The 72,089-nt window shown below is 37.0% G+C and overlaps 3 protein-coding genes across 5 annotated transcripts; 1 reads left to right on the top strand and 2 right to left on the bottom strand.

Annotated features, from left to right (window-relative positions):
* Nucleotides 1–18,662: 18,662 nt before the first annotated feature.
* On the top strand, nucleotides 18,663–25,438 carry LOC107832330 (protein TRAUCO-like). 2 transcript variants are annotated; one of them, XM_016660155.2, is made up of 4 exons: nucleotides 18,663–19,790; nucleotides 21,824–22,063; nucleotides 22,548–22,661; nucleotides 25,221–25,438. In XM_016660155.2, the coding sequence occupies exons 1-3, from the start codon at nucleotides 18,689–18,691 to the stop codon at nucleotides 22,640–22,642; spliced, it is 1,437 nt and encodes a 478-aa protein (XP_016515641.1). In that variant the 5' UTR covers nucleotides 18,663–18,688; the 3' UTR covers nucleotides 22,643–22,661; nucleotides 25,221–25,438. The 2 variants fall into 2 exon arrangements, with proteins under 2 accessions (XP_016515641.1, XP_016515640.1); XM_016660154.2 differs by lacking the exon at nucleotides 25,221–25,438 and having other exon boundaries at nucleotides 22,548–22,955.
* A 2,188-nt stretch (nucleotides 25,439–27,626) lies between these two features.
* Nucleotides 27,627–38,126, bottom strand: LOC107832332 (ABC transporter G family member 12-like). Its single transcript, XM_016660157.2, has 9 exons — nucleotides 37,749–38,126; nucleotides 34,926–35,005; nucleotides 33,815–34,279; nucleotides 32,937–33,059; nucleotides 32,138–32,269; nucleotides 31,155–31,439; nucleotides 29,761–30,033; nucleotides 28,792–28,899; nucleotides 27,627–28,088 (listed from the first exon to the last, which is right to left on the bottom strand). The coding sequence occupies exons 1-9, from the start codon at nucleotides 38,008–38,010 to the stop codon at nucleotides 27,723–27,725; spliced, it is 2,094 nt and encodes a 697-aa protein (XP_016515643.1). The 5' UTR covers nucleotides 38,011–38,126; the 3' UTR covers nucleotides 27,627–27,722.
* Nucleotides 38,127–40,424: 2,298 nt separating this feature from the next.
* On the bottom strand, nucleotides 40,425–49,376 carry LOC107832333 (ABC transporter G family member 15-like). 2 transcript variants are annotated; one of them, XM_075237391.1, is made up of 9 exons: nucleotides 48,842–49,376; nucleotides 45,868–45,947; nucleotides 44,870–45,331; nucleotides 44,646–44,768; nucleotides 43,751–43,879; nucleotides 42,261–42,545; nucleotides 41,629–41,898; nucleotides 41,421–41,528; nucleotides 40,425–41,131 (listed from the first exon to the last, which is right to left on the bottom strand). In XM_075237391.1, exons 1-9 carry the CDS (start codon nucleotides 49,080–49,082, stop codon nucleotides 40,772–40,774), a joined length of 2,058 nt encoding a protein of 685 aa, XP_075093492.1. In that variant the 5' UTR covers nucleotides 49,083–49,376; the 3' UTR covers nucleotides 40,425–40,771. The 2 variants fall into 2 exon arrangements, with proteins under 2 accessions (XP_075093492.1, XP_016515644.1); XM_016660158.2 differs by lacking the exon at nucleotides 48,842–49,376 and adding an exon at nucleotides 46,984–47,108.
* Between the last annotated feature and the right edge of the window lie 22,713 nt (nucleotides 49,377–72,089).

Below are 72,089 nucleotides of genomic sequence, written 5' to 3'. Positions count from 1 at the left end.
TCCTGTTTGAAGGCCAAAATCTCATCTCTCAAAGTCTTCATATGCCCCGACGAGAAAAAATTTGCTATAAACCTGTCCACCAACTCATCCCAAGTGGTGATGAAATGGTTAGGAAGTCTTTCAAGCCAGTCCAAAGCTTTCCCTCTAAGTGAAAGGGAACAATCTCAACCGAAGTGCATCCTCTGACATATTTATTTGCTTGCTTCCCCAACAGGTATACACAAAGCCTTTAAGATGTTTGTTAGCATTATTATGGGGAGCACCTATGAAATACCCTCGCTGCTCCAACAAAGTCAATATCACATTTGTAATTTGGAAATTGCCTGCCCGGATCCGGGGTGGGACAATTGCACTAGCATATCCTTCGTTTGGAAGCACCCGAGGAGTCGCTCTTGGAGGTGGGGGAAGGGTTTGGAACATTATCATTGGCCTGGCGGCCTCTCTTTTGAGCTTGAGGCACTATAGGTACCTCATCATCAATATTGTCATCTATCTCCTCCCCTGGAATGACATTTCTAAGAGGTCATTGTTATTATTTGCCATGTTGTACTTGAATTAGCGACACACACAAATTAGTATCACAGAAGGAAAGAAAAACAAGACACAAAACAATTTAGATAGATAGCCAAAACCATTAGCTCCCCGGCAATGGCGCCAAAAAGTGATCGGGTCCAACCCTACACCACTATAGAGTGGCAAGAGCGGTTGATGCAGTTTTTACCTGAGAAGGTCGGGATCGAATCCACAAGGGCTAATACAATTTTTGAAGTTGGATTCCTATCTAATCTAGCAGTGTGTAGTGCTTTTGATTACACTTCCAATCATGTTTGTTTGTTTGTTACTTCTAATTTTATACTAATGAAGTGCAAAATTAAGCTAAGTAGATATGTTTGTAGGGTTTTCTAAATGGGTAAAGAGGCATTAGGGAAGTGACCTACTCCTAGGTGAGTATCTAACGGGATCTAGAACTTAGGGCAATAATGTTAAATTTGGGATCATGATATAGCCAATGCACGAAGTTACTCACTCTACACCTCTCGGTAGTAAGAGTGACCTTGCCTTAGCTGGCTTTCTCAAGCCCAATTGGGTATTTAATTTGTGCAAGCAATGTTGGCTCAAGTTGGGTATTACTATCTCTAGGTTTAGCCCTTTAATTGGGGCTATCAATCTCTTGAATACACCCTAATTCCTTGTTGTCCTGAAATTCCTAGACTTAGTCTCTCTTTCTCAAGAAGAGCCTAAGTCAAAAAGGCACAAACTAGTTTTTGCAACCACTAATTCAACATAGAAAGCATAAATCAGGCCAAATAACAATCACTCATAAACATCAAAACCCTAAAATAAAAGACCCATTAAATACCCACACTGGTTGAGCCACAACCCTAGCTAATGGGTTTAGCTACTCATAATTGAAGAAAAAATCATAGATTGAGATGAAGAATAATCCATAAATTGTAATTACAAGCTAAGAGACTAAGATTAATTGCTAAGTAAGCTACAAAATTACTCAAAATAGTCAAATACGGAGTTTCACGTGCTCAGCTAACGTAAGATGACCTAAAAATCTGAAAAGAAAGTATTTATACATAGCTAAATTTTTCGGACAAAAATGCCCCTAACGGAGGTACCGCTGCAGCGATGAGGCAACCACGGACCTTAGTCTTTAGCTTTTGCTCAAACTCTAGGCTCTCTGAATCTCTTTTTCGCGGATCGCAGTAAAAGGACTGCTGTCGTGGTAGGGGTACCGTGGTCGCATAAAATCATCACGGACCATAGTAACTTGAAATGCCTCAACTGGTATCTCTCTGAACCTTGCCACCACGGATCGCGATAAAAGGACCGCGATCGCAGTGGATTTTCCGCTATAGCACTGCTTTGACTTGGCTTTAAACTTGTGTAGGTTTCACTCCTTTTTGAGCTGGTTATGACATCCTTGTCTCCTTTTGACCAAACACTACAAACAAGCACAACAAGTTAGCTTTTGGGAATACCTGTACACATTTTAGTCCAAAACTCAAGAAAAAAGGAGCATAAACTAGACTAGAATCCCTAGTTATCAGCAAGCTGAGTCAACAAACAAAGTTATTATTAATAACTTGAAGAAGAGATTAGAATAATCAAAAGGCAAGTGGCTGGAAGTGTTACCAATGGTATTGTGGGCTTATCGAACGACATGCAAAACAAGTACGGGTGAAACTCCATTTTCAATTGTATATGGTGTTGAAGCCTTAATTTCGGTAGATATAGGTGAACCAAGTACGTGATACACATATGCTACTGATAAGGCAAATAAGGAAGAGATACGAGTAAATTTGGATCTATTAGAATAAAGGAGAGAAGCAACGTTAATTCGGATAGCGGCTCAAAAACATATGATTGAGCGATATTACAAAAGGAAACCTAATTTGAGATACTTCAAGACTGGAGACTTCGTCCTCAAAAAGGCATTTCGATCGATAAAAACGGCCAATGCAAGAAAATTGAGTCTAAATTGGGAAGGTTGTTGTAGGATTCAAGGCATCGTTAGAAAGGGAGCATATGAGCTGGAAACCATGGATGACAAGGTACTACCATCAAACTGGAATGCAGTTCATTTGAAAAAGTTTAGACGAAGAAAGTACACATTGTCAGGTATCACTCAAATTCAATATTATTTGGTTCTTTTAAATTTTTTACTAACAATTTTAGATGATAGTAAAAAAATTTAGGCCGTAACAAATGATGATATTAAACCCGAAAGACATGCGAAATACTAAATTATTCCCGGTCTAGGTTGCAACTTTTCTAATGAAAAAAGGGTTATTCAGTCATCATCCAAATGAATATCTTCGAGTCTCGTCCGTATTGTCCTTTTCAGGGAATGGACCAAAAAGGCATAGTTCAGTTCAGCCTGAATCAAAAACCTTGAAGAAACCTTGAATTTTTCAAAGGAGTGTGAACTCGCGAAAAGAACAACAACAACAAACCAAGTTTGGTCCCATAAACGGGGTCTGATAAAGAATGCAAGATATTTCATATTCCTACGAGTTTTAGGTTAAGGCCAAAATTTAGTCACGAGATAATAGACACGATTTTGTATTTTAAAATCTTCTACAATGAAAGCAGTTATGAAAGTGTTGTACGAATAATTATGAAATAATGTACAAAATTTATTTGAAAGTTTAAAGCATAAAACTTCCTCAAATTATTTCTCTTTTCATGTCTACTTCATGCTTCATATATATACACCAATATGAAGATGAGACGTCATCTTCATCAGTGTCGTTAACATAAAAGAGCCTTCTTTTTATAAAAACTCGTGTTTATCAAAGTCACGGATTGTTAAGGAATTTTTAAATGCAAAGAAAAATCTCAAATATCAAAATAATCAAAGAGCGAAATATGGGACAAAAGAAACCGAAACATTTATATATATTAAGCCTTGAAAAAACAAAGGTGTTAATTTATCATTAAAACCCAAATGAGAACAGGGGTAGCAAAAAAAACTTTCCAAAAAGTTGTTAAGCTAAGAGAAAAACGACATAAGGAAGTTCCAAATAAAAGCTAACAAAAAACAGGAGAAAACTAAGGAGCATCATCAATGGAAGCATCATCCAGGGGAGCATCAATAACGGGAGAAGAAAAATTAACTTTACGTTGCTGAGTGTTATCAATTGCTTCTTTAGCCTCAGCATTAAGGTCAATACCCTCCTGGTTGGTTTCAGTTAGAGTCTCGAGGTGAGTGTTTAAGAAAGCCCATCTCACATCCAACGATAACTTATCCTCGAGAGTCTCATAATCCTTCTCCTACTCGTCAATCTCAACTCTCAACTCTTCTTTTTCTGCTTTTGAAGCATCATAAATTATCTTTAAAGGAGTGAGAGAACTTACCAAGAACATAATTTTATCTATAGAGGTGTGGAGATCTTCCTGAACTTGGGTAAGTGTCTGAACCAATTCTTCCGCATAAACCTCTTTATGATTAAGGAGTTCTTTCAAACTCCTTATCTCTTCAGTTGCCTTGGAAAGTTGTTCAGCAAAAGAGGACTCCAGTATATCCTTATCCTTTTCAACCTGGCTAGAAGAAGCTTTTTCAACCGCTAATTCAACAGAAACCACCCTCATTTGTTTTTCCAAAGCATTCTTCTCTTATGCAAGAACTTCTTTTTCCAGTTGAATGATTTCAACTTAAAATCAAAGATTTTCATGGGGGGAAATGGGTGTTTTAGGTAGAGCCTAGGTTTTTCAAAAATTGGGGATTTGGACCTCGATTTGAGGTCTGATTTCAAAACAAATTATATATTTGGGTTCGTGGGAGAATGGAAAATCGGGTTTTGGTTCAAACCTCGGGCTTAGACCATGTGGGCCCGGGGGGAATTTTTGACTTTTTGAGTAAAACTTTGGAAAACTCATCTTCATACACTGGGGTTGATTCATTTAGCGTACCCTCGAACTATTCCTTCTAGTTATTGGCCTTAGTGCACAATTCTATAGCTAGTTGTTTCGTATGAGAAACTTTTTTCATAAGCTCGGTGCCAATCAAATTAAGATGCAAAGGGGAAGACTTATAAATAAGGAAGAAAGAAGAAATGAAATGTAATTAAGTTTGTACCTTCAAAGAAGAATGAACAATGTCATTCATTAAAGTCAGTGAGCTATGACCTTCAAATTTCTCCTTCTCCATGGGGCCTAGCAGCAGTTTCAACCACACGTCGGTTTGACCAGATTTTCTTAATAAATTCCCTCCCTCAGGGATCTCAATTACAACTCTTTTCATCTCCCTCCTGTTGTTAGAAGGTCCAGCCTCTACATGGGAAGCAACCACGGGAATAACAATCGGAGTAAAAGTAACCACGGGAGTAACAACAAGAGTAACATCAGGTAAAGATATGGGGGAAATTTAATCTGAAAGGGAAGCAAGGGGAAATTCTTCGGAAACAAGCTTGGAAGCTTCTTCATCCTTGAAGCCTTGATCTAACAATCTATTAATAGAATTTGGGGGAGGATCAATAGCATCTTCATTAGAAATCACTAAATAAGTGTTCTTTGGCTCATCTATGAGTCTGAAAGGAATTAAACTTGATGGAAGGTCATCATCAGAAACCATACGTCTCCTGACGTGTCTTCTTCTGTTTTTTCTTCATCATCAGAACCACGAGTTCTGTCAGTTTTCCATTTGGAAGAAGATGCATTTAAAATCCGCTCATGGGCAAGACTCAAGAAAAGTTTGGTTGACGGAACAGATGCGGGACTAATGCCACGAATAGCAAATCCTAACAAAAGAAAAGGGAAGGGTGAGAAATTCTTGTATAAGTAAGAAAGAGAAAAAGAAGAACAATGAAGGTAAAAAGTACCCTGCGTCTTCACTTTCCAATCGAATTTTTTAGAAAGGTATTTCCAAGATCTTTTTTTTTTCATAGGAGCAGCAATTAACATCTTTTCTATCCAAGCGCGGAAGTTGGGAATCTCATCAAAAACTTTCATGGTTGCTGAAAATTGGTATATGATTACATGAAGTTTTCTAAGATGTATAAAAAAATAGAAGAATAGAACTTACGTGCAAAGTTCCATTTCTCCGGGAAAGGCATGTTTTCTTCACCCAATAATCCACTAGTGGGGGCAACAACAAAATGGGCATACCAGCTATGGTGCCGATCATCCTCAGGGCTAACCTACATCTCTTACTTCTAGCCACGAAGGAAAAAACTCCTTCACGAAATAATTTAGGGGAGTAGAGATGAAGCAAGTGTTGAAAGGTAAAAGGTACAGAAACCAGATTCAAACAATAGCGAAGGCATGCAACAACCCTCCATACTATGGGGCCAATGTGGCCAAGACACACATTGAAGTAATGACAGAACTCAATAATTACTGGATCGATAGGTGGCTTGAACCCTAAAGTAAAAGGGTAAGTATAAACAAAAGAGAAACAAGCATGATAAGATGTGATTCTAGTTCGCACCAAGGACTAAAACTGGGAAATCTGGTTTCCAGTAAAACTCTCGTCGAACCAAGGTAAGAAGAGCAGTAGTGATTAAACTCGGTAAAGATCATCAAGATTGAGGGAAGCTATGAAAGAAACGTGATTTCTCATGGTTTTGCGATCAGTTACGACAGAAAATTCTTTAAGGAACAATCTCTGCAACTGTGGGCTCACGCACAAGTTCATTTAAATCTCTATTCCTAGAAGAAGATCTAGGGGTTAGAGGAGCCCTAGGTCTAGAAGAAGATGGCCTAGCGGAACTACTTTGAGAAGAAGAATCACGATTAGAATGAACCAAGACTACAAAGTCTACCACCTATCCTACTTCTAGTAGGGGCAATAGAAGGCAAGTTCATCAACAATTACCACTTTGCGGGGGACTGGTGTTGTTGAAGACATGATTATCCAAAAAAATATAGAGGGGGGAGGGGTCAAAAATACAACGAAGGAGTAAGGTAATGGGTACTGAAGAAAGAAGACTCCAAGAAATCAAATAAGAATGAAGTATTTATAAGAAGACACGACCATTGTTAAAGTTGGTCATCATGAAGCATCATAATGGAACCGTCACTTCGTGACTGACACACCTGCAGAAAAAACACTAAAAAGCACTGAAACCTGCAGATCCAATCGTCAGAAGCCATGTGGCATGGGCATTAAGTAGATATGACTTACGTCGCATCGATTCTAAAGGAGACATGATGATACTCGAGAAACGGCAACAAGGAATTCTCGTCATAAAAACTTACCACTTCCCAAATATTTAGTTGATAATATTCAAAAAGTGGGGGACTATCTGTATTGATAGAAAAAAGACATGACACATGGAATATTAGTAAGTTAACAAGCATGACGCATGGAACAACAGTATAGCGACAAGTGGCACTCTCAATTAATTGAATTAAGAATGCAAGGAAGGTGCGGGAGAAACTTCCACGAGGCAGCACTGATAAGAGGACCGAGCCTAACTGTTGTCAAAGAGGGGGCATGAGCAAAATGAATAAAGGTTAAAAAGAAGGGAAGATACACGAACCAGAAGTAAATAAGGAAGGAGAATCAGAGCAGTTATAGGAAATCTATAGCTATGAATATGCCAGTTACGGTCAGCTATAATAATGGGCAATCAATACAGTTAATGTCCATAGTGAATCCAAATTAAGTGCAAAAACTGTTATGATTGTACGCTCCTATAAGAATAAAGAATTTCATTTGTAAGGACATGTTTTAATTACTACTGAAATACAATCTATAATTTTCTACTTTATCAAAGTTTTCGGTCTTGAATTTAGGGATTGATTATCGATTCATTCCTTATTTCTCTTTGCTAATCATCTCTATTACTTTTATTATTTTTCTAAAGGATTATTGTGGAAGCTTAGTAAATTTTGGTTATCAGTAACCAATTTTCTTCTAAATATAGACTTTGACCAAGAAATCTATTTTTGGTTAAATAACTTTCTTATCAAGTGTTAGTGAAATGCGTCAAGCTCTTTGTTATGACATATTCATATGTCAAGATCTATGAAATTCTTATATCTTTTCGAATTTGAAACAGTATTTTGATAATTTAAAATTAAATAAAACATATCATTATATAGGTTCATCTACTAAAAACCTATATACGAAATTTCTTCAGTTGCTTACTCAGCCTAAGCAAGCATGACCGAACACCTGAAAGAAGTTCTTTCTCCATCGAACGAGAATGGACGAAGAACGAGGGGGCATTTTTTATGTTTAATTAGTAAACGTCCTTTGGACCAGATTTTCTAGCATTCTTATTAGAAATGAGCCTCAAACATTCAAAGAAGCAATATCTTCCTCGGAAGCCCAATATATGAAAGAGGCAGTCAATAGTGAGATAGAATCCATATTAAATAATCATATTTGGGAATTGGTTGATCTTCCTCCAGGAAATAAACCTTTGGGTTCTTAGTAGATTTTCAAAAGGAAAATAAAAGCTGATGGTACTGTTGATAAATATAAGGCAAGATTAGTTATTAAAGGGTTTAGACAATGAGAAGGTCTTGGTTACTTTGATACATACTCGCCGGTAACAAGAATTACATCTATCCGGGTGTTAATAGTGTTAGCCGCCATGTATAGCTTTCAAAAACATCAAATGGATGTGAAGACAACCTTCTTAAATGGAGATTTAGAGCAAGAAATTTATATGAACAACTTGAAGGTTTGTAGTTCCCGAAAAATAAAAGAAGATGTGTTGACTTGTTAAATCACTTTAAGGACTAAAAGAAGCACCAAAATAATGGCATGCGAAACTTGACCAAACAATATTGTCAAATAGTTTCAAGATCAATGAGTGCGACAAATGTATTTACATTAAGAATACTCCAAATCAGATAGTCATTGTTTGTTTATATGTGGATGATATGTTGATAATGAGTAACGACATTGCTAACATAAATGCTACTAAGCGCATGTTTACTAGTAAGTTTGATATGAAAGACTTAGGAGTTATCGATTTAATTTTGGGAATTAAAATTCTTAAGACTCCTAAAGGTCTAGCTTTGTCTCAATCTTATTATATTAAAATGGTATTTGGAAAGTTCAAATATTTGAACTTTAAAGTTGCAAGAATACCAATTGATTTAAAGCATACGCTTGTGAAGAATAAAGGTCAAAGCAAATCTCAACTGAAATATGCTTGAGTATTGGGAAATTTGATGTACATTATGAATTGTACACAATCGGATATAACTTGTGCAATAAGTAATCTTAATCGATATACAAGTAATCCCGACCAAGCTTATTGGATAGCAGTGAAACGAGTATTGGGGTATTTGATATATACCTAAGACTATGCATTACATTATAATAATTATCCCGCAATTATTGAAGGATATAGTAATGCAAATTGGATCATCAGATCACCAGAATTAAAATCCACAAGTGGATACGTTTTTACCATTAGTGGATGAGCAGTGTCTTGGAAGTCGTCCAAACAGACATGTATCGCCCGCTGTACAATGGAGTTTGAGCTTATAGCTTTAGACAAGGCTGGTGAAGAAGCTGAATGGCTCCAGAATTTCTTGAAAGATATTTCATTTTGGCCCAAACCTTTGGCACCTTTATGCATATATTGTGATAGTCAAGCGACAATAGGAAGGGAAGGGAGCATTATGTATAACGGGAAATCTTGTCACATACGATGAAGATATAATACCGTTAGACAACTACTCTCTAGTGGAATTATCACAATTGACTATGTAAAATCAAAAGATAATGTATCGGATCCGCCTAAAAAAGGCTTAACTAGAGAGGCGGTTGAGAAGTCATAAAAAGGAATGGGACTATGGCCGAGGACAAGTCACTGTGGTGGTAACTCTACCTACAAGACTGGAGATCCCAAGATCTAGGTTCATGGAGATCAAACAAAGTCATTAGTAGCGGTTCAACATTGTCAAATATAATTTTTGGTTGGCGGTTCAACATTGTCAAATAAATTTTTGGTCCATTCTCATGATGAAGACATTGTTCAGTACCAAGGATAAAGCGTTAAGGCTTTTTAATGGTTTCTAAGTTTGATACAGGGTATATCAAATAGTGTATCTATGGATAACACATTTAGGAATCATATATGTAAGTGTGAAGTGTAAGCAGTTTCAAGGAGAATTTTGAAAGGCTGGTTCTCTATGCACTTATGAAACCAGGCGGTGTTCATCGCCTAAACGAACACAACAATGAGAATCAAAGACAGTTAAGGGTTGATTGTGTGACATATGGATGTCTAGGTGTACTCCAAAGTTTGACGGTTTAAAGATATCAAATCTACCAATTGATCGAGTATATCCGACCTATGTTCACTACGGAAAGTTCAAAGGGAAACTCCTAATCATGCGATTAATCCCTGCTTGCGAATCACACAGTTTTCTCATGCATATTTTTTCCAAATAGCCATTCCCCATTTGTATGGGGGATTGTTGGTTTTTGTTAATTAAAACAAAAGAGGTATGAATGGAAAATGGTCGGAAAAAAATGGAGGAAAATACAATTTTGAATTAGTCCCTTTTACAAAGGAACTTTGTCCCTCATTGGATAAGAAGAGGAAAATTCTTGTGCTTATATATAGAAGCCCTTCTTCTAGCTTTTAAAAAGTTGAGAAGAGAGCAAGCCTCGCGCCGTCGCTCACTCGGCTCGGCTTCGGATTCGGATTTGGTCAATTGATATGATTGATTGATAATTTTTTGGACCGATTTTTTTTCACTTCTGTTATTTAATATTTTCTTTCCTAATATTTTTTCGCAAAAAAAATATTAAATTCGCGACATTATTTCCAGCGGTCAAATCGCGACCAACCATTCAGTTTAACAGAAATTTTGTCGAATAGATACCTCTTCAAACGAACAAGCACCTTTGCACCTCTTGGGACTCAACTCTGTTGGCTATAAATAGAGAGGTTCAGCCTTATTTTTTACCACCGAAATCTGAAAATCTTTTTCCTTTATCTTCTGCATTCTGCATTGTCTTTTAAAGCAAAAATGTAAGCATTTTGTGTGATTTGCTTCGTCATTTGAGTTCGCCAAAGTTCTGTGATTTGAAGTGCCGCTATCATAGAATAGTTATTATGCTCTATCTTGGGAGGAATTAATCCGAAACCTTGGGCAACTGTGAGGGGATTAAATTCCTTAAGAACACACAAGAAACTTGTGGGCTTGAAATTTTTCTGTTTTGTTTTCTTAAACTAACGTTTTCTAGTTTTCTGATTTTGAATTTTGTGAGAGAACAAGTTGTTTAATAAGAGCCAGACAAATTTGATGAGTTACTCCTTTCTTTTTCTATATCCTAAATATTTTGCATATAAGAATTAGTTTCTGGGCGATCAACCAACCTAACTTCAACACTGATTTGGCTCAAATAAAGTTTACATATTAAGTAAATAGGAAAAAAGAGACTTATTTGTGGTCCAAATGTTGCTTATATGATATTAAAAAGAGACTAATAAAGTATAGTAAACAGCTTGTAAGATAGCAATAACTTAATACAATCTTACCAACCAATAACTATAGTATCACACTCTACTAATCTTATTGATTTAGTTAAAGCTTACCATTCGCGGCGAATTTCGTGTATGGAAACTAAAAACTGCAATTGCCAAACAAATATTTTCACTTGCAAGTTATCTATATTATATTAAAAAGAGAGTAGTATGGATTATGATTAAGTTAAGTGGCAAATTAAAATGAAGTCATTTGGCAATTGTAGGACAACATTAATTATTAGAAATTATAAATGGAAACATAATTAAAGGAAGTAGTTTAATGAATCTTATACATAATCCAAATATATCTTAGACAAATCTAATCTCTCTCTCTCTCTCTCTCTCTCTCTCTCTCTATATACCAAGAAAACTTATAGTTTCTCTAAAATTGTTTTCAAAAAAAATTAGCCTCAGATGAATGGGGAATAAGTACCTTAAAGGACAAAGAATATACTCATCCTGAACAAAAAGTCGCAGTTAAATTCAATTACTGGGACTATGTGGAAAGCTTTAATAAGACTTTTCTCTATGAAAATCCTAATAGGAAGCACTCATGGTTTATGAAGTTATGTTCTAATATGTTCAAACAACAGATTCCAAATTGGTTTTGCAAATGGTGGAAATTATATGGTCCATCATTAGAAATACTTCCTCCATCTTTCAAGAGTTTATATTCTTTGTGGATAGATGTATCACCCAAAATAATTTCTTTACAAAATTAGCTAGAAATATGGAGGTAAAAAATTAATTAAAAAACTATAATTGAAAAAAATAAAAAATATAGAAAAACGTAAATTGAGATAACCTATGACTATTTATACTTTGAAGTAAGTTAAAATATAAAATAAAACTAAAATTTACTTATGATATTAAAGATTTATTGACTTCAAAAATTAAAAAATTCAAGCAGTAAAATAAGATCTTACATAAAGTATACAGTTATTTATACGATAAGAAAAAATTTAAATATTTATATCTTCTATATATATTATATTAAAAGGAAGGTAGTGAGGCATGACATTAAGCCAAGGGGCATATTCAGAAAATGTCACTTAGCATTTTTAAGACATAATCTAAATAGATTTTTAGACAAATTTAATAAGGATTAAAACAACTTAGATTTGATCAAATTTAATTTATGGTAGAAATCAATTAAAATTGACTTATATTCTTATAGTAAATAAATTTTGATAGCTTTCCAAATATAATTATTCACTAACCACTTGATCTGTTTTCTTTCATTCATAATTTTATTATTTTTAGAAATAGTACATAGAGAAATAAAATGATAATAAAAATATTATCATTAGATATAATGTGTTCAAATAAATAAGAAATTAATTTTTATGATTAATACTAAAATGAGTGTGGTAGAAATAGATATTAAATTAAACAATCTAATGAAAGCCACATAACAATGTAATAACATTATGTATTGAATAATGGAATAGCAAAAATAAGGGAAAAATAGAGAAAAATTAATCAAAACTTTCATCATAAAGAAAATGATAAAACTTATTTAAATTTGAGATGAGAAAGTTGTTATTTATCTATTATGATAAGAAAGATCATATTGTGGATAATACCACACAACTTATGTGTAACAGATAAAATAAGAACTTAAAAATATTTAAAATAAATTAGAAATAGCGTGAGAATATTTATGCTAAGAATTAGTTTAGAAAATAAAATAAAGTGAAAAAAATACTTAAAAATACTATTAATAAATTTAAATAACTTAAGAATTCAAGAATTTTTTTTTAAATAAAATAGATATTTATTTTAAGATTACAAAATTTCTAGATTATCTATATTATATTAAAGGATAGTAGTGGATAATAATACTAAATAAAGTGGCACCAAAAATTAAATTCTTACTAGATATAGAATTGAAATTTAAAAAATATAAAATAAATATCTAATATACGTAATTTTACTAACTAAAATTAAAAGTCAAATTTTGTATCTTGAAACTAAAAGAGAATTTTTTTTATTGCATGTAATACAAAAATAAATATAAGAAAACTATACGGGTAAAATATTAATTAAAAATTTCTTAGGAGGGAAGAGATTGTATAAAGGAAAAAATAGATATAATGTGAGAATATTTATACTTTAAATTAATTTAAAATAAAATAAAGTAAATAATTGAATTATATTCAAAAATATTATTGATAGATTTAAATAGTAAAATAGTTTTGAGTAAGAAGATAAAAGCGTAAAATATATTAAATTTCAAGAATAAAAAATAATATTATAATTATTAAAAGGATAATAGGCAAAATATTAAGTCAATTAGTAAGCCGAAAAAAATCACATGAAAGTATAATAATAGTAAATAATAAATAATATAATAATTATAAGCAAAGAATAAAAAAAATTGTGTAAAATTTAAAAGAATAAGACTTATTTAAGCTTGAGATAAAAAATAAACTAATACTGAAAATTTTATTAAAATAATATAATTTAATATGTTCAAAGGGGACAAATCACCACATGACATAGTTAGTAATTTTCAATATTGATAACGAAACGAAATTCAAGTACTAAAATTGTCACGACCCAAACCTCGCTCCGGTCGTGATGGCGCCTCTCGTGAAGACAAGGCCAGCCAACAAACCCATATCGCCTTTTCAAAAATAGTTAAACATTAATAAATAGTTTATATATGATTTAATGATATAATTAACGGAAGCACAACCCGACACAGCCCTAACCGGGGTATCACAAGTCACGAGCATCTACTAGGGTATAAATACAACTAAAAGTCTGGAGTGTACAAATACAGACTAATGAAATGAGGAGAGAGAAAAGCAGTACTACGAACGCCGGCAGCTACCTTGCTAAACCCTGATGACTCTGCCTCCGATCAGCAAAAACATACCTGAATCTGCACACAAGGTGCAGGGAGTAATGTGAGTACTCCGACTCAATGAGTAATAATAATAAATAAAGACTGAAGGCAAGAAATCACATAAAAACACAAGGCATTTCATACTGAAGTAGTAAAATCACTTTAAACAGTAAAGCAGTGAGAAATCAAGTGAAAATCCATTTTTCCAACAAGTAGAACAAGTAGTTTACAAGTGAATAACAAAATGATAGAAATGTAAACAGCCCCTCGGGCAAAACATGTACAACAAACCGCCCCTCGGGCATAATATCAACAGAACCAGCCCCTCGGGCTCAATATCAGAACAGTGCCAACCCCTCGGGCTCAATATCAGAACAGTAACAGCCCCTCGGGCTCAATATCAGAACAGTAACAGCCCTTCGGGCTCACTCTTATAATAGTATCAGCCCCTCGGGCTACCTCACAATCACTCATATCAGCCCCTCGGACATAGTATCAATCACTCAGAACAATAGGTACCTGTGCTCACTATGGGTGTGCAGACTCCGGAGGGGCCTTTTACGGCCCAAGCACTATATCAAGCCACATCGTGGCATCATCACTCAGCATATCCTCACATCACTCAAGCCACCGCGTGGCATATAAAGTATCTCAGGCCCTCGGCCTCATATCACTCGTCCTCACATCACTCAAGCCACCTCGTGGCATAAATAGTATCTTAGGCCCTCAGCCTCATATCACTCAGCATATCCTCACATATGGCCCTCGGCCTCACTTAGTCCGGAAATCATCATAAGCCCCTCGGGCATTTGTAAAACAATAGTTATCAGCCCAAAATACCATTTAGAAATATCATTTGAGTTTTCAAATCTGCATAAAAGCGGCTCAGTTTGTAAAACAATAATTATCAACAGGACTGAGTTTAAATATAAGTCAAAACAGTGAGGAAATAGTGATAAAAATTCCCAAAGGATTCAAATAATTGGCACGAAGCCCAAGTATAGCAATCAGCTCAAATCATGATGATAACAAATAAGTTTCAATCAAATATGCGGTAAAATCATCAATCGGGATGGACCAAGTCACAATCCCCGGTAGTAAAAGACCCCGCGCTCATCATCCAGCGCGTGTCTCACCTCAATATAGCACTACGATGTGCAAATTCGGGGTTTCAAACCCTCAGGACATCATTTACAATCATTACTCACCTCGAACCGGCTAATCCTCTAGCTCGCGATGCCTTTGTCTCTCAAATCGACCTCCGAATGCCTCAAATCTAGACACAATAATTCGATTCAGTTAATAAAAATTATACGAATTAATTCCATATGAAATTCTACATTTTCCATTAAAAATCTGAAATTGCACTCAAATTTCGCACGTGGGGCCCACATCTCGGAACCCGACAAAATTTACGGAATATAAAACCTCATCCAACCACGAGTCCAACCATACCAATTTTACTAAAATTCGACATCAACTCGACCCTCAAATCTTCAAATTAAACCAAGAGGGTTTTCAAGATTTTTCCAACTAAAATCATCAATTAAATGCCAAAACTAGTAATAGATTTGGGTAATCTAACCAAAATTGAGTTAAGAACACTTACCCCATTGTTTTCTCTGAAAATATCCCGAAAATCGCCTCTCCCCGAGCTCCGATTTGCTAAAAATGGAAAATGGGACGAGTCCTATTTTCAGAGCTTGAATCTGTCCAGAAAATATCATGGGCACTGTTCACGCGTGCGGTACTGTTCACGGGGGTACTGTACATGATATTGTTCACAGGGTATTGTTCACGGTACTGTTCATGGGGTACTGTACACGGTACTGTTTCTGCAATTTTCCCTAAGTCCGAAATCACTCCGAGACACCTCTGAAACACTCCCGAGCCCTCGGGGCTCCTAACCAAACATATACACTAACTCAACAACATCCTACGAACTTAATCGTGCGATCAAATCGCCAAAATAACGTCATATACCATGAATTAAGCTTTAAAATCCAAGAATTCTTTCAAATTTCATAAAACATCAAATTTTCCATTTTGAGTCCGAAACACGTCAAACGACGTCCGTTTTCAACCAAACTTTACAGAAAGTGCTTAAACCCTATATAAGACTTGTACCGTGCGCCGGAACTAAAATACGGGCCCGATATCATCACTTTCTAATCAAATTTCATTTCCATTTTCCTTAAATATTTTTAGAAAATAATTTTACTCAAAAATTCATTTCTCGGGTTTGGGACCTCGTAATTTGATAATTCTTGTTCCTATGAGTCAAAAATAATGATATGAACATAGTCCTTCAATCGAAACTCAATTCGGAGCTCGTTTGCTTAGTGCGATACCCATTTCGCTCGTTAAATAATTAACATATGATTCGCGTGAAAAACCAAATCACGACTTGATGAAATTAGACCAATATTTCCAGATCACTTCTATAATTCATTATCAAAATTCTGGAAGTCTCGAAATCAAATTTCGATCTCTAGAACTAAAAATGGACCTTTGGATCATTGTGCTTATGCTCAAAACAGCAAAATCTTCCAAAAACTCTTCCAAAACTTATCCGAGCCTCATGGGACCCCGACCAAAAATGCCAACATAATTCATAACATCATTTTAACCTGTTTCAATCATAAAAATTCCTCAAACAACATCAAATTACCCAAAACTCATCGAATTCAAGCCTAAGTTTCCAAAAACTTCCGAAATACTCTTTCAATCAAAAACCCGACCAAACGATGTCCGAATAAACTGAAATTTCGCACACACATCACAAATGACATAATGAAGCTATATCAACTCTCGTAATTCCATTATGACCACTACATCAAAATCTCGCCTATCAACCGGAATTCGCAAAAATACTAACTTATCCAATTCAAGCCTAATTCTACACCGGACCTCCAAAACCAATTCCGATCACACTCTTAAGTCACAAATCACCTAACGGAGCTAACCAAATCATAAAAATTCCAATCCGAGATCAAATACACGTAAGCCAAATTTTAGTCAAACCTTTCAAATTTCAAGCTTCAACTGAGAACTGTTCTTCCAAATTCATTCTGATTAACCTGAAACCCAATACCAATGATTTACATAAGTCATAATACACCACACGGGGAAAGTAATGCCCAAGAACTGGAGAGCGAAGTGCAAAAGCTCAAAACGACCGGTCGGGTCGTTACAAAAATTAACCTATTAGATTATATAAATATAGGAAAAGAAAACAGGTTATCAATTATGAGATTTGCGAAATGGTTTCATGTCTTGCTTTTTAATTAATATCTAATGATTATCAATAAATTTTATCTGGAAGGTTTATATTTTAAAGTTATTTATACATAATTCAAATATTCCAAATCACAACCCGACATGATTTGTGTCTGCGCATCGCGCGAGTACTAATACTAGTTTGATCATTAAAGAATTTCATATCTTTCTTGTATATTTGTAACTGGTCCAATTTCATAAGTTTCTTTAGCTGTTTTACCTTCAAAAAAAATAGAAAAAGGGCCAGGCTGGACGAACCTCAAGAAGCTCATCTAGGCTGAAATTATTTGAAGAATTAATCTAAATAGTTGTTTATTCAATCGCTTAAATTAAAAATTAGCGGTGAATATATGTATGGATAACGATATGATCAATGTATAATCTATATATACCGAGTAAAAGGAGTAAACAGAATATCTGATCGGCTATTTATGTAAAGATACCAATTTATTTCTCTTCATGTTTTAGTTAAAGGAGTTGTTATATGAATAGTCGGCCAACTTCACTATTTTTTTCTAGCCGGTATACATATATATTATATATTGATTATACATAATTATACATAATTAAACATATATTGTACGTAAATTATATGTATTAATTATACATCCGCGGGCTATTTTAGTTTAATAGATTAGGTGGATGGTTATTTGGGTTAATTCTAGGAAATCTTATATAAATATCCCAAATAAGTCCCAGCTTATCAACCTTAAGCCATTAATCATAGACTTACCAAAACTAGCCAAACACATATAAAAATTGAAAACTCAAATAAATAAGGTTATTTCTCTCCAAGAATCACACGCAAAGATCTCCTTCCATATTTTTAAGCGTAATTATGAACATTAGGTGCAAGAATTAGATGCAAGATGGAAAGAAAATTTCATGGATTAGGTAGCAAATAAGGTGATGAAATACGAAAATATATATATACAATATTCCAAAAATATAAGCAAAAAGGACTTTTTTCATTGGATATGATTGAAATTCATTGAAAACATATAAATGAATCAATATACAAATTTTGAGAAAGATTGGAGTTGATTTGAACTGATTTTGTATCAAAATTCGTAGTTAAAATCACGTTCAAAAAATTCCTCTGTGACACATGTACACGCATGTATCTCACACACATGTATACACACATGTATACATAGATATACATTTGATACAAATATGATACATATACGATACACATATTATTTTTTTCATGTTCATCTTCTACTTCGAATTACACACTCATACCACCTCAAACTCCACTAAATCATTCTAAAATTGAGATTCAAGCTCCTAAGACGTACACAATCTATTCTAATAATATCCACTCAAAAGAAAGAAATTGGCTAATATTAATAATTTTTGACTAATATTAATAACATTTTATGAATTGATCAATTTTTGTAATAAGCTACTTATCAATGGAGGTAACTAGTAATTTTCCTTAATTTTCTATTTGGGTTAATTCTTAATTCTTCTAGTTAAATGTCTCGTCGCGTTTGGGCTATATAATAAGGCCCATAGGAAATTGGGCCTGCAAAATTATCCAATCTATTTAAACACCATCCAGATTCTGCCTTCTCCATCTCAAATCCTAACAATGGAGAATCTCATGGCCACTTACCAAGACGACGACGAAGAAGAAAACACCCCTGCCGTCGAAGCTGCATCATCCGCCGCTGAACCTCCACTAGTTCCCGCCGAAGCTTCACCATCTTCCGCCGAAGTTCCACAACCAGTTGCCGAAAATGGCAGTGCGAATACTCCAGAAGCCGAACCCGAATTGCCCACCACCGACCCGAAAATTCCCTTGAAAGAAGAAGAAGACGACGACGACGATGATGACGTGGATGAAGATGAAGAAGAAGAGCCACCACCAAAGAAGCAAAAGCCACTTTCCACTTTAACCCTAACACCACCAAAAGTAGAAGAAGAGGAACAACAAAATGGCGAACTGACCAAATTGCCCTTGTCAACACCCATAATTACAGCAGCAGCAAAGGAAACTCCGACCTCCACAAGCAGCAAGAAAGCAAAATACAAGAAGAAAAACAACAACAACAACCTCTGGACAAAACCCAGTTCACGTAAAGGCAAAAAAAAGAAGCAAAACAACAACAACAACAACAACAACAACAGCAACACAAAAACCAACAAAAACGGCGCCGTTTCAGCACAAGAAGCTGAAGACAAAGTTTACATTACACCAATCCCAAGATTCCCTGACAAAAATGACGACAGCCCAGATATGAAAATCTGCCTTTCAAAAGTTTACAAAGCAGAAAAAGTGGACATAAGTGAAGATAGATTAACAGCAGGGAGTATTAAAGGTTACAGAATGGTGAGAGCAACAAGAGGAGTATTAGAAGGAGCATGGTATTTTGAGATTAAGGTAATGAAATTAGGTGAAAGTGGGCATACAAGACTTGGTTGGTCAACTGATAAAGGAGATTTACAAGCACCTGTTGGATATGATGGGAATAGTTTTGGATATAGAGATATTGATGGTAGCAAGATTCATAAAGCTTTAAGGGAGAAATATGGGGAACAAGGGTATGGTGAAGGTGATATTATTGGTTTTTATATTAATTTGCCTGAAGGTAGTCAGTATGCTCCGAAACCACCGAGACTTGTTTGGTATAAGGGACAGAGATATATGTGTGCTTCTGATCCTAAGGAAGATCCTCCCAAAACAATTCCAGGTATTTCACTGACACCCAGCCCAAGTGCTAGATTTTATTTGAACATTTATTGGTGTTGTTTTTGATAAAGGCTCAATTTTTATGCCGAATGCTGTCAATGAGGATTCATATATCTGACCCCAACTTGTTTGGGGCTGAGGTGTAGTAGTTGTTGTTCGTTGCTGTTATTTTGATAAATGTTCAATTCTTATGCTTAATGCTGCTCAAAATGATGCTTAAAGATTCATATAGCAGACTTCAACTTGTTTGGAACTGAGGTGTAGTTGTTGTTCCTGCTGTTTGTTGCTGTTTTTTTAATAAAAGTTCAATTTTATGTTGAGTGCCTGCTTGAATGCTGTCCATGAGGATTCATATAACCAACCCTAACTTGTTTGGGACTCAGAATACTGGTAGACTAGTAGTTGTTATTTGTTGCTATTACTTTAATAGAAGTTCAATTTTTATGCGGAATCTGCTTGAATGCTGTCAGTGAGGATTATTATATAGACGATCCAACTTACTTGGGATTGAGGCGTAGCTGTTATTTTTTTGAGTAAAAAATAGGTTTTCTTTGTTGTTGTTGTTTGTTGCTGCTGTTTTGATATAGGTTCAATTTTATGCTGTCTGCTGCTTCAATTGTCGATTCAAACTTTTGAGGGAGGTTTAGCCTAGCCCTAAGCCTTTTCGGAATAGAATGCTTCTTTGACAGACCTTCCAGCAAGAAGGAGGAAGGCCCTCTTTTCGCCCATGGATCACTTAGTCGGAATAAGCGGGCTTAGGTTGATGCGGAATAAGCCATTTTCCCCCTGTTTCCATGGAAAGGTGTCGAAGGAATAGGCACATTTAGAGCTGTGGGACTTGAAGGAATAGAATGCCCCGTTAGAATGGGCAGGGACAGTCGATCATTGGCTTAAAAGTTAATTTGGACAATTTAGGTATATAAATGAGGAGCTGAAGCTGTGGTACTTTTAGATTGCTGTTGTTTCACCAGCTGTTCACAAATGATTAAGAAAAAATTGATGGGGTTTGGTAAAGTTTTGATTTTTATGCAGGTAGATGCCAGAACTTATGCATTAAACTCGAAAGAACTAATAAAGAATTACATTAAGGTAAGATATGTGTATAAGAGGCGTTGATGCTTTAAGGTAAATAAACTTGGGAAGAATGTGCGGAAACTATTCAAATATAAATTGTTGCAAACCTCTTCTGATAAGTTAGGATATCAAAAAGTCTTATTACCTTGTGTCTCAGTCAAATCACCCACAAGTTTTCTTTTAATTGATTGTCTTCTTCATGTATCTACTAGTTTCATAGGTTAATGGGGTTTCTGAAGGATTCTGGTCAAGGGATTAACTTTTTGAGAGTGAAGATGAATCACCCATGTTCGTCGTCCAAATTTGCTAGTGTTAAAGGTTAATAAAATTTTGCAAAGACTCTAGTAAAGCTATTAACTTATTCAGAATTCATGAAGAAGCGCACTTCTATCTCACAGTAGTGATGGAGTGGATCTCATTACTCTCATCTCCTTCCTGCCAGCATCAAAGAGCAAAGCTTTGGTGTTTTTTATGGTGATGGTGGTATTGGCATATCGCAATGACAAATGTGAATGTTCTAGTTCAACTGTTTAGGTCGGATGGGTTGCTTAGTTGCTGCATTAGTGAAGTATTATGAGCAAGAATGATGTTCTTTTCTCACACTTTTCAATCAAAATGTGAAGTTCTAGTCCTTATCGTGGATTTGATTTAGCAATTTACATTACATGTATTGGTGCGCTCGTCTATATATGCGTGTGCTGACCATCTCAATGAGTTGAGTAGGATCTCCTTTGGTGTAATATTCAAACTCTATTTCACTCTGTAGTCCCCATACCAAAATGCTGAAAAACATGATGTACTTACAATTATGTTTGTAAAGGTATCCCTGGGGAAATCAAGTTTGAGAAATTCCAGTAACCCCTGTTTCCTCCTTATGTGTTTGGCAAATTCATTTTCTTGTGTTGTCAAATTGTCGTGTTCATTAAGCTGTGTACAAAATATTGTATTTTGTCTGAACAGGGAGTGAGATATCTTTCTTCAAAAATGGAGTGTGTCAAGGTGTTGCTTTCAAGGATCTTTATGGTGGTCGTTACTACCCTGCTGCTTCAATGTATACGCTTCCCGACCAACCTAATTGCGTTGTGAAGTTCAATTTTGGTCCTGACTTTGAATGCTTTCCTGAAGATTTTGCTGGGCGCGCTGTTCCGAGACCGATGGTTGAAGTTCCTTATCATGGCTTTGATGGAAGAGTCGAGAATGGTGTGTCCAATGAACAAAAGAATTAGCTCTATGTCTTTTACCATGTTGACCAATACATAGAATACTGCTTGTTTGACTTCTGATTTTCACTGTAATTTTTCTGATCTTACTGATTTAGACTACTACGCGACAGTCAAACCTTGTAAAAGATTCTTTCTAAAAATTGGAATCGTTGAATTTATTTATTCAATTTTGACACGTCATGATTAGTTTTACAGCTATGAACTTCAACTATTCCTCATTGCAGCTGAATCTGTCACTTCTATTCTCAAGCAAGATAATGTTGTGCCAGATAGTACTAAAATCAGACTCATACTTCTTTTTTCCTTTTCGGCTCGCAAGTTTTAGTCCATCCTACTATTTTATACCAAAAATAGTTTGGGAAGAGAAAACAACCACCTTAAGTAGCAGTTGCATCTGCCTAACTCCATTTCATCTAAGCTATCTTGGCAGATTGAACATGATTTAAACTTTCTGATTACAGGTGATTCATGGCATTCAACTAGGATGTGCCCTATGCTCAAAGTGGTAAAAGAACACGTAAATAAAATTGGTGAAGCTGCTGAAATGGTCAGCTAAGCTTGAGCAGTGCACTCAGGTTGGTTATGTTTCAGCTTTTGTAAATAGAATGTAGAATGCTACTTGGCGTGGTCTCCTTGTTGTTCCAACTTATGTAAGTGGTAGACTGTTGAGTGCTGGAGAATGGGTGATCAATTTCATTTGGGTAGCCTGCTGTACAGTTTCTATTGTGTTGTTGTCTTCTTGTAGTTGGTTGAGACCCTGTTTCTAGTCTTTATTAGCTCTTTCTGTTAGAGAAATGTGCTGTCTGATGGAAGAAATTTCTGGTTGATGAACTTAGCGGTTAGTCCGTGAGATTGTTGCTTGACCCTCATCTCCGTTTTCTCGTATTTAATTGTGCTTTTTATGTTTTGAGTTAGGAAGCACGGACATAGATGGATATGATCACGAGTATATTTGTTGTTGTTATTGTCGTTATTGTATGGAAGATGCCACTCTTTGGATAGTTGTAGCATTTAAAGGAACACAGTATGGAATACTTTTGAGGCCACGTAAAGAAATTAAAAAGAAAAAGTACCAAAGAAAGGTATGGTGTACTTAAGAGTCCTAACAAAATAAGTCTTAGAAATTAAAGATCCAAGGGGTGTTCCATATAGTTATAATGTTGATTGACTTCAATATTCCAACTTATGCAATTTTTAAATGTAGTTGTCATTCAAATTTATATGCTACATTAAATTTGGTGTTGTTCATTGTTTGTGATGTTTATTCATAAATTGAAATAGAATGGGTTTTTGCATGTATTTTTAATTTGTGATTTATGGAGCTTGAATTCAAGGTTTTGACTTCTTGAGAAAATAAAGCAAGGTTTTGGAATGGCTGAAGGTCAGGGCGGGAGAGGTTCGAGAGGAAGGAGTTGTAGAAGGGGCATAGTGGAAAGGGCAAGTTATAGACGACACAACAGGGCAAGTGACACATGATAGGGTTACCGGAGGATGGGATAAGAAAAGAAGTTGGTTTTAGGTGGAAAGATGAGGCAATGCAGCAAAGTGGTTGTGATTGCATGATCACGAGGATAATGAAAGGAGGATTTTCAAGGGTGTGATTCAGTGGTTAATAAAGTGGGATGAAAATAATGGAAAATCAGGGTTCGAATCTCACTAAAGACAAAAATACTAACTGATTTTTCCAATCTACCTAAATATTGCTGGCAGATTTACTTGATACTTGTGTTTGTGTTGGTGGAGATTGTAAGTGTAACAACCAGTCCATTAGTGATATTGTCCGCTTTGGGCCTAGACCTGCACGGTTTTAAAACGCGTCAATATAGTCTTAAGGCTTGTCTACTTATATACCCAACATCTCTTCCGTATTTTGTTGATGTGAATTTGCCTAGGATGTTACCTGCATCCCCCTTAGGACTTAGCGTCCTCGCTGAGGTTTGTCCCACCACCGTTCAAGGCTGCACGTAGAGTAGCTCTGATACCATATGTAACCGCCCAACTCCTTAGTGATACTGTTCATTTTGGGCCTAGGCCAACACGATTTTAAAACGCGTCATTAGAGTCTAAGGCCTGTCTACTTGTATACCCAGCATCTCTCCGGTGCTTTGTCGATGTGAGATTCGCCTATGGTGTCACATACACCCCCTCATAGGGACTCAACGTCCTTAGTAAGGTTTGCCCCACCACCATTCAAGGTTGCACGCGGAGTGGCTTCGTTTTGGGTCTAGGTCAGCACGATTTTAAAACGCGTCACTAGAGTCTAAACCCTGTCTACTTATATACCCAACATCTTTTCCATGCTTTGTCGATGTGGGATTCGCCTTGGGTATCACATACACCCCCTCATAGGGACTCAGTGGTCTCAGTAAGGTTTGCCCCACCATCGTTCAAAGTTACACAGGGAGGGACTCGGATATCATATATAACAGCCCAGTCCACTAGTGATATTGTCCGGTTTGGGCTTACGCCTGCACGGTTTTAAAACGCGTCACTAGAGTCTAAGACATGTCTACTTATATACTTAATATCTCTCACGTGTTTTGTCGATGTGGGATTCACCTAGGATGTCATAGTATGGTAGATTAGTTGAGGTGTGTATAAGTCGGCCTAGCACCACCACTATATATAAGAGTGTTGGCGGAGATAGCAGGTACTTGGTAGATATGTTGAGGTGTGTACAAGTTGGCCTATCACCAACATTATATATAAGAAGAAAAAAGATGATGAGGGGTAAGGGCTAAGTAGAGTGGCAAACGGGTGGCTCGGGTCAGATATGGATGGGGCGAAAACAGGTAATGCAAAAACAGATAAATTATCCTACCCGATCCATATTTAATATGGATAGAAAATGTGTAAACTGGCGGATAATATGAGTATCTATATTATCCTTGGCTTCTTGAATATGATCACTTTTGGGAGAATTCCTAGTCTCCCAAACTTGAGATACTCCCAATTTGAGTCTTTACAAATATAAAAGTTAAACCCATTAGTTATCCATTGGTTATTCATTTTCTAAGTGGATAATATAGTTCTTACCATATTTGATCCGTTTTTAATAAGTTCATTATCCAACTCATTTTTAGTAGATAATATGGATGGATAATTGTTTTTTAAATCCATTTTGCCACCATTAGGGCTAAGCATTGACATTAAAAGCCATCACTTTGTCGGTTAAAGCAATGCAACGATGCAAAACGAGAGGTCATTGCTTTATGGACGAAGTCGTGCGCTTTTCCATAAGTGCGCTTCAAACAATGGTGCGGAAAGTGATCCAGCAATGAGGGTCGATTCTTTGAATCTCAACTTAAGGAGTACTATTAATATCGGCATTATTGTATATCAAAGACTAAATCAGTTATTTTAATTCAAATTTTATTATTATAGTACTACATCATGCATGTATTGTACTTTTAAATTGTGTAAAATTATGTGCTTTACTTCAAAGAAGTGTGTGCCTCGCTTTCGCTTCAAGCTTCATCAATCTTGTCGCTTCTTAGCTTTTCACTTGTAGAAGCACAAGGGCTGAGGGATGATTGGCATTTAGAGTTTGGTAGTGCTTGGATGGCACCAATGATTGGAGATGATGGTCAGTGTTGGGCAAGGGGTAATTTTAGTCTAATCTTTCTTCTATTTTTAATACATTTATTGTCTCTTTATATGTTCTTGGACTCGTGAACTGAATTTTGGAGTTGAGTTAGACGTCCGCTTCTTGTCATGGTATCAGAGCAAGACCAATTGTTATTCTTGGTTTATCCAATATTAGGTCACAATATTATGTTGTCCAGCTGCAAATGTCTAGTCTTGGACATCGGGGGAGTGGAATGTCAAGTTATCTCAATTAGAGAGTGTATAGTTTTTATTTAATCACTTATATCTTCAACATCCTTCAATATAATTTTATGTCGTTACTCCCTCACAACGCTTTCAATCTCCATGGTGTCACATGTATGTTGGATGTGATCATTTTTAATCTAGTCTACATATATGAATTGTCTGCTTTAGACATTGCAGTATTATTTAATCTTGTTACAACTTTATTTTTCTTAAGGGGTAAAACTTGTCCCCTAACTTGCAGTGTATATACTTTTACTTTCATTAATCCGAAAAGAGAGTATCAAATATAGAAAATTTTTGAATTTCCGTTCTGGTCCTTCATTGATAGTTGAAGCTCTTTGTGTGATTTTCCCGAATAGTTGACATCTGGATCTTTTCATATTGAGTTTTACCTGAAAACCATTATAGACGTCTTTGACTTTGTTTGGTATTAAGTAACTAGTAGTCATCCTTCATATTTGAATTATTTTGATTTCATCCTCGTCTTCTCTTATGTTCAGATGCTATCTTCCTTTGTATCAAAACTTAAATCTTTGCAATTTCATGTCAAGTACTTGTGCTATCTCAACTATTTGAAACAATAATAACGGTGGTGGACATTCTTAAAAAGTTATCTTATGCACAATTGTTTACGCATTTCGTCTACCTCGGATGATATATATGTATATGCGAGTGTGTCTGGAAAAAAGTTAAGCACATATTTAAAAGCAAAATCCACTGAATCTACATCGTGGATTCGGTTCTGTCGGGGGAGGATACTAAGTTCTGTTGCAATTTTAACTTCTAGCCCTCATAATGGTGCCTTATTAGATGGTTCTCTTGGTGGGGAAGAAGGAAAATCATGGTTTACTTGATTTAGAACAAATTATATTACATTCACTTTCTTAAAATTTTTGTTATATCCATAGTGCATAGAACATTAGAACTTATAAAATTGAATGCAAGATCTGGCATAAGGAGTATGCAATTTCTAGTGTGAAAACGGGGAAAAAGACTTCAATATATATTACATCAATGTGTATTATAGATGCCTTGTAAATTTATCCTAGAGTTGAAACAAAGGAAAAATATCAAAACTTCCCTATAAAACATAGTATGTTATATTGGAACAATTTTCTACATAGCCATACATAAAACTCCCAAAAAGGACAAAGGGAAACAAAAAAGAAAAAATGGTATTACATTAACCACTAAAGTTCTTTTAAGAATAGGGGTGAGGGAAAGGGAAGGATTTTACGGAGCAAATCTCCCATTTTTCCTTCTCAAAACACTAATAGTACAGTGATATCCCGAGCCCGAGTTTATCCCTTGCACTTCAGACAGTCTTCCGTAGCATCATAGCAAGAACTCCCTTTCGAGGTACAAAAAGAAATAAACGGTACTTATCTTGCAACTTGTTTGGATTGTTATTACATGTCGTTTCATAATGTATCGTATCGTATTGTATTGTTTGATGAATACAACATATGGATAGATTGTATTTTTGCTATTGTTTCATGGTGTCACGCACCAACAATATGAAGAATGAACTTGCAATATTACTAAGAAAAAATAGGATACAAAGTAGAATTATCATATAAAAAAATAGGGTAAAGGATAAGATATGATTATTTAATAATAAGAAAGGGCAAGATGAGAGAAAAAAGCAAGGTAAAAATGTCATTATGTAACAATGGATTTAACAATACGATACAATAAAATTTAAGTAACAATCAAAACAAACATTATATTTAAAACAACAATACGATACAATACAATAGATAACAACCATCCAAACAAGCTGTTAAACTCTAATAATATTCTCAGTGGAGAGGAGAATTAAGGCCTTCTTGAGAAGACAATGAGGGAACATTATAGTGTCTTTTTGATGGAAAAGATGGTGGAGTTTTCCTAAATGAAGGCCTTTTACTAAGATGTTGAAGAGTTTTCTTCGTGTAAAATGTGTGCAAAACTGGTAAAGCTCTCTCCTTTAGTTTGAGAACTGTGTAGAAAAGCAATCTGAATGATATGAGAATTGAAATTACAACACCTAAATCCCACCATTTTGAATGCTTAACTGAAAATCCAAGCACTGAACTTATGATTACTTCACCCTTCAGCTTCATAGTTTGATCACCTGGGATTATACCCTCAAACTCTAGTCCTATTAAATCATTCTTGTATGCTCCCTAGCATTAAAACAACAAGAGAAAAATTGTTATATATAGAAAGAATCTATAACTTATATCCACAGTCAAAAAGGGCAGTCCAGTGCATGAAACAGCTCGCATTCACACAGGGTTCGAGCAACGGCGGATGCAGGATTTCCGCTAAGAGGGTTCCAAAAAAGAAAAAAAGTTAAAATAGATTATAGCTAGTGGGAGTTGAACCAATGACCTTACAAAGGTTTTGAACCCCCTTGACCACTCAACTATGATTCTGGGCTATGTCAAGGGGATTTTCAAAACAGTATTTTTCGGCGACGGGAGTTCGGGTGAACCCCCTCCTGCCCCCCTAAATACACCCCTGGGTCCGAGAAGGGTTGCGCATCCCAAGGGTGTGATGTAGAAGCGCAACTTAATGCAAGCATTAGTGGCTACTTCCATGGCTCAAACACATGGCCTATAAGTCACACTGAGACAACTTTATCGTTGTTTCAATTAAGGTTCCCCTTCAACTTATATCCATAGTCAAAGTTTATGAATTTATAGTTTAACTGGTCATAGAAGATTACTTGATTTATTTTCAGGTTACGTATTTCATTTATTATTAGCAGTTACCTGCAATTGCCTTTTAAATCACGACTTAGATATTTAGGAGATTATATTGGACAACCAGCTAATGTGTAATCTTAACAAGTTGTTGTATAACTTTATGACTTAGAAATTTTACCTGTAAGGCCCATGACATGTAATTAACATATGAAACAGGATATTTCCAAAAGACTTTTGGAAGATCAGGGATTAGTCTGAAAAAGCCAGCTGATGCCATCATAGTTCCCTGCGTATAACAAATAATTATACCAAAATAAGAAAAATCAAACCATAACCTTTGGTATATATACAAAGGATTTAAGTTATACACACTAATAATTTAAAGAATTTTTTCCTATTAGTGCAATTTAAATGCTTATAACAGGTTTTCGTTCTAGTTTCTAGGATACCATATCCGACTTGATATGAAGAGTTAGCTACATTATTATATGTCAACTTTGCCAAAATGGTATAAAAAAACCTATGCGCTCTCAGTAATAGAACTTAAATCTTTCATGAAAGGAATGGAACAAAGAATTTGAAGAGTTAACTATTATTGTAGGTCAATTCTGTGTAATGGTGTAAAGAACTTATAAACTGTTAGTGAATAGAACTTAAACGCTTTATGCTTTTAAGAAAAGATGACAACAAAGAATTCTTACATTATTCATCAAATAATATAGTTTACTATTAGTAAAGGATGTAGTAAAGTGGTAAGTACTCATCCATCCAATGGCGAAGCTAAGTTTAATTAAGGGGTAACATTCCTTCACCGGAAAATTACACTATGTTGCTAGGTAAATTATTTTATTTTTGCATATATATATATATATATATATATATATATATATATATATATATATATATATATATCAAATAATTTTAATTAGTGTGTTTGATTTTTTATATTTGACATCCTTAGTGAAAATTCTGGCTCCGCCATTGCCTCCATCTATTGGTCTATGGTTCGAGCCTATGGAATCAGTGTTGGTAGGGAACGTTTTACCCCAAGGTGAGACTTCCTGATGCATATCCGGATTAATTAAGTCCCAAAATACCGAAGACCGAATGGAAAAAAAAAAAGCAAGATAGGATACTTGATACTTACAAGAAGTCCAGCACCAATAACAAGTCCCATAGTGAAATTTGGAACAAAGCAAGCCACAAGCATCATGCAACTTTCAACAACAGCAATGGAGCTCAAGAGATCAATGGTAGCATACAAAAAGTGGAAGAAGCCAGGGTGAAACTTCACCATGTTGTATGTGATGGCTGCTGAGCACAAAGACATAATAACTAAAAATGGGAATGAAGAAATGAAATTTGAAAGAATGAAAACTCCAACTCCATAGTGTCCACTCTTCCTTTCTTTGCAAAATATCTGCAAAAACAATAAATTGTTAATATTCAAATAATACATATACTTCAAAGCATGCCAAAAAATGAAAATTTTATTTTTCCATATTTAAGTATATAGAAAGTTCCTCATATATATAATCCAACAAGGCATTCTTAAGCACTAACAGTAAGAAATTTTATACTATGTGTATATCTTAATCTGTTATACTCCCTCCGTTCAATTTTAGTTGTTCATTTTTGACTTTGCACTCCCTTTAAGAAAAAATAATAAAATATGTATTTTATAATTTTATTCATAATAATGATGTCATTTCCAAAAGTCTTGGGAAATGAGTAATTAATGATAAGGGTAAAACAGGAAAAAAAAGTTATCTTTCTCTTGATTTAATGCAATGGACAAGTAAAAGTGAAAATATATGTTAGTATAGTGGAATAGTAAACGTGAGGGAGTAATTAGTAATTTGTCTTATTTTTCAGGTTACTAATTTTATTTTTTATTAACAGTTGCTTGTAGTTATCTTTTAGGACATGATAGTTCTTTTACAATGCCAGTATATAAAAGTTAAAATCCTACTAGTAATGGTTAGTGCTTAGTAGTATTTGTCCTTTTTAGCAGTGTATCTGATACAAAACTTTAGTTTCATGCATAAAAAGGAAGAAAAGAGCTAAATCACAACATAGTTGTACTTAAGTACAGAAGGAAAAAAGTCAAATATTGCAAGGCCAATGTCTAGCTTACTAATTACTGTTCTAAATCAGATTATAATCTACGGCTACGTTGCTCGAACTTTTCAAAAATGTTGTTAAGAACGTGTTGGATTCTTCAAATGTAGTACATTTTGGAGGATCTGACACAGGTGCTATAACATTTTTGGTAAGTTCGAGCAACAACATTAACAACAGACCCGATGTTGTCCTACAAGTGGTATTTGGGAAGGGTAAAGGATACGAAGACCTTACCCCTATCTTGCAGATAGGGAGACTGTTTCCGATAGACCCTCGACTCAAGGTAATCATAACCACAGTAGTTTATAAAGGAATATGGTAGCAAAGAAGCCATGAAACCAAAAGCTAAAACAACAAAATAATAAGAAAACCTCCGATCGAGCAACAATATCGTAACAAGGAAATGTATTTAATTACCTTCATTTCTTCAATGAAAGATGGGAAGCCTCCAATAGACATGAAAGTCATAAAGCCAGAAATGAAACCAGCACAAGCTCCCCTTGCCAATATTGCATTATGGCCAGTTCCAACATCATAAAACACAGTACCAACACAAAAAGATAGTATTATATACACTATAATCCTCAACCAATAATACCCAAAATCTCTACTCATGTTTTTCAATGATCTCTTTATCAATGTCCATAGTTGCTTTAACCATGTTGCTTGGCTTCCTCCACTTTCTTTAATCACAACATCCTTCTGCCCAAAATAGAAATTCACTAGTTAAGGATTAATGCTATATTCTACAACTTGAGGCTTAAAGATTAATATAATTTGTTGAGAAAATAACGAAAATGGTCCCTTAAGTTTGGGGGAAGGTTCAAGATGGTCCCTTAACTATATTCCCGAGCAGTTTTGGTCCGTCAAAAGTGAGAAAATAGCTGCATCAGACTCCAGAAACAGACTAAAAATAGTAGGGCAGTTCGGTGCACTAAGCTTCCGCTATGCGTGGGTACAGGAACACGCCGGACCGAACCGCAAGGGTCTATTTTACACAACCTCATCCTGCATTTCTGCAAGAGGTTGTTTCCACGGCTCGAACTCGTGACCTAAAATTGCACCTACCAAATACGACGTGTTAAATTCTACTTTTTTTTACGGTGCACATTAAATTTAACAATCAGAATTTGTTAAATATTTGATGAAGACCAAAAAGCTCACTTTTGACATATTTAAGGTGATTAAAACTGCTCAAGAATATATTTAAGGAGTCATCGTGAAGCTATCCAAGTATAAGGAGTCATCCTGATAGACCCTTGTGGTCCGCCCCTTCCCCGGACCCCGCGCATAGCGGCACCTTAGTGCACCGGCTTCCCTTTTAAATTTATTTTTTGAGTCTGAATACTATTTTGTATACTAATATTAAAGAAAAGAAAGAGAAGCTTGTGAAAACTTACAATATTTGTGAGTTCGAGAACTCTAGCTTTTGCCCTCAACCTATGCTTAGAACATTTGTATTTTTGAATAAGCCTTACTCTACACTCTGCTGTTGGAAGATAAACCAGTGAACCTGAGGACTCTTTGATATCCTGAATAGAAAGAATAACATATTTAATTTCCACAATTATCATTTTTTGCTTTAAGGTTTTGACCTATATTTTAAGATGACATATTCTTTGAAAAATAAATTACGTCGTAGAATATTAAAATCATGCTAAAAAGTTATTTCAGTGTAGGAAATTACTACATTGGAAGGCAAAAACCAAAACGTACTCAAGTTTCTACTGGATGTAATATACAGAAACTTACTGAAAGTGTGTGTGTATATATATATATGATCTAGCCAGTTAAAATATTGTTTACTCCCTCCGGTCCACAATAAGTGATCAATTTGTTTTTGACACGCCCATTAAGAAAATACTAAATTCTATACTAAAATACCTAGTATGACTAAACTACCCTTAATTAAATATTTAATGTGAGGAGTAAGAAAACTTTTTAGGGATATATACATAAGGGTAATTTTGTAAAAACAAATTGAATTTTTTTTTGATTATATAAATGGACACTTATTTTGGACCAAAATAAAAAAGCAAATTGATCACTTATTGTGAACCGGGGAGTACTTTTCTAGCCAATATGCATATATTATACAGTAATTATACACGATACCAAAATGATTGTCCTAGAAGCTTTTTCATTGTATTTAATTATATTGAAGGTTTTACGCATTTTAAGGTTTGACTCCATACGTACATTTATTCTCTGTGACCCAATTAAAGTGGCGGTAACATCGTCAAAGTCCGAATTAATGCATCGAAGAAAATGGTCAGCTGGATTTCTTCTTGTTGGACATGGAAATCCTGAATCAGCATAGAACTGCACATATAAAATCAAACAAACATTACAACTTTCACCTATATACAGTTTATTCTTGATCTTACTCTTCTTCTATGTTGCTCACCACATTTACTTTTCAGATTTAAGTTATATGCATCAAAGATTCTTTCAATCGTCAGTGCAATTTTAGAGAAATTTATTTGCATTTACGTTATAAAATATTGATCGTGTCTAATTTTAACGCGTTTTAAGTTCTATACATTGACCGCTTAAAATATACGTATTACAAATCATGTCACTTAAAGGACAACTATATATAAACCCTAGCTATAAAAAATTGTGTAGAAAAACGGTAAGCAACTTGCTACAATCAGTTAAAGTATAATGACGGTGTATAATTAACAACAATAACAAACTTAGTGTAATCATACAAGTGAGGTTTGGAAGGGTACGCTGCTAAAAAAAGAAATTAACAACGAACAAATTCTGTAGCTAAACAAAAAAATTCGCCGCTAAATCAATTTAGCGACAAATTAGCGATAGAATATCAAGAAATTGTGTTAGTTACGAGCAATTTAACGGCAGATTAGCAAAGAAATTCCTAGGTTTTTTTTTGGCAGTGGTAGTGTGTATGCAGACCTTATTTCTCCCTCGTGAAAGTAGAAAGATTGTTTCCAATAATTTTGATTTTTTCTCCGATAGATCCTCGGCTCAGTAAACGCATAGCCACAACATCATTGAAAAGAAGTACAGTAATGAAAAAAACATATAAGAGTAAAGCCAGCTTGTCGTACCTCAACTGCCATTTTAGCTTCTCCAAAATATATCATTTCCCCAGAAGATAGCAAGGAAAGATCATCAAATAGTGCAAAAACTTCACTACTTGGCTGATGAATTGAGCATATTATTGTCCTTCCACCACATAATGCAATATTTTTAAGAACTTGAACAACAAAATAAGCTGAAGCACTGTCAAGTCCACTTGTTGGCTCATCAAGAAACAATAATTGAGGTTTTGTGATAATTTCAAGTGCAATACTTAATCTCTTTTTTTCACCACCACTTATTCCTCTCAAATGCCAATTTCCAATTAAATTTTCTGCACAATCTTCTAACCCCATCTCTGATATTACGTTGTCCACAATCTTGTTTAGTTCTTGTTTGGTCATGTTGCTTGAGAGCCTCAATTGAGCTGAGTATTGGATTGTTTCTTTCACTGTTAGAGTTCCCATTAGTATATCTTCTTGTGTCACATAAGCCTGATAAAATTATCACATGATCTATGTTGCTCGAGCTTTCCGAAAATGTCACCGGATGCGTATCGGATTCTCCAAAAATTGTATATTTGGAGGACTGACACGGGTGCGGCGACATTTTGGAGAGTCCGTGCAACATAGCAGCCACAATAACATGAAGTAATCAGTGACAGATTCAAAACTTAGACGATGTTGGGTTTTGAAACTATTTTATTTATAAATTTTCATTTATTTTTCACAAACATACAAATATATATAAGGTTCGAGCAAATGTACTGGCTTAGATCAAATTGTATTGCGATTTAGGATGTGTTTGTTATGAAGGAAAATAATTTCTACTCTCTAACTAAATATTAGAAAATATTTCGTGGAATTTTTTTTTTCATACACCAAATAAGTGATTCCAAGATAATATTTTCCATGAAAAATATTTTCATTCATACCAAACACACCCTTATTAACATTAAAATATCACCATTTGATCTGCGCCACTTAAGAAAGTACCAAAATTTGCTTTAAAACGTATTTATGGATAGAAATATTTTATGGTGCAAATACATAATTGCTTAATTAAATAATTCAAAGTAGGTAGTAGAATAACTTTTACCAAATTTTCATAATATTAAGTTGATTTGGATATAGCACTTACGACAACACCATGGTCAAGCCTTTTCTTCTTTCCATTGAGAAGAATATTTCCATTCATTACAAGATTTGTTGAGAGTCTACCTGCTAAGTAAAACCAAGCTCAGTAAATATTTCTCCATCTTATTTTCAAAAATTCAATTCAATATTACACAATTAATTACTCGTCCTATTACTTAGCCATCCTAGAAAACCCTTGGCAAAATGGCTATTAGAATTTTGCATAACTCTATATATAATATGAATAACATACAAACACCAAAAAAAAAAAAAGAGCTTTCATAACATGATTCCAAATAGAAAAACTGTGTAATTTACTCTACGTACTATAGCTGTAGATAACTAGACAAGTGGAAATACTATCAATTTAATATTGTATTACTTTACCGACGAGGATTGTGGTGCAGTGGTAAGTGTATTACTTCATCCTTAATTAGAGGTCTCGGATTTGAGCAGTGGCGAAACCAAGAATTTCTCAAGGGTTTCAAACTTGAAAGAAGTAAAAAAAATCCTGTGTTCAATACGCTCTAAAAACATGATATTTTACTAATATACGGAGCGTAATTTTCCAACCAAGGGTATTCAATTGACCACCCTAACCAAAGTATAGCTTCGCCCCTGAATTCGAGTCCCGGATATAAAGTCGCCTTTGTTAGGAAGCTCTTTACCTCCAAAGTAAGATTTTCTAGCACGAATCTGGATTTAGTCGTATCTTAATGCGAGTACCGAACATCGACCGAGAAACAACAAAAATTACTATTATACCTAGAGGGATTATAAATACGCACAGGATTGAATATTAGCTAGACTATTAGGCATTTATAATATTAATTAGGTGACCAACTGCACCCACGCCTTATTTATCTCTTTCTATCTACCTCTTGTCCTATAATATTATTACTAGTCAGAGGAAACAATAAAACTCACTGCTACACATATTAATGCACTGCTTACACTTACTTTTCAATCTCCCATTTTTGACTTTCAAAGTGTACAATGAATTGTACTAAAAGAAAGTGACATATACACATTGTGCTAATTCATTAAATTTCCAACGACAAGAGTTACTATATGGATTTTGATTTCTACACTGACAGTGTGCAATTTGTTACACCATTAAGTTAAATTATCGTAAACTATTCATAAAGAGATGAGAATAACCTAAAAAGTATAATTGCCTACTTAATTCGGTATTTTCTTCTTTCCCAAACAAGGAGCTCCTGGTTACCTAAACCGTTGTTAGCATGTTAGCACGAGAGTGGATTGGAGGATTGAAAGTTACCTTAAGAAAGGAAGGGAAAGCGAAGGACAGAGACAATTTCACATGAAGAGCTTAGCCGCGTTTACTATTTGGAGATATGGCCCCAGGCAGGGTAAAAAGAAGGATTTTTTTTTCATTAGTCGAGAAAAAAGGTTCAATAAAGGGCTATGCGAAATAGGGATTGCTTTTGAGAAAAGATGGAATATATAGGAAGACGTGTTTCCAGAAGTCGGACTTGCTCTATTAGTAGGTCTAGTCTATATAGAACTCGTCTATTGCTTTTAGTAAACAATAAAAAAAAGATAAATCGCACTAATAATGTTAAAATTTTACATTAACGGTGTATATTACTTAAATCTCTGGATGTGTATCGGCTCGAAATATGTCGATATATATCGGCTCGAAGAAGTCCTTCAATTAGTAACTATTATTGAAAAATGAGGCTCCCCAAAATTGGGGGCCTAAAGCACTTGCCTTAGTGGCTTGTGCATTAGAGCCAACACTGACTAGGGGGCGATTCAGGCCGTTTCTAGGGGGCACGTGAACACATAGTTTTTTGCCAAATTAGATATTATATATATATATTTCGTAAAATTGACCAATATAATATGTTGGCGCACATGCTCCAAAAAGGTTGAATGGTACACCTGGTTGAATGCTAAGTTATTTATTCAAGATACTTTTTTCCTACTTTTTCAATGGTGCACCCGTCTTCTAGAAATCCTAGATCAACCTTCTGGACAGGTCTTCTCTAACAAAAGGAAGTGTTTGTGAAGAAGAAGAAAATAGTACACACAGATTCATAATCATTGACATTATGCATGCTGAAACAATTGAGGCAAACTTATGTTATGCTTCAAACACCATAACCTTGCTTTATTTCCTAGGTAATGATGATGTTATGCTTGAAACACCATACCTTGCTTTATTTCCTTATAAATCAGTACTTAGTAACTATAGATATTGCTGTTTATCTCTAGTGACCATCAAAACAATCATTTCTCCTTTCTCATGCAAATGAAATGTGCGATTTGAACTTTATGACTTCTAATTAAATTCTAAGATAATGTTATCAGGTCTCAGTAATTGGATTATGAATTTAACTTTTGTAAATATTTAGTAAACCTTTTAATATAAATATAAAATTTGGACTGAAGTTACGAAATTCGTCTAGCTCTACCCTAGAAATGGGTGTACTGTTAAGAATTTAACCTACATACATTAAAGCGCCTTTTTTTTATATATAATATCATTATATAGTGTAACCAGTTGTAATAGGTAATATACCTTATTTTTCAGCATACTAATCTTACTTTTTATAGATTATTACATATAATTATATTTTAGGTGATTTAATAGTGTAAAATTTTCTTTTAATTGATAATTTAGTTGTGTTGCTCGGACTTTCCGAAAATGTCGCTCGGTGTATGTCGAATCCTCCAAAATAGTGTATTTTTAGAGGACCCGATACAAATACGGCATCATTTTGGAGTTTTTGGAGAGTTCACACAACATAGCAATGTAGTAAACTCAACTAGTAAAAGAGAGAGATGAGAGAGAGATGACCTGCTAAAGAATCAAGAAGAGTGGATTTGCCAGAACCAGAAGGACCCATAATAGCCATGATTCTACTTGGTTCAGCATAACCAGTAATCCCGTTTAGTAATCTTTTTGTTGGTCCATTCCCAAATTTTGGCAACATTACTGTTACATCTTCCCAAACTAAATATGCTGCATTTTGAATTCCAGATAATACAGTATTTTCTGATAATGCCACCCCCTTTTCAAGATCAAGACAATTTCCACCACTTGCTACCTCTATCTCCATATTCTTTGTTAAAACTCTTTATAAGGAAAAGAGAATATTGTCCTAATAGAGTTTTGTGTGGCAGAAGTCAGATCAAGACAGTATTTCTGAAATATCTTATTCAAGAAGATGGTAATTCATTGTTGTATATATAGCAGAAGATATGTACAGTTGATAGGGACGTACATACTGTGGATGATAAAAACCAGCTTGATGAATAGTCACGATCGAATGCATTTAAATTAAATTACCGTCTACATTTTATGCACTGACGGTGTAAAATGTCAGTGCAAATTCTTTTTACATAATCAGATCAATTATGATGTAGTTACAGGCTATGTTGCTCGGACTCTCCAAAAATATCGATGAGTGCGTGCTGGATTCTCCAAAAGTAGTGTATTTTTGGAGGATCCGACATGGATGCGGTAGCTGTTTTAGAGAATCCGAGCAACATAGGTTACACGTAAATCTCTGCGATAAGTGTAGCTACTAGTAACCTGACAAAAATAGTAACTTAGCCTGCTATCACATTATAAATTTGATATGTACATGAATGCTAACATATAATTGTCCTCTTTACTTAATACTTATAATGTTAGTAAATAATATACACTACCCTTAAAAAGAAAAACTTTAACCAGAGCTCTATAATTGAAGACATATTCTGAGTTTTGGGTGGTTTAAAAAGTTATCACCAAACTAGCTTTTAATGCAGTTGCTATGAGGGAGTTGAGAAGTACTGAGATTTGGATAACCTGATTGTTTCAAACAATTTGGGTTTTTAAATTTTTTTTGGCTGTCTTTCTTGCTTGCATGTGAAGAGGAGCTCTCAAGCAACGGTAAAGTTATTTTCGTGTGACCTATAAATCATGGGTTCGAGCGTGAATGTTTGCATTAGGGTAAGCTATCTACAACATAACCTGTAAAGTGCAATCCTTCCCCGGATCCTGTGTGAATATGAAAGTTCGTAATTCTATCACATCGCTTGGGTTCACAATATATTTTTGTACTTTTTTAGCTGGATTTTCAACACATATGCAAGGCCTAAGCCAAAGTTGCTGGGTTCAGATGAACCCGTAACTTTTTCATTGGCTACGCCTCGGGGGCTATGCCCCTCTCTTTTATTTTCTGTTTAGCTACGTATGGTTGAAAGGATCATTTGAGAGTAAAGGGGGAATAAAGCTATAAGGAGACAAATAATGCTGCTCCCTTTTTTTGTTGGAGTAAAAGCTCAGCGTTTTATTCCCGTTCAATTTTTTCCATTCTAAACAACACATAAGTCTCTATCACTTCAGTCGAGACCCTTTCAACCAGAGATAAGGTAAAAGGAGTTGGCTTTTCTTCATTCTATTTTAGAAACATCTTTTCTTGACGAAGAGAATGTTGAGTTTGTTTTGTAAATAATAAGGAAAAAAAATTGACGGGGTTTATAGTTTTGCACTTTAAGCAGTCTCGGGGCTACATAAGCTCAAAACTAGTCAATTGACATTATGAAAATTATAATGTGCATATAGATCTAATATTATTTTCTCGACATATATACTAAATCTTAAAAATTGTTAAACACATATAGCGAAATTCTAAATGGGAGGATAGCAGCAAGGGGCGAAACTATGCTCTTCTAAGGGTGGTCAATTGACCATCATTTGTCAAAAAGTTATATTGTATATATAGGTAAAATATTAAATTTTATTAAAGACATATAACATATATTGAACACCCTTTGTCGGAATTTTTTTTTTTTCTTTCAAGTTTGAACACCCTTGGAAAAATTTCTGGCTTCGCCACTGATAGTAGCATTTGTTCCCTTAAAATTAAGCTATGGAAGGACAAGGTTCCGATATCCTCGGGCTGGGCAAAACCCAGCATGTTAACCACTAACCAGGAATTAAGGCCGGTCCCGTTTAATGGGCAAGTTCGGGCCGATTTCTGGGTTAGACCAATCAGGGGCAGATGCACGCTTACCGAAGCAGTGTTACGCGATACCCTTCGTCGGAAAATTTTACTAAATATATGTATTTATACTGTATGAAAACGCATAAGTAGGAAAAAATAACATCACTAGACATAAATTAGGTCTTAGTGTGTTGGTTATGTGCTTAATTTTGCTCTAAGAAGTCAAAGGTTCTAACCTTAAGTGACACATTTTTCTTTTGCAAATATTAAACCAATAGACTAATTAATGCTATTTCTTGTCTAAAAGTATGATAATCAAAATTATATTCCAGTTCTTCTATAAATTTCGACACCGCTTACGAAAATTCCTGCGTACACCCCCGAGACCAACCCGTTTGCTATCCAAATCCTAGTGGTCTAACTAATTTAAATATACGTAGGATAAACCCATTAAGAATTTCAATCATGCCACTATACTCCTATATATCAAAATACATCAAGACAACAAAACATGCTTAGTTAAGCAGTAGTCACTTCAATTTAGTTAACAGCAAAAGAAAGGACACTTCTTTTGTATATATATTTGATAATACAGCAATTTGTCTGGCTCTTTAATAGAAGCAAATTTATTGCATTGTTCAACAAATGAAAACTCAATGACAATGTAATTGACCAGAATTCTATGATCTTATGAGATATTAACAGTATTATATGTTGAGAATCGGGTAACGGCAAGATCGAGGTGGATCTAAAGCAGGTTCAATTGAACCCACAACTTTCAGCTTGAGTCACTAATTCTTACATAAAAGACATTACATCGATTCTGAACCCATTGACTCTAAATCCTGAACTCGCCTCTGGTGCCAGAATTTGAGATTTATCGTTCCTATGGGATTGGAGAGCTAAGACCCTCTTGAGAAGACAATGACCTGAGAGTATGTTGTCTTCTTGAATAAGATAAAGATGGTTTCCTCTTGAATGACGGCCGCTTTTTGAGTTGATGCATAGTTCTCTTGGCGTACATTGATCGGAAAAATGGCGTTGCTCGCTCCTTTAACTTGAGAATAATAAAGAATAGAAGCCGATACATCAGAATGAGGGCGTATAATGCGAGTAAATCCCACCACTTGGAATGATCCAATGACAATTTGAACATATTTGTGATAACATCTTCCCCTTTTAGTTTCTCTCCACCAGGGATTAGTGGATCAAATACAAGTCCAATCATGTCATTCTTATATGCTCCCTGCAATTGTATCAATATATCATCATCAATGTACTTGTCAAAAATATTCTTTAATACGCGTAGAATATGCTACTAGTCTCCAATATGGACATAGCGATATAATTGATCAAAACCTCTATAGTACTACTACAACAACAAATCCAGTATAGTCCCACAAGTGGGGTCTGGGGAGGGTAGATAGTACGCGGACCTTACCCCTACAGTGAATGTAGAGAGACTGTTTCCAGTAAACCCTCAACACGAGGAAAAATGAGAAAAGAGCAGTAACAAATGCATCTTTATTTGTTACCTGTAAACCCCATGCCCCGTAACCAAGAAATGAAATCGGATAGCGCCAAATTGGCTTGGGAAGATCTGGCAGCAAACGGAAAAATCCAGCAGTCATCATCATGATTCCCTGTATACAGAAATATGGTGATGAGTGTAATTACTCGACAGCTATAGCCTATAGTGTGATAAAATAAGATGAGAAGTAGTATTAAGCAGTTTGTACATACAAGCACGCCGGCTCCTGTTATGATTCCCATTAAGAAGTTTGGAACAAGTGAAGCTACAATCATCATGCAGCTCTCAACAACAGCGATACAACCAAAAAGATTTAGGACGAAAAACACATAACGAAAGAATCTAGCCCGAAACACCATGTAATAGGTTATGGTCCCGGTGATGAGTGAAACTGCAACTAAGAATGGAAATGAAGAGAGGAAGTTTGCTATTATGAAAGCTCCAACACCATAGTGCCCGTTAAGCCTTTCTTTGGTAAAAACCTGCAAAATGAGACATAATTCAGTCCTAAATTATTTCAAAATTCTTAACACAGTCCCAAAAAAAACTAATTGCCCTGCAGGCACGAAATAGCTGACCTATTTTTTACTTGGTAATCAAATAGGATGTTAAGTAGTTAAAGGGCAGTCGCTGCACTAAACTCCTGCTATGCGTGTGGTCCAAGGAAGAACCAGACCACAAAGGTCTATTGTACGCAGTCTTACCTTGCATTTCTGCAAGAGGTTGTTTCCACGGTTCGAACTCGTGACCTCGTGCTCACATGGCAGCAACTTTACCAGTTACGCCAAGGCTCTCCTTCATGTTAAGGGGTTAAGACTTAAGATAGTAGTAAATGATTGTTTACCTTCAATTCTTCTATGAAGGACGGAAAGCCTCCAATGGACATGAAAGTCATGTAGCCGGTGACAAAACCACCACAAGCTCCTCGAGCCAAGATTGCTGTGTAACTGGTGCCGACATCATAGAAGAGGGTACCAACAGCAATAGATACAATGATGTAAATTACTATGCGAGACCAATAATATCCCTTGTCTCTTGACATGTTTACAAATGATCTCCGCGTCAATGTTGAAAGTTGCTTTCCCCAACCAGCTTGACTTCCTTTTACTGTTTCAATCTCAACTCCTTGCTGCGAGCAAAGGATGAATTAGAGTGGCTTTAAAATGGAACAGTTTTAAAGCATGGAGCTACTAATATAAAGTTTTTGTACTTCTAACTCGAACTCTTCTATTTGATACTCATCAACATTAGTAAAATGTTCATAGTTTAGACAGCACAAAATGTTAATGTTTCAAGAACAACAACCTATACATTATGGAAACTGGTCCATCACATATTTCTATTAGATCTTGCAGCTTGTCAACAAATAGATTTTCTTCGCCATTTATGGGCAAGTGTAAGTCGAAATGCAACACTCACTGTCACCTTGCAAGTTGAGTAGCCAAGATTTCAGTAGTTTAGAAGAGAAAAGTAGTCAACATGAAAAGCAAATTACATTTAGAGCAGAGAGGTTTTTGCACACAAAAAACACTGATCAGACAAGTCTAAGGCAGTTCGACCCCCACCCCCAACCCTGACCGCACCCCCACTTGACACCAGACCCCTGACCGTGACGCGGCCAGGCCACCCCCTAGACCTCAACCCCAACCCCACCCCACCCCCTACCCCGACCGTAACGCTACCTGAACCTCAACCCTTTATCACGAACCCACCAACCTAACAACAGTACCAACACAATCAGCAACCTTCGCTGACTCCCCGCCCCCCCTTTTATGTCGCCTGAGACACCACCAACGACCAGCATGTTATGCACGATGATTTGCATCCTACTGGTTTACCTATACTTGCATCTCTGAACAGCAGGAGCTCTTTAAATTGATGTTTATCATCATTAATAGAACGGTCATTGTCTACAAATATGTCAATGCTGTTAGAACGATAGAATAGGCATCCCTGATGAAAGCATTCTACAGGGCATTTTTAATGATTTTTTGTAGTCTGTCAACAAAATAGGACTGATATGGAAATTCTAGGCAAATATAAATCCAAATTCAGCTTTTGATGTCGCTTTGCAAGTTTAGTAGCCTATATTAGAATGGCAATCATTTAGAAGCATGTAAATTTTTACAATCAAAAACTATACATACTTGTTGATAGAATCCTACAGCACATTATTCAATGAGGTGAACAAATAAAATTGGTTTATAAGGAAATCAAATCAAAATACAGCACTTTATCTCACTTTCCTGATAGTGTAGCCTAAATTTCAGTTAAAAACAGCAGTTAAACTAAGGGGAAAAAAAATACAGATGAAGAGTGGGTCGAGGAACTAACCGTGGCCAAGAGTTCTCGCATCCGTGACCTGGCCCTTGTAGCATATGCTGAGTGCTTATATTTGCTCGCAAGCAGTTCTTTAATTTCTGCTGTTGCCATATTCATTAAATAGTCACTCTTATGTGTTTCCTGCATCAGAAACAAAGATTATCTGGAGTATAAGCTGTTGAGAAAAGTATACACAATCTATATGATCCAAAACATGGACAGTACTGTCAAAGTTCTGAAATTACAATACCAGAAGTTTTAACTTAAAATTTTCCAGTTATATGACAATGAACTAGTTTGATGATGTGGAAAACACAAGGTGAAGGCTTTATGTGCCAGTGCTTCAGTTCATCAGAAAACTTGTGACATCCTAGGCGAATCTCACATCGACAAAACACAGGAGAGATGCAGGGTATATATTCAACGATCCTTAGGCCCTAGTGACGCGTTCTAAAGCCGTGCGAGCCTAGGCCCAAAGCGAACAATATCACTAGTGGTCTGGGCTGTTACCTATGGTATTAGAGCCACTCCGCATGTAACCTTGAACGATGGTGGTGCAAACCTCAGCGAGGACGGTGAGTCCCTAAGGGGAGTGTATGTGACACCCTAGGCAAATCTCACATCGACAAAACACGGGAGAGATGCTGGGTATATAAGTAAACATGTCTTAGACTCTAGTGACGCCTTTTAAAGTCATGCGGGTCTAGGCTACAAGCGGACAGTATCACTAGTGGATTGAGCTAGTACAAGACTACGGTTACAAAATCTAAATCCTGATACCTAACAGAAACAGCCATTTTCTTATTTGAAGTAAAAATTGACATACAAATAACATCCATCAGACACAGGAAAAGGATTAATAAGAGTGATTTCAAAAGGAGAAAGCATAGCTATAGTAGTATCATACCCGGAGTCGTTGTGAGCCTTTCAGTGTGGCTGTCACGACGTCAAAGTCCGAATTAACACAGCGTAAGAAATGATCGGATGGATTTCTCCTACTTGGACACGGAAACCCCGATTCAGCAAAGAACTGAAATATCAATATGTATAGATTAAATTCAATCTCATTAGATAGAAAACAAAAGACTTTGTAAAACATCTTGTAGTTATACAAATTTTATCACTCCATACCTGTACTGCAGATTTTGCTTCACCAAAATATACAGCCTCTCCACCAGACAACAGAAAGAGGTCATCAAACAATGCGAAAACTTCACTACTAGGCTGATGTATAGACGAAATAACCGTTCTTCCATCACGGGAAATATTTTTAAGAGCTTGAACAACAAAGAATGCTGAGGCACTGTCGAGACCAGTAGTAGGCTCATCAAGAAAAAGTATACGAGGTCGTACAAGGATTTCAAGTGCAATGCTTAGTCTCTTTTTCTCTCCGCCACTTATTCCTCTTAACTGCCAATTTCCTACCAGCCGATCAGCACAATCCCCTAACCCCATTTCCATTATTGTTCCCTCTACAATGTCGTTTACCTCTTCTTTCGTCATGCTAGTTGGAAGGCGCAGATGGGCTGAATACGTAATTGTTTCTCTAGGAGATAGAGTTCCCAACAGTGTATCCTCTTGAGTAACATAAGCCTGTAATATTCAGGCAGCTCATCAAAAGAAAATAAATAAGTATAACTTCTGCATTCAACTATGTAAACATTGTTTTCTCAGACGATGGTGTTCTTATCACATTCAAATCCGTTATCTAGAAAATGGTTCTGATAACGAAAATGTGGTTTTAGAAAGAAACAATCCGAAGGTTTATGTAATATTCTTATGTTTGTTGAGCATTTTGGAGATTTCTGTAACATTGACATGTTTATTAAGTCTCACTCGAGACAAACTGATAGAAAGAATTATGTTTTTCTTTTCTAGAAAATGCCATAGAATAACAAATCTCTGAGAATCTTGAGAAAACGACATGCTAGCTTTGACATCTGTTTTGGATGGTAAGAAGTTTCCATCTATTTTGGAGCAAAAGGAAGTAAGTGCATATATAGGAAATAGCACAAACTTCTATATGTCCTGCTTAAGTGAAAAAGGAACTCTGGCGAAGTTCAAACGCGCAAATGTTAGTGCCTAAAATGTGGTGTGGACAAATTAAAGGCTCAGTCAGAGTATCTTACAACAACACCATAGTCCAACCTCCTCTTCTTTCCATTGAGAAGGATATTTCCAGTCATCACCACATTTGTCGATAGTCTACCTGCAGTCCAAACCAAGCATGATTTAGCAAAGTGCAGATGTTATAATCACAAGAAGTGAATTTTCATTCTCAATTTCCCCCCTCTTTTTACACTCAGCACTAAACTAAGTATATGCGTTGGCGATGATTTCAAATTAAGATTTGGTTGACAATTTACGCAGCACATGACTACCTGACTAGCATGCAAAACAATTCTACGAGAAACATCTTTAATTTGTAACTATCTTGAATCACATTGGTATGACAATGAAAAGTAGAAGTCGAAGAAGGAATTAGTGAAAACGGAGATGAACGTCCAAAAGGTATATAAGGCTAAGAGTATAGATATCAAGACATGACCAAAAGCAACTATACCTATTATTCAGAACCAAGGAGGTTAACTTAGCTGCAGTAGCCTTTTGACACAGAACTAGCAATGCGCGTCCCTCAAAAAATACATAGTCTATTATTTTGAGATTATTTCAAGCCGTTATAGGAACAACAACAACATGTGCTGTATAATCTTACATGTGGAGTCTGGGGAGGGTAGTGTATAGGCAGACCTTACCCCTACCTTGTGGAGATAGAGAGGTTGTTTCCAATAAACCCTCGGCTCAGGAAAGCATTTAAGTGGGATTTGATCCCTTGACCTTAAAGGCTTGAATAAGCAACCAAAACCAATGCTCGAATTCGCCTGTTATAGGAACAGGTTTACAGAAAGCATTCTCAAGACAAGAACTTTTGCAAACATTAGTTGTCTAGACCATGAACACCAATATTTATAAGTTCATGCTAAGTTTATGTTCGTACTCTGGTTTTACCTTTCTATCATCAAAACCATCTAAATTCACACCAGTACTAATTGTATCCTCCGTATTTCAGCAAAGGTCATAGATTACTTGTTGAGATTGTCAAATTCCAACCAACTTCAGGTTTTAATTGATAAACATAATCAATACTTTATTTTCACTGGACCACCAAGCCGATTGAAAACCTCGCAATTCAAAGTTCTATTTTGTTAAATGTAACTCACAATGATGAATGGAATGAATCTTACATCGGACCGGGATGAGATCCTCGTCTCCTTATAAGGCTTGGGCAATCCTACTCCGTTAGAGCTAGCTTTTTGGGATTGAATTATGCCCAAGGCTTATTTTGACATGATATCATAGTCAGGCCCGGGGTCGGTATGTTCCGCCAAAGAGGAGGCGGAATGCCCCCGGACCAATTGTTGGGGTTGGGGGGGGGGGGTTGGAAATACTCCCGGTCCATGATTTTGCACGTTCCAGACCGGACAGTGGAACCCCGACAGAGAATGCCCGTATAAGCCTTGGGCAATCCTCGTACTTTCGAGCTAACTTTTGGGTATGAGTTCGGCCAAGGCTTATTTTGAGAATGAACAGACTAACAGTTTTCCAGCAATGGATCCATTTTTATCTAACATGACTAAACCTAACACAAACAACATCATTAAATGTGAAAAATACAGGTTTCCATTGTTCTTATTTTCCAGATAATATGAATATTAGACCCATTTATTTAGAATTTTGTCAATTTTTAAGTATAAAACAGAGTTATAGGTATGGGCTAGCGAGAGACAAAGTTTAATGAACTGTCCCTCTCTATCTAACTACCCTTGCCGACATTTAGCTAGCGTTTGGCAATAGATTTTAAATTTGTTTTGAAAAATCTGATTTGGGTTAAGTTTGATTTGAAGATGAAAATATGTTTGGACATACGTTTTCAAAATATATTTTCCAACTTTATTTTGGAAAAACATGTATATAATTCCCGAGTTTTGGGATTTTGACCCAAAATCAGCAATTGGGGTGATTTTGGAATTTGGGGTTTGGGATTTGGGATTTTGCCAATTGGGAAAACTCTATGGCCAAACATGAGTTTTAAAAATAAATTCCAAATTTATTTTGACAAAACTCACGGCCAAACGGGGCCTTAATTAAAGCTATCATTTACTTTAGTCAATACATTATTTACATACATATCTGCCATAATAACCCAATAATAGATAGGTTTATTCCAAATTTTTCACATTCTCGAACAAGGATAAAATTGCGTTCGTGAGTCCTATAGATCACGGGTTCGAGCTGTGAAAGCAGTCACTAATGCTTGCATTAAGATAGGATGTCTACATCACATTTCTTGAGGTTGGGATCTTCCCCGGACCTTACATAAATACGGGCAGTGGCAGAGGCAGAATCTCCACGAAGGGGGTTCAAAAAAAAATTGTAGCTCTTGGGAATTGAACCTATGACCTTAGAAAGGTTTTGAACCCCCTTAAGCACTAATCCACACTTTTAGGTTGTGTTAAAGGGGTCCAAAACTTAATATATAGAGTTAAAAAACAGATTTTGCCTTATATACACAGTGTAATTTTTAAGCGAAGAAGGTTCGAGTGAACCCCCTTTCGCCCTTGAATACGGGATGCCTTGTCCACCGGGCTGCCCTGCCCTTTTCTTGAACAAGACATGGACAGTCAAGTAAGCAAGAAAATAGAAAACAAAATAGGAAAATTAAAAATTAAAAAAATGCAAACAAAAACAAAAAATACCAAACATGTTCAAGAAAAGTGGAGGAACTCAAGTCTGTGGCCTAAAAAACAGATTTCGTCCTCCCTCCTCAAGTCTTGGTAGGCGGAGTTGCCTAAATATATATTAGTGAAAAACAACAAGTATCAAGTAAAATAATCGATTGGATCGGACACCATCAAAAGATAGTCCGGCGCACTAAGTTCTGAAGAAGGACCGGACAACAAGAATTTATCGTACGCAGCCTTACTCTATATTTCTGCCATGATCTCCTGGTCACATGGCAACAACTTTACCAGTTTGCCAAGGCCCCCTTCTGGATCGGACACCATCATTATTATAAAAAGTTTAAGAAGTTGGAGTAAAAACCTGCTAAAGTATCAAGAAGTGTAGATTTTCCAGAACCAGAAGGACCCATAATAGCCATAATTCTACCAGGTTCAGCATAACCACTTAAACCATGTAGCAACTTCTTTGTTGGTCCATGTCCAAAATTTGGTAACATTACTGTTAAATCTTCCCATACTAAATATGCAACTCCTTGTTTATGCATTACTCCTTTCTCAATATCTCCACGTCCATTTGTCACTTCTATCTCCATCCCATCCATCTGTAAAAAACAACAACAAAAAAAAAAAAAAAAACAGTACCCTTTGGACTATATATGGACAAGATTGCTTTGCTATGAAATGATGACTCTAATCAGTACATATTTTTTTTTCAGTTAAACTTTCCAAAAAAGTGCAACTCTAATATTTTTGCATCTCTGTGTATATATGATTTTGAATATATTTTTGGAGTTAGATAATGGACATTATTGCAAAGGTTTATGTCAAAAAGATAGGTGGGATGTAAGGGAATTAAATGTGATGGGGTCCAATTTACTACTACTACTACTACAATGCATGCAGGTTACGGTTGCAATAAAGATATTGTTGCCGCCTAGGCTATGACTTTATCATTACTTCCTCCGTCTTAAATTATGTGTTATATTTCTCTTTTACACGACATTTAAGAAATATTAATTAGAAGGAATTTTTGACTATTTTATCCTTATTTATTTATTTCTTAAAATATAATAATCAGAGGTAAATTCAGAATTTTAAGTTTATGAGTTCCTATATAAATCTTAAGTTAATATACAATAATAATTGAATTAACGGACGGGGTTCCAAGCTAAATATTCTTATATATTTAATGAATTTTTCTATACAATTACCGGATCTAAACAAAAGTTATTGGGTTCACGAAAATCCGTAACTAATGCACTGGATACGCCCCTGGATATAATCTATCTTTATTGAATATTTATTCTATTTACGTGTCATTTCATCTTTAAGGAACAATTACTACTAAGTACTAAGAGTAAAATGAGAAAAACTAATTAAGTTTGTTTTGAACTTTTAAAATAACAAATAATTTGAGATAACTATTTTTAAAAATCACGACAGATAATTTGAGGAGTACTATTTAGAGTATTATTTAGTTTTCTTTTGAGTCTATGATTTTTGAGATTGTTTTATTACTTGTCCATTTATTGGTCCATTATTTTCCGTGATGTGTGCTTGCAACTACAATTTTAAATGAAATATAAATGCTGCCAATGACTGATGAAAAAGATGGCACGTGTCATTTCGGTGGATCTAGAAATACCTTTTTCATGTTATAATACAATACATTTTGTTGATATTTCTTTAATGATTAATATGTGTACCCTTATTAACCTTCATTATTATAAGTAGAATCAGAAAAGAAAAAAAGAAAAGGAAGAGAAAATGATGCTTCCTCTTATATTTTTATTACTTACTTCTTAAGGTTTTTGCGTGTTTTTTCAAAAGAAATTTAACAATCTTAATCATAAAAGTATTTATCTAACCAATTTGTATTTCTCCTTGCATGTTTTTTAAGAAAGAAATTTAACAATCTTCATCATAAAAGTATTTATCTGGGCTTTATTAAAAATATCCAGATTTACAACTGGTAATTGAAAAATAGCCACAGTTTTAAAAGTAATCAAAATTTAGCCAGTTTTTCATGTAAAGATAAAATATGAACAAAAACACTCTTAAAATCCAGAAATATTCCAGCATAATATGCTGGAATTCGAATTTTTTACATATGAGATTCCAAAAAAATGTATTGGAGTTCCAGCATAATATGCTGGAAGTTTAAAAGCAGGAGCTCCATAATCTACTCCCTTCGGTCCAAAATAAGTGCTTTTTTAGCTGTTTTCACACAGATTAAGAAATTCACCTTTTAACATTAATTAGCAATAAAATTGACCATATTAACCTTTACTATCTCTTCACATAAACACTCCTAGCACATACTCCAACACTATTAACTCCAAGGGGAATGTAGGAAAAAAATAATTAATTCATTCTTGAAATCTGAAAAAATCACTTATTTTGGACCGCAAAAAAAGGCCAAAAAATCACTTATTTTGGACAGGAGGGAGTAGTAAATTATACTGGAACTTTCCTTGTGCTGGAGTTCCAACATAATATGCTGGAAGTTTATACGTATGAGCTTCATAATCCGGCATATTATGCTGGAACTTTCCGTGTTTCGGCAAAATAGTGGCTATTTTTCAATGACTTTGCAAACGCTGGATATTTTTTGATTATCAGTCCGAAAAATGACTAGACCGTGCTATTTATCTAACCATTTGTGTTTCTCCTTGCATGTTTCACTTAATGAAATTGCGCTAGTTAGGACAACAAATCATAGATTTCAAAAATAATAATAAATGACTTTTTATTTTTGTAACACGTCAAAATGTTTCGATACTAATTTAATTTGACAAAACAACTACCCTAGCTTGAACTAAACAACTACTCTAGTATCGAAGAAAATGATATAAAAAATGTAATTCTAGCTTGACCTATGTGAACTAATTTAATTTTGGTCCAACACGTATTTCTGACTTAAGCAAAGTCAGACCGAAACCTCAACTTAAAAAGGCCGTCGCTAGCTGCAAGAACTTTAAAAGGCTTCAACTTCAAGTCAATTTTTTTTATGAGTAAAAAAACTTCCTTATAAACTTAATATAGTCCAACCTCTCTACAACAGATTTATTTGTTCCGATATTTTTTGGCTACTATAGTGAGATGCTTCTTTACCTAAAAAATACGAGTAACAATTAAATTTAATTTGTGATTTTAAAGATACATGATTTAGTTCAATACCAATTAATAATCAAGAAATATAAGGTATAGATGAAGGAAAGTAAGCAAGACCAAACCAGTAGATAAACTAGTAGGCAGTAGTGACCTCGAGGTGAACCAAGAACAATAAAGCAAGAACGGGAAAGATAAAAGGGACAATTCAGATGAGCTAAGAGCAAAAAGTAGAGAGTATATTCTTTTGTCAATGATTAGATGATGTTACAAATATGGGGTCCCCTTTATATAATATGGGATCCCTAAATAAGGTACATTTTTTTATAGTAAGGAATATCACTGGTACTACTGTCTAACTGCCTAGTACGGAATAGTACAATCGTATTCCGGGATTTGCGCCATGATCTTGGGGACATGGCGAGAATCTTGTCCTTCTGTAACAAACTTACAATGGCACTATCTCGGAGTCGGACATGATTGGCCCTGATATTTCTCGTGTACTTCGATCCTAGGGCATTGCATTCTGTCTTCGAGCTGGAGTCTTGCCCATCGAGCTCGAACTCGACCTTACCTGAAACCTTGCTTAAGGCGACCCTTTGAGCCTGGGAAATCGGGCATACCTGATTTCGATCGTATACAGATAGTCCCCGCATTTCTTAGAATAAAAATGAGAAGAAACGACTTGATTCTCGATCCTTCAACGTCGCGATCATGATGTCCATCTCGTGACGTCAGCAGCTGAAGTGACTGAAGGGTCGCGTCTGCACAGTTTTCCATGGCCATTAATTGGAGGCGACTGAAGGTCGACTATTCGACTTCTCTAACACGCTTAAGTGGCCCTTATAAATAGACCAGCTTCACCATTTTACAAACTTTACTTCTTTAATCATTTTCAAAATCTCATTAGCTCCATCATTCTCTTTAGTTTGCCTTTGCTTTCATCATCAACCCTTTCTCTTTGAATTTCTACACCATAATGGTTAAAACATCTAAGACTGTTCCCCAACAAGAAAAAGTCTCTTCGTCATCGCGGCCGTCCAGAAGTAAACCGGTGATGCCACCTCGCATCGAGGAGTGCATTCCCCCACCGTGAGAAATAACATCCGATTTCAAGATTGATAAACCTGTGTCGACACCAGGACGGTGCGAGCCCATGTCTCGATACATCTGTTTGATAACCAAAGATGAGCTCGAGCAAGTGAAAAAGGACTGCAACTGGGAGAACAAGGATGTGGTCATCCCTTCCCCGGAAGAGGACATCACTACTCACAAAGTGGGGTACTTAAGCGTGTATACTTAATCATTCACGCTGGATCCTGCTGACCTAACTTTGGGTCCCATAGATCTAGTTATCCTTGATTTTGGCTAGCAATACCAAGTGACGCTTGCCCAAATCTACCCCTCATTCTGGCGAATCGTCAATCTGATTCGATACTTATTGAGCCAGGTCGAGGGGATGCCTTTTACGCTCGACCATCTGATCAGGCTGTATAGCCCTCGCCTTTCTCGAGGTGGCCTGATAAAGCTGCAACACCGATCCTCAAAATCTTTCTTCTCCAGTATCGATGAGGACAAAGACCGAGGATGGATGAGCCAGTTTGTCTGAGTCAGGACCTCTAACCTGATTCCTGCTGAGAGGATGCCATTCCCCGAGGAATGGAACATGAAGTGTACGTACATGTTTATTGATAGTGACTTTTATACCCAATTTTCCCTTCTCTTCCTCGACCTTATCTTTTTCTCGGTCTGACCCCTTTCCGCTAGTGTAGTTGTTGCTTGGTTTCCTAGTGCGGTCCTAGATCTCGAAGGTTGGGTCCGAAAATTGGCCTCTACTTCTTTGTACGCGGAGCACAACTGGTGTGACTTCATCTTTATGCAGGCCTCAGAGACGTCATTGACATGCGACCTCCCCCACCTGGTGAAGAAGAGACGCCAAAGCCTCCCAAGGAAAAGAAAAGAAAGAGGAGTTCGCCTGCAAATTCCCCAAAGCCAAAGAAAAGCAAAGCTCGAAAGCCCAAGGCTGACACCGTGGCCTTATCTCCGGATACGGCCCAACGTCTTCAGGATCAGGAAGAAGAGGGAGAAGATGACGACTGCCTGTTGAGGATCTGATGCTTCGAAGGCCGCTGAACCGATGGCGACAGAGGCGGTTCGAACCGAAGAAATTTTAGAGGGGAGCTCGAGCAAAGTCCCCGAGTCATTAAGTGGAAAAGGCATGCCTTGCCTCGGGGGGGGGGGGGGGGCATGGTGGATGAGCTCGAAGAGCCTAACTTCGAGGCTCTTCAAAGACAAGATAATATCCCAACAGAACCACTTGGGGTAATCAACATAGACGACTCGCCGCAGGGCCCGGTCTTCTCCGAAGGGAAATTTCGAGATGCCCATGCCATGGGGACTCCATTGTGGGAACGACCCATGAAAGGAATGATATTTTTGAGAGTGTCTTGCGGGGATCGAACAAGGTCCTGATCCTGATGCCTCATTTATTTTTTAGGAGGCCGAAAAGCTTCTCAAACAAGTAAGTTTTGTCTTTCGTTACTTCAAGTTTAATCTTCATCTTTCTAAGTCTGATTTCTTTTCCTTGTGAGAATGCCGTGTCACTTCACCGACGAGCATTTGCCAAATCTCGGACTGAGCTTTCCCGATGCGAAGCCGAACTAAAGAAGCTCGTAGATGAGAGGGACATCCTTAAGATCCTCTATGTCAAAAAAGAGGGGGAGATCAGCAATCCCCGAGTTGAATTGACGAAGGCTTGTCAAGAACAGACCGAGCTCATTGAAAAGGTAATATAGCCTTTGAGGGTCTGCTATGCACTTGCTTTTTTTGATGACTAATACTTTAATTTCGCCTCATATGAAGGAGGCCGAAACCCTTGGGTGGAGACAAGGTATGGACTGTCTCGCCTCAGAGAAAGATACTCTTTGGGAGCAGCTGGCTTCAATCGAACGCCAGCTTCAAAGCGTAAAGGAGGAAAGCCTGGCTCGAAACCGCAAAATTGAAGAGCTCTAGGCTAAATCCGCTATTGAGCTTGCCAAGGCTAAATATGAAGCAGAGGCGTTTATATCTTTGTACCGAGCTGACACTGAAGCAGCTAACACTCGGGCAAAAGAGATCTCTGCTGCGGCCGAAGTTAAGCTATCATGTGCACTCATTTTGAAAGTAAATTATGTGTTCCGAGGCCTTAAAAGCCTCTTTTTGTCTTACCAAGATTTGCGTGCGCAGTCCGGGCACATTTCCGGAAAGCTTTTATGTGAAATCTAAGTAAAATAAGGAAATTGGATTTTAATATTGATTAAAGTGGACTTTGGTCAACATTCTTGGTAAACGGATCCGGACCCGTAATCGGACGATCCCCTAGGGTCCATAGTAAAATATGGGACTTGGGCATATGCCCGGAATTGAATTCCAAGGTCCCAAGCACGCTAAAAGAATTTTTTAAAGAAAATTATTTGCTGGAAAATATAAAGGCGTTTAGAAATGAAATAATGCATTTTCTTGATGGTATCGGACCCATATTTTGGTTTCTGAGCCTAATACAAGTTTAAAATAATAATTTAGTCGAAAATCTGTGAAGTTTGGTAAGAATCAGAGTTCGTTTGGTATAAATCGGACTTTTATTTGAGAAATATGGAAATTTTGATGTTCTTAAGGAATTACATGAATCTAAGGTTTAATTCGTAGTTGTTGATGTTATTTTAATGATTTAATTGCACGAGAAAGTCCGTATGATATTTTTAGACTTGCGTGCATGTTTGGTTTGGATCCCCGAGGGCTCGGATGAGTTTTGGATAGGCTACCGGTGAATGGGACTTAGGAAATTTTAGCTCGTATCTGGTATTTTTGCCTGGGCCTCTGGTCTCGCAATTGCGAGATCAGGCTTCGCAAATGCGAAGTTCTCAGGCTTCGCAAATGCGAAGTTCTCAGACTTCGCAAATGCGAAGTTCTCAGGCTTGGGAAATGCGACCCAGGCGTCGCAAATGCGAACCAAGCCTGGGCAGGCCCTCTTCGCAAATGCGAGCATTGGGTGGGAATTGCAAAGCATGCCCATCGCAAATGCGATGTTTTCCTTCACAATTCCAGAGATGACAGGATTCAAAAGGGGTTCGCAATTACGAACCCTGGTCGCAATTGCGACATCTGAGACTTGCTAAATGTGATTTTTGATGGGATTTCATCCATTTTTCAAACTCTTTCAAACCCTAAACTCTCTTGGGCAATTTTTCAAAGAAAGATTCTTCTCCAAATCATTAGTAAGTAATTTTTAACTTGTTTTCTTCAGTCTAAAACATTTTTTTACATGATTTCATTTCAAAATCGAGGGGTTTTCATGGGAAATTGGGTGTTTTTTGGGAAAAATTAGGATTTTTAAATTTTGGGGATTTGGACCTCGATTTGAGGTCCGATTTTAAAACTAATTACATATTTGAGTTCGTGAGTGAATGGGTGATCGAGTTTTTGGTTTGAACTTCGGATTTTGACCAAGCAGGCCCGGGGTCGATTTTTGACTTTTTTGGGGAAACAATGGGAAACCTATTTTCATGCATTAGAATTGATTTATTTAGCATATGTTAATGTTATTAAGTACATTGTGACTAGATTCAAGCGAATTGGAAGTAGAACCGAGGGGTAAAGCAGTAGTTAAGGCTTAATTTGTTCGTATAATCGAGGTAAGTATTTGGCCTAACCTTAGCTTGGGGGAATATGAGTTGTAGTCTTATTTGCTATGTGTTAAGGGTTGAGTACGACGTATAGGTGTGGTGACGAGTATCTATACGTTGATGTCAAGCATGCTCGTAAGTCTTATACTATGATTGTTGTGACTCTGTTATGTATTGTCCATGCTTAATATGATGATTATAAATGTTGAACAAGACTTATGAAAGTATTCTTGGTAATTGACCAAGAATTCTTGGTAACTTGAGCATTGGCTCAAGTTGAGACTTATGTTGTGAAGGGATGGTGGAAACGAGATGAGATATATTGTTGATTCCTTTGCCCGGATGTTATTGTTACGATATTGTTTCCCTTGTCGGGATGTTATCGTTTATGATATTATTTCCCTTGCCGGGATGTTATTGCTTATGATATTGTTTTCCTTGCCGGGATATTGTTGTTATACTATTGTTCCCTTACTGGGATTCTTTGTGGTTGGTGTTGATTTGTATATTGGGATCGGGTTGCATGCCGCAACAATATTATATAGGATCGGGTTGCACGCCGCAACAAGTAGTAATAAGGGTGGACAGGCAGGGTCGAGTTGCACGTCGCAACATTATTATATGATTGGGATCGGGTTGCACGCCGCAACATTATTATATGATTGGGATTGGGTTGCACACCGCAATAGTATTATATTATTGGGATCGGGTTGCACGCCGCAACAAGAAAAAATAAAAGTGAATATTGATTCTTATGGTGAGAACGAGAGTAAAATCACGAAGGGTGATGCCGTGCACTTGTTACTGTTTCCTTATTCTTGCTGATATGAAATTATGGTGTCCGTTATGCTTCTCTACTGAAATTCTGTTAGTACTTGCTATTCCCCGTAGCATGTTTCCCCTTCCCATCTTTAACTGCTAGTTTCTGTTATCATTATTTGTCGTATATGATTTAACTGCACAGGTTTATTTGGTAGTCTGGTCCTAGCCTCGTCACTACTTCGCTGAGGTTAGGCTCGACACTTACCAGCACATGGGGTCGGTTGTGCTGATACTACACTCTGTACTGTGTGTAGATCCTAGTGCTGAAGCATTTGGACCACAGTGAGGTTGTTACCTTCAGTCCAGCGGAGACCCGAGGTAGTCTTGCAGACGTCTGCAGGCCTTGACGTCCCCTTCTATCATATTTCCTTATGTTCTTACTTATTTCAGAGACATACATGTAATTTTCTTTATTCAGACCCTATTTGTAGTATTTTTAGATAGTCCGTGATATTGTGACACCAGTTTTGGGTGGAGTTGTATTTTGGATTTCATACCAGTATTTAGTTAAATTGTTGAATTTCGTCTTCTGTTGATCATATGTTAACTTGTGATATTGTTAAAATATAAGGGAAAAAAGGGTAATAAAATTTGTAATTGTCGGCTTGCCTAACTTTCAATAGTAGGCGCCATCACGACTCCCGAGGGTGGGAAATCCGGGTCGTGACAAGTTGGTATCAGAGCTCTAGGTTGCTTAGGTCTCACAATTCACGAACAAGCTTAGTAGAGTCTGAGGGATCGGTACGGAGACTTATATGTTTATCCCCTAGAGGCTTACAAATTTTAGGAAAACTTCACATATATTCTTCTCTATTGTGCGACTTGATTCCTTAATGCTAATTGAACTTCTACTCTGTTCTTTTGTAGATGGCGAGAACACGTGCTACTTCATCCGCTGATCAGCAGCCCAAGCCCCTAGTGGCAGTTCCTACGAGAGGCAGAGGATGAGGCCGAGGCCGTGCTAGAGGCCTAGGTAGGGGCAGGGCTCAGCCTAGATCAGCATCACCAGCAGCGGAGCCATAGATAGAGTTTGAGGAGGAGGCTCCATCCCAGACCGTTCCAGCATGGCCAGCTCAGGTCCCAGAGGGGTTCATCGCCAACCCGGTACTTCAGGATGCTTTGGTCTGTCTAGTGGGCCTTATGGAGAGCGTCACTCAGGCAGGCATATTTCTTGTAGAACCAACTATCTCTCATGATGGAAGAGGAGCCCAGACTCCTGCTACTCGCACTCCGGATCAGATGACTCCCCAGTATCAGACTCCAGCAGCTCAGCCAGTTGGAGTAGTTCAGTCGGGTGTTGTGGCACTGATCGATGAGGGGCCAGATATGTCCGCTGATGCCTTGTGGAGGTTGGACAGGTTCACCAAGCTTTTTACTACCACTTTTGGCGGTACATCTTCTGAGGATCCCCAGGATTATTTGGACAGCTGTCATGAGGTTCTACGGAACATAGGGATAGTGGAGACCAATGAGGTCGACTTTGCTGCTTTTTGTCTGTCAGGTTCCGCCAAGACTTGGTGGAGAGATTTTTGTTTGGCTATACTAGCTGGGTCACTGGCTTTGACTTGGGATCAGCTCTCTTAGCTCTTTCTTGAGAAGTTTCTTCGTGTCACTCAGAGGGAGAACTATCGGAGGCAGTTTGAGCGTCTCCAGCAAGGTTTTATGACCGTCACTCAGTATGAGACCAGATTTATTGACTTGGCCTGTCATGCTCTTCTTATACTTCCCACCAAGAGAGAGAGAGTGAGGAGGTTCATTGAGGGACTCGTTCAACATATTCGATTATAGATGGCTAAGGAGATGGGAAGCGAGATTTCTTTTCAGGATGCGACCAATATAGCTAGGAGAGTTGAGATGGTTTTATCACAGGGGAGTGGTCAGGGGTTTGACAAGAGGCCCTGTCATTCTAGCAGTTTCAGTGGTGCCTCGTTTGGAGGCAGGGATTCTTTTGGTAGGGGCCATCCTTCTAGGTCATTTCATTCAGCACTACAGGCATCTCATGGAGCTTTAGGGGGGCGTGGTTCTTATGTACCTCCTTTAGGATAGCCAGCTCCTATCAGAGCACCTCCTCTTCAGAGCTATTCTCATGGTCAGCCGGTCCATCAGGGTTAGTATCAGTTTTCTTAGCTGCAACACTCAAGTAGATGCTTTGAGTGCGGTGAGTATGGTCATATCCGGAGGGCTTGTCCAAGATTAGTGGGTGTTCAGTCGTAGCATCAGGGTTCCCGTGCCATAGTTCAGGCACCGGGTGTTCTACCACCCACTCAGCCAACTAGAGGTGGAGGTAGAGGTTCTAGAGGTGGAGGTAAAGGTATTAGAGGTGGAGGTCAGGCCACTAGAGGTGGAGGCTAGCCAGCAAGAGGTCATACAAGGGATGTAGTTCAGAGTGGTGGGGCCCAGCCTTGATGTTATGCTATTCCAGCCAGGCTCGAGGCTGAGGCCTCCGATGCAGTTATCACAAGTACTGTTCTGGTTTGTAGTAGAGATGCTTCATTTTTATTAGATCCAAGGTCTACATACTCCTATATGTCATCTTATTTTGACCTCTATTTGGTCATGCCTAGTGATTCTTTGAGTGCTCATGTATATGTGTCTATATCGGTGGGTGATTCTATTGTGGTGGATCATGTCCATCATTCATGTATAGTTGTGATTGGGGGTCTTGAGACCCAAGTAGATCTGTTACTTTTGGATATGGTTGATTTTGATGTCATATTGGGGACGGACTGGTTATCACCTTACCACGCTAGCTTGGACTGTCATGCCAAGACTGTGATCTTAGCCTTGCCGGGTTTACCTCGTTTAGAGTGGAGAGGGACTCCTGGTTATTCCACCCATAGGGTTATCTCATATATGAAGGCTCGGCGTATGGTTGAGAAGGGATGTTTGGCCTATTTGGCGTATGTTCGTGATTTTAGTGCCGAGGTTCCTTCTATGGATTATGTGCCTGTTGTTCGTGAGTTTCCAGAGGTATTCCCTTCAGACCTACCGGGGATGCCACCCGACAGAGATATTGACTTTTGCATTGATTTGGCTACGGGCACCCAACCCATTTCTATCTCGCCATATCGTGTGGCCCCGCCAGAGTTGAAAGAATTGAAAGAACAGTTGCAAGACCTACTTGATAAAGGCTATATTAGACCTAGTGTCTCACCTTGGGGTGCGCCGGTGTTGTTCGTTAAGAAGAGGGACAGATCAATGAGGTTGTGTATAGATTATCGGTAGTTGAACAAGGTCACAATCAAGAATAAGTATCCATTGCCAAGGATTGATGATTTGTTTGACCAGCTTCAGGGTGCCCAAGTGTTTTCTAAGATTGATTTGAGATCTGGCTACCATCAGTTAAAGATTAGGGCATCTGATGTCCCTAAGATAGCTTTTTGCACTCGGTACGGGCATTATGAGTTCTTAGTGATGTCATTCGGGTTGACAAATGCCCCAACAGCTTTCATGGACTTGATGAACCAAGTGTTCAAGCCTTACTTGGATTCCTTCATGATAGTCTTCATTGATTATATTTTGATCTATTACCACAGCCGGGAGGAGCATGAGCAGCATCTTCGAGTCGTTCCCCAGACTTTGAGGGACAGTTAGTTATATGCTAAGTTTTCGAAATGTGAGTTTTGGTTGAATTCAGTTGCATTCCTGGGTCATGTTGTATCAGTAGAGGGTATTCAGGTGGATCCTAAGAAGATTATGGCAGTCAAGGACTGGCCTAGACCCGCATCAACTACAGAGATCCAGAGTTTCTTGGGTTTGGCAGGCTATTACCGTCAGTTTGTGGAGGGGTTTTCAGCTATTGCAACCCCGATGACCAGGTTGACCTAGAAGGGTACCCAATTTAGAAGGTCGGACGAGTGTGAGGCGAGCTTTCATAAGCTCAAGACAGTTTTGACTACGGTGCCGGTTTTGGTATTGCCTACAGGTTTAGGGCCATATACAGTGTATTGTGATGCATCTTATATTGGACTTGGTGTGGTGTTGATACAGAATGGCAAAGTTATTGCATATGCTTCACGACAGTTGAAGATCCACGAGAAGAATTATCTAGTTCATGATTTGGAGCTAGTAGTCATTGTTCACACGCTGATAATTTGGAGGCATTATTTATATGGCGTGTCGTGTGAGGTGTTCACAGATCACAAGAGTTTGCAATACTTGTTTAAGCAGAAGGAGCTAAATTTGAGCTAGAGGAGGTGGTTGGAGCTATTGAAGGACTATGATATCACCATCTTGTATCATCTGGAAAAATCTAATATGGTGGTCGATGCTTTGAGTAGGAAGTCAGCCAGTATGGGCAGTTTTGCATATATTCCGGTCGGTGAGAGATCTCTTGCTTTGGATGTTCAGGCTTTAGCCAATTTGTTTGTGAGGTTGGATGTTTCTGAGCCCAGCCATGTGGTAACTTGCACAGTCGCTCATTCTTCATTATTTGAGAATATCCGAGATCAGCAGTATGATGATCCTTATTTGCTTATCCTTAGGGACACAATACGGCACAGAGGTTCCAAGCAGGTTATAGTCAGAGATGATGGAGTTTTGAGGATGCAGGGTCGAGTTTGTGTGCCTAATATGTATGGACTTCGTGAGTTGATTCTAGAGGAGGCACATAGTTCCCGATATTCTATTCATCTGGGCGTCGCTAAGATGTATCAGGACTTGCGGCAACATTATTGGTGGAGGATAATGAAGAAGGACATAGTTGCCTATGTAGCTCGGTGTTTGAATTGTCAGCAGGTAAAGTACGAGCATTAGAGACCTGGTGGTTTGTTCCAGAAGATTGGTATTCCTAAGTGGAAGTGGGAGTGTATCACTATAGACTTCGTTGTTGGACTCCTACTAACTCGGCGGAAGTTCGACGCAGTGTAGGTTATTGTTAATAGGCTGACTAAGTCAACGCATTTCATTCCTGTGGCAGTTTCCTATTCTTCTGAGCGGTTGGCAGAAATTTATGTCCGGGAGATCATTCGTCTTCATGGTGTGCCCATATCTATCATTTCTTACCGAGGTACAAAGTTTACCTTGCATTTCTGGAGAGCAATTCAGCATGAGTTGGGCATACGGGTCGAGTTGAGCACAACATTTCATCCTCAAACAGATGAAAAGGCTGAGCATACCATTCAGATTTTGGAGTATATGCTCCGAGCATGTCTTATTGACTTTGCAAGTTCGCGGGATCAGTTCTTGCCATTAGTAGAGTTTGCCTACAACAATAGTTACCAGTCAAGCATCCAGATGGCTCCCTATGAGGCTTTATATGGTAGGCAATGTCGGTCGCCAGTTGGATGGTTTGAGTCTGGAGAGGCTCGGTTGTTGGGTACAGATCTAGTACAGGATGCCTTGGACAAGGTTAAGATCATTCAGTATAGGTTTCGTATAGCTCAGTCCAGGCAAAAGAGTTATGCCGACCGTAAGGTTCATGATGTGGCATTCATGGTCGTAGAGCGGGTATTGCTTTGGGTATCGCCCATGAAGGGCGTGATGAGATTTGGGAAGAAGGGCAAGCTAAGCCCTAGATTCATTGGTCCTTTTGAGATTCTTGATCAAGTGAGAGAGGTGGCTTACAGACTTGCGTTGCTGCCGAGTTTATCAGTTGTGCACCTAGTGTTTCATGTGTCCATGTTTCGAAAGTATCACGACGATCCATCCCACGTGTTAGACTTCAGCATTGTCCAGTTGGACAAGGACTTGACTTATGAGGAGGAGCCGGTAGCTATTCTAGACCGACAGGTTCGTCAGTTGAGATCGAAGAATTTCCCTTTAGTTCGTGTCCAATAGAGAGGTCAGCATGTTAAGGCAGTGACCTGGGAGTCCGAGTCCGATATGCGGAGCCGATATCCCCATCTTTTCTCCGACTCAGGTACTTTTCTTATGTCCGTTCGAGGATGAATGATTGTTTTAGAGGTGGAGAATGTGATGACCTACTCGTTTTGAAAGTAAATTATCTGTTCCGAGGCCTTAAAAACCTCTTTTTATTTCATCACAATTTGCGGGCACAGTCCGGGCATTTCTGGAAAGCTTTTATGTGAAATCTAAGTAAAATAAGGAAATTTACCTTTAAAATTGATTAAAGTTTGATTCTGAAACTATGTACTGCCATCTTTTTCTCTCTCTAGAATAAAATTTCCTCTCAGCTAATGCTGATTATGGGAAGGAAATCGAAGGCTGGAGCGAGAGGGCAAAACAATCAATGACAAATCCAAATCAAAATCATGGAGGAAAAGTTTTTTCGAGGACAGAAGATTCGAATAAAGTAAGGAATTTTAATGTAATTACTAGAATAGTACCATTAGATATGGAGCGAGTATCAGCTATGTCAACACCAATTGCAACACCAGTGAGGACACAGTCTGAAAATGTGCAGGGGAGTAATGCATGTAGACGAACATGGGCTGATAAAGTGGAGGAGGAAGCAATTGCACTCAATTCACAAAGCCAGACACAAGTTCAAGGATCAAGAACATCGTGGAGTAAAATTGTAGCTATTGTTCCATTGGAGGAAGGTGAGGACTTGAAACGAGAATCACCTATTAACAGTAATGTGAAAATAACACTAGAAGACATTCATGAGGAGGTAGAATATTGGAAAATTGGAGTTGTATGCTATGTGTTGGGATCTAATCCACCACAAAATGTCATGGAAGGGTATTTTAATAGAATTTGGGGAAAGTTGGGTATTGATATAGTTGCACAAGTTCAAAGAGGTGTGTTCCTAGTCAGATTCCATACAGCTGAAAGCAGAACTAAAGTAGTAGAAGAAGGAGTCCAGATGTTTAATAGAAAGCAGTAATAGTCAAACTATGGCAGCCAGATATAGAAATGAAGAAGGAGATAATGGATAATATACCAGTGTGGATTAGACTACCAGGACATAATGTGAAGTACTGGGGAAAGCAGGCATTAATAAAAATAGCAGGGCTGGTAGGGAATCCTTTGAAAGCAGACAAAGCCACTACTATGAAGGAGAGAATGACATATGCTAGAGTGTTGGTGGAAGTACCAATCAATAAGGTATTCCCAGACACTGTAATAATTGAAAATGAGCATGGACACATTGTGGAACAAGAGGTGGATTTTGAATGGAAGCCAATATTATGTACTAAATGCAAAAATTATGGGCATGAGTTGAAGGAATGCAGGAAGTATATTATGGAAGAGATAAATAGTAAAGCACAAGAAAGGAAGGAAGTAGTACAACAAGGGAAAGAGAACACTAGCAAAGGTGAACAAACAGAAACCAGTAAAGAAGTAGACAAGGAAGCAGGCATAGAAGAGAAGCTCCAACGAAGGGTAGGGAAACACGTGATGGTGAGACAAAGACAGGATAACTTCTACTATAGGAGAGGTACTGCAAGGAGAGAGATAGTGATTAGAGAACCACAAATTAATACTGAAAATTCATTTGCAGCTTTAGGTGAACAGAACAACAGAAATGAAGGAATAGCTAAACCTTCCTGCCCTGGAGGAGGTGAAGCTGAGGAGGGCTCTAGACATGGGAAGGGTAGGGGAAACCCCAACCCTAATGGATAGCATTGGTTTTTGGAATACCAGAGGTCTAAACAAGCCAGATAAACAGAAAGAAATGAACCTGTTTATCCACAACTTGAGAGTTGGTTTGTTTGGGTTTCTGAAACAAATATAAAAAGAGCTAAGGCACAGAAAGCTTCTTTTTATCTTTGTTATGGTTGGTCGTTTATAACAAATCTAGACAAACATCTAGGAGGTAGGATATGGATATTGTGAAAACCTCAATTATATGAGGTTGATATAAAGGAAGTTACTGGACAAATAATTCATAGCGCAGTAAAGCACAGGGGGAATAGTCTGAGTCTTAATGTTACTCTTGTATATGGCTTTAATGAACAAGAAGCTATGAAGAAACTATGGGATGACATCAATCAGATATGGGTCAAAATGGATGGACCATGGGCTGTGATGTGAGACTTTAACTGTGTTCTTAATAGGGAGGAAAGAATTGGAAGCAAAGTAACTATGGCTGAAACAAGATATTTTAGACAATATATTGAAGTGTGTGGTCTGAAGGAGCTTAGATCCTCAGGATCTTTCTTCACATGGAACAATAAACAAGGAAGAGACAGTCGAGTGTACAGCAGGATTGATCGAGTGCTGGTTAATACTGAAAGGATGACTGAATTACCTGCATCATAGGTGCACTTCATGAATGAGGGCATCTATGATCACTACCCAGCAATCATAAACTGGGAAGGAGGGAATGCAGGGGAAAAATGCAGTTCAGATACTTCAATATGTGGAGTGTGATAACAGAATTTCAAACAAGAGTACAAAAAGTATGGGAGAAGAAGATACAAGGCACATAGATGTACAAACTGGTAGGAAAGATGAACATAACCAAAAGTGTACTAAAAAGATTGAACAAGGAAAGATTTTCAGATTTTAGAAAAAAAGGCTGAAACAGCAATGGTAAACTTGACAGAATGCCAAGAAAAGATCCAAAAAGATCCTAGAAATGCTGAGTTAATTGAAGAGAAAATCAGATTGATGAAAGAAAGCATCAAATGGAAGGCTGCTAAAGAGCAATTTCTGAGACAAAAAGTAAGATACTATGGGTGAGGCAGGGGGGTCAAAACACAAAATACTTCCATAGTGTGTTAAAAACTAGAAGGAATGCTAACAGGATTTTCTCTATAAAAGATGCTGAAGGGAAGGAGTCAACAGATGTTGAAGGGATAACAAATGCATTTATAAAATTCTACAAGAAGTTGTTGGGGAAAGAAAAGGAGACAGGCAACATGTGTGCAGCAATCTAGTAAGGAAAGGGCAAGTGGTTCAACAGGGGCAAAGAGAACAACTGGAAGCTCCAGTTACAGAAAATGAAATCAAGGCAGCTTTGTGGTCAATTGCAAGAGACAAATCCCCAGGACCTGATGGCTATAGATCTCGATTATTAAAGGATTGTTGGCCAATGGTAAGGCAAGATGTCATTGGAAGTGTAATGGAGTTCTTTGACACTACAAAAATGCTCAGGATTATTAATAGAACTACTCTAACTCTTATCCCAACAAACAACCATGCAGCTGAAGCAGGGGACTATAGACCTATTGCATGTTGCAATACTGTCTATAAGATAATATCAAAGGTGTTGTATAACAGGATAAAAGGTGTATTGCCTTCAATAATAACAGAGAATCAAAATGCATTTGTGAAAGGCAGAAGTATAGTTCTAAATATCCTGTTATGTCAAGACCTGGTGAAAGTGTATAACAGGAAGAAATCAACAAGCAACTATTTGATTAAAATTGATCTAAAAAAAGCATATAACTCTGTGGAGTGGGGATTTGTGGAAGAAATGTTATATGCATTGAACTTTCCTTCCAAATTCATCAAATGGACTATGGTATGCATCTCACACCTCCTTTTCGCACACCACCCGAAGGTAGTGCAAGAGAGTTTTTCTAATTAAAGGACAATCGAAACGGGACTTATTTTATTACAAATTTCAGAGTCGCCACTTGGGATAATTTATGGTGTCTCAAGTCACCGTTTCAAATCCCGAATCGAGGAAAAGATTGACTCTGTTTTACAGTCCGCGAATCAGAAATTCGGGTATTCGGTTAACTCGGGAGAAGGTGTTAGGCATTCCTGAGTTCTGTGGTTCTAGCATGGTCGCTCAACTGTTATTATTGGCATAATTATCTGATTTTAAAATATTTTGAACCTATGCGCATTTTATCTTTAAAAACCACTTTTATTTATTTTAAAGAAGATTTAACATCGTCTAAAACATGTCTTTGAACCGCGCCACATGAAATGCACCCGCAATCCGAAACACATTTTATTCAACATTATTAAGATTTAGATTTGGGTCACATAAAATACATACCCAAGTTTAGGAAGGTAATATTATTAAAATAACGCGCCTAAAGCAACTACGTGTTTTTAACTTTGCGAGGGCCATGGAGAATTTGCTAAATGGCACACCTCGAGTTCTAAGGATTTAAAAGAAATAATTAAATGAGGGCCACGCATTTGAGATTTTATTTGGCGCGGCGCACCTCGATTCCAATTTTAAGGAAACTAGTTGCTTAGAGAAAAACCTAAAAGAACTCGAAATGCCTTTATGCTAAAGCTCAACTTAATTAGTTACCCCTATGTGTTTTATTTAACGAGCAATTATCTAAAGAAATGTTACTTCCTCAACAGCTAATCAGATGAAGGAGCCTGGGCCGACGGAGCAAAACAAACCCACACATAACCAGTTCTTACAAGTCTTTTCCAACTTGGGCCCAAGGTGAGCCCAATCCTCAAAGAACAAAATCAAGGACTCAAGACGCACAACACGAGTCCGAAGAGGGTCGTTCTGGCTGGGCCAACTTAAGCCCAGATTTCAGAAATCTATTGTTAGTATTAGCGCAAATGCAGATCCAAACGAAACATGCCATCGAATTAACATCTTCACTTCTGAATTTTAATCATTCAAGCACATATTAACTAACTGACCATTCTGCAAGTTAAATGTCATATTCATGCATAACCAATGTTAAATCATCAACCTGCCTTCATGCTTAGAAACAATACTGACCATTCTTTTTTTTACATGAACTTCACACTAGCTACTACTTTACAGTCTTAAACTTAATCAAGTTATTCTCAACATTTCCAGAATAAAAAAACTGGCATACACATTACTAAGACTTCAAAACCACATTCAAACTCTCAACCACATGGATTAATTCCTTCAACAAATGAAAACAGGAAGGGAAAACTGAAGATAAACATATAATTGCTGCATGACTTTCTCTACCACCCAAATCTAGCATGATGTCCAACTTTCAGGAATTCGGCTTCGACTTTCACAATACATGGTTATCAAAGAAAATGTAATACAAACTTTGGCACTAGATATTTGATTGATAGCAGAAACAATAGAAGATTTTCAGAAAAATCAAAGGATTCAGAGAAAAAGGAGAAGAAAATTGAGCTAAACTATGAACGACAAATTAATGATGAACTTCAAAATTCCACTTCCCATTTCACTCTTCAAATCAAGCATCACATTATACAAGTTTCTCGAGCAGGTACCTGGAAATTGAAAGGAAAAAGAAGTGAGGGAGCAGTATAGATCAGCAGCTAGCTCAATCAAAAGGGAGCAACAGCAGAGTCAGTTGAAAGAAACCAGCAATGGAACAATGTTTCCCCAGCAAAATCTAAACCCAGATTTTTAAGCATTCACCATTCAATCCATTTTCTAACCAGAATATAAACTGTAAAATTTCAGTTGTTTTGAACTAAAATTTGAGGATTAGAGGAACAAAATCAAGCAGAATTTCCATAGTTTTCCAAAGAAATTGAAGAAGATTTGAGATTATTTCAGATTTCTAAAAACCAACTGTTTTGTTTTCAGGACCTTTTTTCTCTCTCCCATCTGCCTTGAATGCCAAGTTAGAGGTGCCTTTAAAGGCAAGGCATTAGGGCAACCTAAAGTATTCAGTTTTTGCACCTTACCCCTTTTGAAATCCTCTTTTTTGCTTAGACCTCCTTAGTGTAAAATTCAAAATTTCAGATTAATCCCTACCCCAGCTTCCTAGAAGCTTCCTTAGGCAGTTATTTGCATAAGATTCCCCAAAATACCCTTTAAACCTCTGAAAACTACCCCTCCAACCCAAGTATAGGTCACACTGACCCGACTCAAATTGATAGGGGTCTACAAACCCAAATTAAATCTCCACTTGGGCTTTCTGATTTTCGGAGTCCAATTAAAATCCATCAGGGCTTCCCAACTCGAAAGTCTGACCAAAATTTCCCTACAAGAAAACCCGGAACCCCTTCTTTAAAATGCAATCAAGCAAAGACAAAGATGAATGAGCTAATTAACAGAAAATCGACTAAATTAAGACCTAATTAAGTAATTTAATGAACCAGAAACTTAACTTGTTTAACAAACTAAAAATGTCACAAAAACGAAATTTACGAAGAAAAAGAGAGAAAAGAGAAAAATAACGAACGGAAGAACAAACTTGGACTCAGAAGATGAATTGAATTTTCAACCAAATTATTATAAGAAAACTAGTTTTAAGAAAGGGAAAGATGAGGATGATAGAAAGGAAACCGGAGAGGGAAAGGGACTCACCAAATCGAACCTCAAAACCGGACGGGGACAAAGAACTTAGCCAAACTTATGTCGATCCCTTGTTCTTTGCCAAGAACAATTGAATGACATCAGTTTCGCCGAGTCCAAACCTCAGAGTTTGAAAGAATAGTGCTCCTCGAACGTGCATGCTACCAGACTCGATGAAAAATGACTTTGAACTTTTTGGGGGTTGAACTCGGATTCAAGATTTGCGGAGCTCCGGGCAGATTTGAAGGAAAGTAGTTGTGGATTTGGTATGAGGGGATCATGGGGGTTGTAGGGTGTTAGTTTGGGGCGGGTTGAAACAGCACCACCAGCGACAAACGGTGGAAATTAGGGCGGCGTCGCTAGGGTTTCGGTTGGGGTCGATAAGGTCTGGGAAATGAGATGGGGGAAGGATTCAGACAATATTATACTAATCAGAACACACTTATGGACCGTTAGATCAAATGCAATCAACGGCCAAGATCGCAGGGTCATTAAAACGGGGTCATTTGGATAAATAGGGGGAAATCAGACTGGGTCTGGGTCGGAATGGGCTGGTTTTGGACGGGTATTGGAGAATTGAATTGGGATTATGGTATTTATAATTAAGAAGGCCCAAAATCTGAATTTTCCACTTCCTTTCCCTTTCTAATTATTTCAAAATTCTTTTTCTTTTTCTCAAAATTAAAATAAAACCTAAACTAAATCCTAAATCAAGTTAATCCTGCCACATTGAATTAATTGACTCCAACTAATAATTACCACAATTAATTAAAAAACCAAATTAAAGGAAAGACTACCAAAAATCAAAATTAAAATTAAAAAAAATGCAAACTAAACTATTTTTGTGATATTTTTTCATTTTTATAAAACAACTAATTAATTAATTAATCCTAAAATATTAAATTAAATCCTAAATGCAAATGCACATATTTTGTATTGTTCATTAATTAAATAAAATGAACACGCACAGACAAATTGCAAATAATTCATCAAAAATGCTACAAAAAATCTACGAATTTGTAAATAATGGGAAAATTATTTTGTTTTGAATTTGTGGGAGTAGTTCATATAGGGAAAAAATCACGTGCTCATAGCTGCCCCTATTTGCTCGGAAACACGAAGAGTTTTCGTGCAAATATAAAGTGAGCGAATACGAGCGATTTTTGCCCGTTTGAATACTCTGTGTGAAACAATTTTTGAAAGATTTGACCGCACCCTGCTTCTAAGGTTACCTACATATCTCTGGCTATAAAGGAATTAGGTTAGTGTAGTTCGGGAAGTTTTGATAGCTGGGACTACCATGAAGATGTGATTCCACTATTGTTGTTGCTACTACTACTGCTTACTGAACTCCTTATTACACCATATCAAAATAAAAGATGCTAGACTAAACTATGATCTATGAATTACAAGAAATCCTATCTAATCTTCAAACTTGATCTTGCAACTCTTGTTGCCATGTTGATTTGTTGCCGGCTTGAATTGTAATCTGAGATGTTTTCCCTTTCTTTAGGTGTACGCCTGATTGTTGAACTTGAACTGTATTCCCATGTTCTCCAGGTGGGCGCCTGACTGCTGAACTTGAATTGTATTCCCAAGCTCTCTAGGTGGGCGCCCGACTGCTGAACTTGAATTGTATTCCCATGCTCTCCAGGTGGGCGCCTGACTGCTGAACTTGAATTGTATTCACGTGCCAGGTGGGCGCCTAGCTGCTGAAGTTGAATTGTATTCCCGTGCTCTCCAGGTGGGCGCCTGACTGCTGAACTTGAATTGTATTCTCGTGCTCTCCAGGTGGGCACCTGACTGCTGAACTTGAATTGTATTCCCGTGCTCTCCAGGTGGGCGCCTGACTGCTGAACTTGAATTGTATTCCCGTGCTCTCCAGGTGGGTGCCTGACTTCTGAACTTGACTTGTATTCCCATGTTCTCCAGGTGGGAGCCTGACTGCTGAACTTGAATTATATTCCCGTGCTCTCCAGGTGGGCGCCTGACTGCTGAACTTGAATTTATTCCCGTGCTCTACAGGTGGGCGCCTGATTGCTAAACTTGAATTGTATTCCTGTACTCTCCAGGTGGACGCCTGACTGCTGAACTTGAATTGTATTCCCGTGCTCTCCAGGTGGGCGCCTGACTGCTGAATTTGAATTGTATTCTCCCTGTTCTCCAAGTGGGTACCTTATTTCAACAAAAATAGACAAAACAAAGAAAATTTTCTGCTCCGGTTTGGTAGCTGGGCACATCTATGAGTGTTAAACTGAATGATGTTACCAAATATTACTAAAAATTTGAAAGCTAGATCTCATTATCCAAGAGGGTCCTAACAACTCCTATTTAAATGACAATTTTAAAGCTAAATTATGTCTTCTGAAGGTATGTCTTATGCTAAGTCTTGTTATCCAAACAAGTTTTAAAACTACATCCCATTATCCAGGAGGGTCCTGAAAACTCCTAATTAAATGACAGTTTTTAAAAAGTTGAATTATGTTTTCCAAAGGTATGACTTCCGCTAAATCTTATTATCTAAGAAGGTCTTATAATTACATCCCATTATCCATGAGGGTCCTGAAAATCAAAACTCAAGTCTTATCTTAAGAGTGACAACTTTTACGGCTGAATTATACTTCCCTATAACAGATCTTACCCTAAATCTTGTTATCTAATGGAAATCTTAAAGCTAGGTCCCATTACTTAGAAGGGTCCTGACAACTCCTAATTGAATCCTATCTCCAACATGAGAACTTTAAAACCATCTTATATTCCTTGGGGTATATTCATGCTAGATTTTGCTACTCATGATTGTTTTGAATTTTAAACTAGGTCCCATTTTCCAGGAGGGTCCTAAAAATTTACAGTCAAACTTGTCTGGTGCTTGCCTTTCCTTACGGTAGGTTTCTCCGAAACAATCGAAATTTCCTGCC

The sequence above is a fragment of the Nicotiana tabacum genome, chromosome 18 (genome assembly GCF_000715075.1).
Source record: "Nicotiana tabacum cultivar K326 chromosome 18, ASM71507v2, whole genome shotgun sequence".
NCBI lineage: Eukaryota > Viridiplantae > Streptophyta > Magnoliopsida > Solanales > Solanaceae > Nicotiana > Nicotiana tabacum.
Note: the sequence above shows the minus strand (reverse complement) of the source record. Positions and strands in the feature narration are given on the sequence as shown.

Bases quoted from the DNA above. Each gene is read 5' to 3' on its own strand.
- LOC107832333 (XM_075237391.1), bottom strand. From the start codon at position 49,082: ATGGATGGGATGGAGATAGAAGTGACAAATGGACGTGGAGATATTGAG. The intron at 45,332-45,867 runs GTAAGATACTCT...TGAATATTACAG, and splicing joins GGTTGGACTATGGTGTTGTT to GCTTATGTTACTCAAGAGGA. The intron at 41,529-41,628 runs GTATGTACAAAC...TTCTGTATACAG, and splicing joins TAACAGGAGCCGGCGTGCTT to GGAATCATGATGATGACTGC.
- LOC107832332 (XM_016660157.2), bottom strand. From the start codon at position 38,010: ATGGAGATAGAGGTAGCAAGTGGTGGAAATTGTCTTGATCTTGAAAAG. The intron at 35,006-37,748 runs GTCATCTCTCTC...TTTACTTAGCAG, and splicing joins TCTTCTTGATTCTTTAGCAG to GTAGACTCTCAACAAATCTT. The intron at 31,440-32,137 runs GTAAGTTTTCAC...TATTTTGGGCAG, and splicing joins TTCTCGAACTCACAAATATT to AAGGATGTTGTGATTAAAGA.
- LOC107832330 (XM_016660155.2), top strand. From the start codon at position 18,689: ATGGAGAATCTCATGGCCACTTACCAAGACGACGACGAAGAAGAAAAC. The intron at 19,791-21,823 runs GTATTTCACTGA...TTGTCTGAACAG, and splicing joins TCCTCCCAAAACAATTCCAG to GGAGTGAGATATCTTTCTTC. The intron at 22,064-22,547 runs GTGTGTCCAATG...TTCTGATTACAG, and splicing joins TGATGGAAGAGTCGAGAATG to GTGATTCATGGCATTCAACT.